Source organism: Dipodomys spectabilis, unplaced genomic scaffold (assembly GCF_019054845.1).
Source record: "Dipodomys spectabilis isolate Male_0828 unplaced genomic scaffold, ASM1905484v1 ptg000228l, whole genome shotgun sequence".
Lineage (NCBI taxonomy): Eukaryota > Metazoa > Chordata > Mammalia > Rodentia > Heteromyidae > Dipodomys > Dipodomys spectabilis.
In genome coordinates, this window is record NW_024870905.1 from 9,575,198 (window position 1) to 9,636,145 (window position 60,948).

The window sequence follows — 60,948 nt, forward strand, 5'->3', positions numbered from 1 at the left end:
CAGGTATTGCGGCCTGTTGGATGCCGGTGGAGTACCCTTCCCCCTTCCCTGCTAGCATGGCATAAGTAATAGGTTTTGCTGGTTGAGCCTGCCGGTTACTCTCCGCTTGCACTCTGCATTCCTCCTTAAAGAAAGCACACCATTTAATAAACTGAGAACTAGTGGTCTGGGCCCAGGGAGAGTTTGGGCCATCCTCCGCCACCGCCTTGTGGAGCTCTTTAAGATCCTTAGCTTCCCATGGATACCATTCCAAGGGCCTGTTAGCCCCTGATGCCACATTGACCGGATACGCTTGGGGAAGCGAATCCTGTGGCCCAGAGTCTGGGCTCTTGGGTGGCCCTTCCTTTCCAGAGGAGGTCTCCGAGTAGGTTACTTCCTCAGCCCTTGGTCCCTCCATGTGGTAGGGGTCTGGGCTTTGCAAGTCCCTCTCGCAGGTCTCGTAGGGCGCCGTACCTCCCGTCCAATCAGGGGAATAGGGAGGGGGCCTAGGACCGTCCGGGGCACCTGAGTAGCTGCCTCCGCCCCTGCATGCACAGATAGTGCGTTCCCGGTTGAATTTGACCTTTTCCTTTTCCTTTTTACTTCCCAAGTTCTCCTGTACTCCTTCTAGGCCTAATGTTGCCTCCTCCTCCTTCTTCTGTGATATAGCATTACCCATATTTAGGGTTTCACTTACCCCGAGAGACCGCTTAGCCTCGGCCGGTATCTTTTCCTTTCGTGCCCCACGTTGGGCGCCAGATGTTGGGTCTTCGTCCGTCCCACGAAAGACGGACGGGGTCCGAGGAAAGGTAAGTGCGGCTCGCCCGTTCCCTAGCCTCCCTCAGCCCAGGAGACAATCAGACACAGCAGGGAGCCAAATCCAGCAGGTAGAAAAACTCGTTTATTAACAGAGAGCAGCCCCTTTTAAAGACAACAAGGGTGGGTGGCATGGTAAGGGAGGAAGAGGAACCAATCACTGTCAAGGTCACACCCTGTCATTCACCTGAGCCCTCACGGGCTGGTTAGGCACTGATCAGAAGATCAATTGGGGTCTGCCCACTCAACCCCTCCCAGAGCCATCTTGGCTGGCCATGTGCTCTCCAGTAAATTAGGCTCTGCCCACTCAACCCCCTCCCAGCGCCATCTTTGCTGCCCATGTGCTCCACATGCTCCCTTCTGCATCCTGATAAGAAGAAGACCCCTGGATCTGTATTGAACACCTGAAGCACTGCTTGCTCTTGAGATTCTCCCAGGTGAGGGAAAGCAACAGCCTGAAAGAGTTGGGAGTCTTACAGGACATGGTTGAAGTGAAGGACACTGTGATCAAGGGCTAGGTGGTACTGGTGAGGAAGCCGTGCTGGCATAACTCTGGGGATGGATTACTGGACAATGTATTGGTGACTGAACCAACATGTGCCCATTCTTTCTTCATGGTGCTTAAAGGTATATGAAGCAGAGGCCAGAAGTATATCTCCATAATAGAGCAGGTACCAAGGATGTGGGGGCTCTGAACTCAATCCTGAGTGCTGCAAAATAAAATAAGAAAATTTTGAAAAATAATAATGTAAAATAACAAGGGGATAAGAGAGACCAGCATGTACCAGAGGGACTATGAGGTGAGAAGGAATCTTCTAGAAGTATAGGAAAGCAGGATTGCATTGGTGAACAGAACGGCTACCTGAAATTTGTAGTAAAGGTTCAAATCAGACATTTGTTGATCTCCTGTATTCTGAGACTCCTACTTTGAGGGGTTTCTTATTTGTATGAATGTCAAGGTGTTCACTTTTTAAATTTTTTATTGTTATTGTAAAGGTGATACACAGAATCATTATGGTTACATAGGTCAGGTTGAGCATGCTGGTACTCAATGAAATCCTGGGTCTCAGTAAATAGAGACGAGAGAACCTGAAGTTTGAAACCAGCCTGAAATTCATAGTAAGACCTTGCTTTTAACAAACAACAACAACATCAGGAAAGGGTCAATTTCTCAATTTCTGTCTTCAGCACTACTGGGACTTAACATATTAGCCATCTTGCCAGCTCTTTTTGCTTATGTATTTCACCTGATAGAGTAACAATTTTGTGTAGGGCTATCATCAATTGGTGCTCATCTTATTTATTACTTTAATGTAACTGGGATAATGGTTGAAGTCCTAATGTCCAGCTTAACTGTTGATATGAGGTCTCACTAACTTTCTACCCAGGCTGGTCAGGATGTGATCCTTGCCATCTCAGCTCCTCAGTTAGGTGAGTGCTTGTCCTAATCCCTGATTTAAACACTCCATTCGTGCACTGTAAAAAGTAGACTGCATGCTGGGTGCTGGTGGCTCATCCCTGTCATGCTAGCTACTCAGGAGACTGAGATCTGAAGATCACATTTTAAAGCCAGCCCAGGCAGGAAAGTCGATGAGACTCTTACCTCCAATTAACTACTAGAAAACCAGAAGTGGAACTGTGGCTCAAAGTGTTAATAGTGCTAGTCATGAACAGAAAAGCTCAGCAAGCACCCAGACCCTCAGCTCAAGCCCACAGCCAACAAGAAGAAAAAAGAAAGGAAGGGTAAAGTGGGCTACAATCTACTTACAAAATGGAAGAAAATCTATTTTGGTTTGCTTCTCTTTTTGTTTTTAGATCAATCTTTGCTGCTAAAGCCCAAATTGGCCTCTAACTGCCACTCACTCCTCCTGCTTCATCCTCCTAGGTGCTAAAATTTTAGACAAAGGCCTTATCCAGAAATTCTCCCTGACTCTACAATGCTATCTATTGTAAAATATCTTGTTTATGATATGCTATTTTGATCCCAGTAAAAAAAAAAAACTCTCTTAGATAGGTAGGTAGATATTAAGATGAGATGTAATCTAATTTCAGAAACTTTAAAATGGAAATATAAGTGTGCAGCATAGAACTCCATGAAATGATTAGTTGAGTTATATATATTTACTTCACTACTTATTATATATATTTATATCGAGTTATATATATTGATGGATTTGGGGGCTGATTCTTTGGCTAGTTTGAATAAAGGTGCTATGAGTTAGTGGATGTGTTCTGGTAGATGTAGGCAGGACTTAGTAACTTTCCCAAAAAATAGAGAATGAAAGGGGGGGGGGGGGAGATATGGTTGTTAAGGAAAAATCAGTAATAAGTCTAGCTGACAGCATGCCTAGCTTCTGTATTTCCCAGAGGTATGAAAGTACTTTCCACAAGTGAAAAGAAGAAAAAAGTTCCAGTCCGAAAGTTAATTCTGCCTGATGTTGTATGAAACTGACTTCTGAGAGGTAATAAGTTCATTTCTTCTTGGTCATTCCATGAACCTATGGTATGTTTCCAGGGAGTATGTAAGTATTGTACTCAAAGCAGCTACAGAACAAGGTAGAGATTGTGACACTCTTCTATTACACAACTTAAGTCTGTGGTTGATGCCTTGTGAAATTGGCCTCGATTCATTTGTTGTTTGTATTTTTTGTTTTGTTTTGTTTTTGCCAGTCCTGGAACTTGAACTTTGGGCCTGGGCAGTGTTCCTGAGCTCCTTTGTACTCAAGGCTAGTGCTTTACCAATTGAGCCATAGCACCACTTCTGGCTTTTTCAGTGATTAACTGAAGGTAAGAGTCTCACAGACTTTCCTGCCTGGGCTCGCTTCGAACCCCTGATCCTCAGATCTCAGCTTCCTGAGCAGCTAGGATGATAGGCGTGAGCCACCACCGCCCAGCTATCTCAATAGTTTTTGTGTCACAAATACATGTTCCTTCCTACTCATGTAGACTACATTTCACAGATGTATATAACTGCCTTTCTTCCTTCTTCCTTTCTTCCTTGTTTGCTTGCTTTCTTGCTTTTAGGTAGTTGTACAAAGGGGTTTCAGTCAACATGCCATTTTGTGAGCACAATGTATCTCAATCAAATGCCACACCTCCCATCATTTCCCCCATTCTCCCAACCCATCCCTCCCCTCAGTCTTTCTAGTTTCATTTCACATATGTACATTTTATACTATGGCTGCATTCACCCGTCTTTCCTCTCCTCATTTGTCAGTCCCCCTCTCCTCCCCTCTCTGACACCAAGTTCCATCTTCCTTGTGGTTATGAAACTTTAAGTTAGTTGTTCAGAAGTATTACACTATTAGCATTCCCCCCTGAAGAGAACCATAGTTTAGTAAATATATACATATGAACATATGCATATGACCCAGTTTATTTACATTTTTATAATTTAGATTTGCTTCCACATGAGAGAAAATATATTCCCTGTGTCTTCCTGAACCTTACTTCACCCAACATAATGTTTTCTAGGTCCATCCATTTCTTTGCACATTATATAATATTTTTCCTAACACACACACACACACATACACACATACACACACACACACACACATACACACACATCCATTCAATTATCACACATTCTTGATCTGATTTCCACTGAAAGGTATGTGGGCTGTTTCTATAATTTGGCTATGGTGAATGTGCTGATTGTAATCCTATACACTGTGCTTAAAAGGATAATTGTCATTTTAAATGCAGCATCAAGGCAAGAATGTTAAGAGTATTGAATTTAAAGAGCTAAACTTTGTGTGTGAAGCTTTACAAAACTGATTTTTAGCATCTTGCTTCACCAAGCATGTGATTTTTAATGCATGTGATATATAAAGCATGTGATTATTAATTTGTGCGTCTATATGATAGATAAAAGAGTATGGCAAAGTGTTCCAAGAGTTGACTCTGTTTGGAATGTTTTGTGAAATTGGTTTTAAGCATTTTGATTGACAAGCAGTTGTTCCTTAATGTTTGTTGTAAGCCTGGTCCACTTCGGAAGGGGGGAGCAAATCCACCAGGGAGCCTATCCCTGTACGGGCCACCATAAATGAAGGATCCCACACATGCATCCCAGGGGACCATGCAGAGGCAGGTAAGCACAGGAGAAAGATTATTATGAGGTTTATTAGAGGAACCATATTTCCCCTAAGAGGGAGTACATGGCACCCTTACCATCCAAGTAGCAGGAGGGTCTGAGGGTAGGAAGTGAGGTAGATGGGATTTCCAGTGGGTCTGGGTGGAGAAAGGGAGGGGCCAGCTGTGTGGTGGTAACTCCAGGGATGGGAGGGGCTCAGGTCTGGGTGGGGCTGAGGACCAAAGTTGAGCACAATACTAACAACACTGAGATTGATTCTTTCATCAAAATATCTTCAAGCTAAAGTAGAGGTATGGCAGAGTGCCAGCCTTGAAAAAAAAAAAGTCATGAGGCTGAGTTCAAGCTCCAGGAGCAGCTCGCACATGCGTGCACACACACACACACACAGAAACACTCACACACACCTTCAAGTATTTGCCTTCTCACCGATTCTTGCATAGATGTATGCATAGTTTCTACAAATAATAGCTTAGGAACAAGCTTGGAGACCATGGTACAATATAATGTCCATTGTAAGTGATGCTGGTTGCTGCTTCATGAACTTGGCTTCAAATATTTTGTTTTGAAAGGACACGTTTCTTGTAGGCCTAGAGGCTATATTTCAAAAAATAGATACTTGTCAGAGGCATTGACTGACATGATCCCATCTGAGCAAATGTGTGCCATGAGGGTGCATGCTGGCATGCATTCCTCTGGGGGAAGAAGGGGGAATGTCCCTTCCTCCATGCGGGGCAAAGGTCCTGCACCTGGTGCCAGACTCAGGTGATGGTTTGTGAGAAGTGCCATTCATGCTCCTCCTAGTTAATTTGTAGAACAATGCCTGGAGATTCCCTTTGTGTTCTCACCTTGTTGACCTACTTTTACAACCGTTCATTACTGGAACTGCTTCACACTTGTTGACAAGGATTAGCCTTTTCTGCTTACTAACTTAAACTCTCATTGTCTGTGCTCTAGTAAAACTGCCCTCTGACTGAAGATTTACTTCTCCTGCCTGTGTGCTATATAGAAGCAAATGATGTTTCAATACACTTTGTCTATACCCACATGGTATGAGCCCTTTCTGCCTACCAAACACTGGGTTCCTGATCTCGCTGTGCGAACAGCAACAGATACTTGCTATGTTAAAAGTAGCTTTGTGTAGGTACCAGTGGTTCAGGCCTGGCATCCTACCACTCAGGAAACTGCGATCTGAGGATCTGTGGAGTTTTAAAGCCAGCCCAGGCAGTAAAATCTGTGAAATTCATGTCCACTTAAACATCAAAAATGCCAGAAGTGAAGTTGTGGTTCGAGTGGTAGAGCACTACCTTCAGCTCTTTTGCTCAGGCCCAAGCCCTGAGTCCAAGCTTCCGGACCAGAACACTTAAAAGGTAGCTTGGAAGCAATGTACAGAATGTGGTACAGTGTTCCATTATGAAAGGTGATATGAGGGAAAGGGAGAAAGAGAGGGAAAAGGAGAGGAAGTGGAAGTAAAAAGGGAAGGAGGAAGAGGAAGGAAAAAAGGAAGGAGAGGAAAGAAGGGCAGAAGTGGAGAGGAGGGGAGAGAAAGGGAGAAGGAAAGGGAAGGGACTGGGAAGGTGGCTTGGTGGTAGAGTGCTTGCCCAGCATGCATGAGGCTCTGGGTTCAATTCCTCAGTACCACATAAACAATAAACAAATTTAATTTTTAAAAAAGAAAAGAGGGGAGGAGATGAGAGAGGAGGGAAGAGAAAAAGGAGAGGACTGAGAAGAGCAGAGGAAGAAGGTGAAGGAAAGGCAGGGGAAGGAAGGAGAAGAGACAAGGAGGGGAAAGAAAGAAGAGAAAGGTAAGGGAGGGCTCAGGAGGAGAGAAGGTAACAGGAAAAGGAAGAAAAGCAGGAGACCATCTCTTCAAACTTGTAGTCCCAATGCCCTTCTTCTCTAAGTCTTTGTTTCCTGATGCTGCTCCTGCCTGCCAATAATCTCAGTAAGTCAGGAGTCCATCCAAGGGTTACTTTGTTGACCATAATCCTGTCACCTGACTTTAGAACAGTGCTGTGTTCAGGTCCAAAGCTTTAGGGAACATTTACGATGGTGGGCAGTTGAGCCTCTGGATCAAAAACTCTGTCAAGTATTCTCTTTCTATTCTAAAAGATACATAATCAATACACTTTGTTGCATGGTACAAACAGCTGAGTAAAATTTTCTACTGCTTACAACCTGAATGAGAACAAAAAGCAAGTATCTATGTATTATGGTCATCCCTCTTTTAATGATGAAGAAATTAAAGAAACAGAGGCCAATCTGACATCATGCACCATATGCCACATGTCAAAGTCTCTAACTCTCTACCGTCTTCCATTGAGTGTTAGAGGTTAATTAAAAAAAACAAAAAAATAAAACAAATGAGAGGTAACTGTGTTTGATGCCTTATGAAACTAGCTTCTAGAGTTTGACAAATGTTTTCCTCTGTTGTTGTTTTTTAAGTAAACAGACTAAGTTTATTTGAAAGTGAAAGAAAAGCTGCAAAAAGCAAGCTGCAAGACTCCCTGCATGAGGGACCGCAGGAAGAGTCCATGGGGTTCTCCCAGGGCCCCTGTCACAGCATGGGCTCCCCACACTCTCCCGGGACTGTGCTGACTGCTTGATGGCTCCTGAGTGGCCCCATACCCAGGGCATTGTGGGAAGAAGCGTTGGAGCAAGAACTAAGCATATGGGAAGAAGAAGCATTTAAGCGGGAGCCTGAGGTCCTGTGGCATGATGCAACACATATCATCTGCCACGTGTTATGTCTGCCATTTCTTATCCCTGTCTACCAACAGCCTCTCTCTCTCTCTCAATCTCTCTCTTTCTCTATCTCTCTCTCTCTCTCTCTCTCTCTCTCTCTCTCTCTCTCTCTCTCTCTCGCCCCCCCCCCCCCTTTTCAGATGGAAACTCTGACTGCCATTTGGAGCAGGGGTCATACCCAGGCCAGGCTACTTGCTGCTGAGAAAGAGCAGAGTGGGTAGCCGCAGTTCTGGAGCCTTTGGGAAGTGTCTTTTAGGCTGACCAGATGCCGTCTGTATACTGTGCCCGAGAGGCCACAGTAACACCCTAAGCCAGTGGATGTGAAGCCTCACATGTGCCCATGTGGTTGCCTAGAAGAAACAAAACAAGCAGGTTGAGAACACAGCAGTCAAATATTAGCAGAAATATTCTACCAGTTAGGGGGCCCAGGAAAGATAACAGTCCAAATTACCGAGGCCAGGAGTCTCCCATAAGAGCCATCCTTGTGTAGCCTGTGTCAATTGAGAGACTAGAAGAGACTAACCACGACTCTATGGCAGTGTTTCTGACTGCGTAATGAAGGCGTGTGGGCTGTAATTGTATGAAAATATCATTGCAGCTCCAACTTTGGCCACAAGATGGTGCATGTGGCACAGTGTTCCATGCCAAGCATGAGCCCAGCTGGGTTAACCCTCGTGCCTCAGTTTTCTAATGGCCCTGAATTGCCAGATGTGACTCTGGGTGCCCAGTCCCACTCAATATTTCACTTTTTCTGCTGTTGTTTTCGTGTGTGTGTGTGTGTGTGTGTGTGTGTGTACAAGCACAAGCGCGCGCACACGCAGGCACACCTATCCTGATGCTTGAACTCAGGGCTTGGGTACAGTCTTTGACCTTTTTATTCTGTTTTTCTCAAAGCTAGCCTTCTACCATTTGAGCTACAGCTCCACTTCTGGCTTTTTGGTGGTTAATTGGAGATAAGAATTTCATGGAGGGCTGGGAAGGTGGCTCAGTGGTAGAGCGCTTGCCTTGCATGCCTGAGGCCCTGGGTTCGATTCCTCAGCACCACATAAGCAAAAAGAAAAAAGCCAGAAGTGGCGCTGTGGCTCAAGTGGTAGAGTGCTAGCCTTGAGCTGAAGAACTGAGGGACAGCGCCCAGGCCCAGAGTTCAGGCCCCACAACCAGACCCCAAAAAAAAGAAAGAATTTCATGGACTTTCCTCCCCAAGCTGGCTTCTAACCATGATTCTCAGATCTCAGTCTACTGAGTAGTTAGAATTACAAGCATGAGCCACCAGTACACATTCTTACCCATTGCTTTGATGCTGAAGGAATTTGACTCAAACTTGAAGCTTCCAAAATGAAGTCCGCTCATCTATTTTGTCTTCATCTTAAGGGATAAAGAAACCCAGGAGACCCAAGCCTTGTATGCTAGTTGAGTGCCATGGCTCACACCTTTACAAAATGTTAAATTCTATTAAATCAAGAAAGGAACTTGTGTGTTACTAATGTAAAGCTTTCAGGGTAGACATACTTGATCACAGTAAACGGCCCAGATACATCATAACTGTGTGCTTTATACTGCAAAATTTCTCTTTGAAGGGAAGTGCCTATTTACTTTATCTTTTTTGACAAATGGATTTAACCTTCCTTTGGTAAACTTAAAAAATGTTCCTGTGGTTCCAAGTAAATCAATTCTGATGAGTGCAGCACAAAAGCCACAAGTATAAGAGAAAGTTTGGTTGATTTATTTACCTATTTATATTTGGTGCTTGTCCTGGAGCTTGAACTCAAGGCCTGGGTAGTGTCCCTGAACTTGTTCACTCAAGGCTAGCACTCTACCACTTAAGCCATAGCTGCACTTTTTTGCTGATTCATTGGAGATAAGAGTCTCAGACTTTTCCTTCCCCCTCAAGCTGGTTTGGAATCAGGATCCTCATCTTAGCCTCCTGAGTAGCTGGGACTACAGGCGTGTGCCACCAGCACCAGGTTCCTCTGCTGCATTGGAGTTTTGCATTTTCAGTTTTATTTCGGCTGTGCACTATTAATTAATACTGGGTTCCTTGCAGGTTTTAGAATAGGGCTGACCCTCGGCTTACATTTTCAGTGGGTAGGCAGCACCAAAGTCTTTGCTTCTGTAAGTGTTTTGGAGACAAAGTCACCCTGATAGCCGATTCCTGGACTCCAGGGTGCGTGCTTTCCGAGGCTGTACCCCATAATATGTGAATGCAGCCCTCAGCAGGAAGAACATCAGCTTGGGGTGTGCTATCTCTCTTAGTACCGGGCTTTGCTACTTGTGCCTGGTAGTTAAGGGTACAAAGGAGCTCATTAATTTTTGTGGCTGAGACGGTATTCCCTCTCTCTCAGGTACTTGCTGCACATTTGTTTGTTGCTTCATGATAAAGCACCCCACATCTTAGTGACCTCAAACAAGGATTTAGTATTCCTTATTACAGAGCAGGCAGGCTGGACACCACATTTTTTTTTTTTTTTTGTCAGCCGTGGGGCTTGAACTCTGGGCCTGGGCGCTGTCCCTCAGCTCTTCAGCTCAAGGCGAGCGCTCTACCACTTGAGCTACAGCGCCACTTCCAGTTTTCTGGTGGTTTATTGGAGATAGGAGTCTCACGGTCTCTCCTGCCCGGGCTGGCTTTGAACCGAGATCCTCAGATCTCAGCCTCCTGAGTAGCTAGGATTACAGGCGTGAGCCACCAGCACCCCGCACCACATTTTTTTAATTTTTTTTTATTGTGAAAATACTGTACAGAGGGGTTACAATTACATGGCAAGATAATGAGTACATATCTTTTTTGTTTGAGTTTTTTTTTTAACTGTATTTTTTTGGTCATTTCTTTTTTGGTACTGGGGATCGAACCCAGGACGTTGCACTTGCTAGGCAAGCACTTTGCCACTGAGCTACATCCCAGCCCATGAGTACATTTCTTATCAAGCATTGTAGCCTCCTCCTTTGTTTCCCCTTCCCTTCCTATCCTCCCCCCACCCCCCACCCCCGCACCAAAGTTGTAAAGTTCGTTTTCGACATAACGACTTGTACATCTCATTGTTGCAATGGGTCCACCTGTATCCCTATTTAAATTATTTGTTTTTTCCCCTTCCCCTCCACAAATTATACCAACATCAAATACAGGGGTTATACTGTGGGGGGAGGGACATACAAAGCAAAAAAGAAATAATCTTATAAATGTGTTAGAAACAATCGCATGAAAGAAAAAAAACATTTGAATACATATCTTAGGGTTCATTTCCCTAACATCACCTTATCTGACCTTTTCTGCTTGACTCAGACATATACTAGATATTGCAAATAAGGGAAACCATGGGACCTATGTTTCTTTGGGCCTGGCTTACTTCACTTAATATAATTTTTTCCAAGCCTTTCCATTTCCTAACAAATGGGGCAATTCTTTCTGATGGAGGCATAGAATTCCATTGTGTATATATACCACATTTTCTTGATCCATTCATCTAGTGAGGGGCATCTGGATTGGTTCCATATCTTAGCTATAGTAAATAATGCCGCAATAAACATAGTCGTGCTGGTAGCTTTAGTGTGGTCTTGTTTGTAAGCATTTGGGTAAATGCCCAAAAGTGGGATTGCTGGGTCATAGGGGAGCTCTATGTGGAGTCTTTTGAGGAACCTCCATACTGCTTTCTGGGCACCACATTTTGAGGCAGCAGCAGGGTGGCCAGAAGGGGCCGGGACAAGGGACAATATATGGATGCTCCACTCTCTGTCTCTCTCTCTGTCTCTCTGTCTGTCTGTCTCTCTGTGTGTCTCTCTCTCATACACACACATTTCTGTGCTCTCTCTGTCTCTATCTTTCTCATTTTTTGCTGTTGTTGTTTGTCAGTAGTGGGGATTGAACTCAGGGCCTGGGCTCTGTCCCTGAGCTTTTTTGCTCAAGGCTAGTGCTCTACCACTTGAGCCACAGCTCTACTTCTGGTTTTTGAGTGGTTCATTGGAGATAAGAGTTTCACAGGTACTTTTCTGCCCAGGCTGGCTTTTTTGTTGTTGGTGATAGTGGTTGTGAGGCCTGAACTCTGGGCCTGGGCGCTGTCCCTCAGCTCTTCAGTTCAAAGCTAGTGCTCTACCACTTGAGCCACAGTGCCACTTCTGGGTTTTCCCGCTTATGTGGTGCTGAGGAATTGAACCCAGGGCCTCATGCATGTAAGGCAAGCGCTCTACCACTGAGCTACCTTCCCAGCCCCACCAGGTTGGCTTTGAACTGCGATCCTCATATTGCAGCCTCCTGAGTAGCTAAGGTGACAGGTGTGAGCCACCTTCTCTCTGTCTGTGTCTTTTGTGTGTATTTGTCTCTCTGTCTCTGTGTCTCCAGAACTCCTCCAAGGACAAACTCTGAGCTCATGCTCAACCAGGCCACACCTGTAGCCTCGGACTGTGTTCATCATGCATTCATTTCTCACTTGCAGCCCAGAATTCTTCCGTTTAACCTGCGCCTCTGGGATGTGGACACCATCCTGTGGTGCTCCTTCCATGGCTGCCACGGAACCCATCTTTCTATTTTGCTATTTGACATATGGGAGCAAGTGGCCGGATCTAGCTTGAGACTCCTGGTGCCTCAAGGAACCACTGGGAGCCCTGCGGGGGAGGAAGGGCAGCTGCTGCCCTCAGTCCTGGGCAGGTGTGAGCAGCCAAGTGGGCAAGAGAACCCCAGGCAGCGAACTCCTGATACCAGCAGAAAACTGAAGCAAGAGGGGCAGGTGAAGGGCAAGGATGTACTCAGAATTCAACATGATGTCCACCCTAGGAAGCAGGCTCTTCAGAGCACTAGTCAGGCCCACCTTGGCAAGGATGAGGCTCAGCCCTACCATCAGGAGCTCTGCCACCAGGAGTCACCTGGCTGGATTTAGTCCATAAGGATTGAATATGCACAGATTTATATCTGTGCATGTTTACTTGGCAGACAGAAGTCAGGGGCCTGAGTGCGAATCCTCTGCTAATGATTCTCCAGTGAGCATCCTGAAGTAATCAGCCTCCACCTGACCTCTTCACTCCCCGTTCGAGAAGAGAGGGTAGGTGGACTGCAGGCTACCTCCGCATCGGGCAGGGTGCACTGGGTGCCAGTGGCTCACATCTGTAATCCCGGACAATCAAGAGGCTTAGAGCCCAGGAAGGAGTTGAAGGCTAGCCAACATAGAAAAGTCCGTAGGACTCTTACCTCTAATTAAAGCTGGAAGTGGAACTGTGGTTCAAGTAGAAGAGCATCAGTCTTGACCAAAACTAGCTAAGGTCCAGGCCCTGAGTCCAAATCCTACTACCAGTGCATACAGAGAGAGAGAGAGAGAGTGAGAAAGAGAGAAAGAGAGAGAGAGAGCGAGAGAGAGGTGTGCTGAGAGTGTGGTTGGAGCATGTGATGTGGACTAGGCAGCTCCCACCTGGACAAACCCATAAACATTTTGGGGAGACCCTAAAATATATTTGGTTTACAACAGCTCCAGGATCACGGAAACTCAGAAGAGAAATTGCCTGACAGAGCAATGACAAGTTGTATCATTTAGATGAAACTTAAAACAACAGGGACCCAGATGGAGAGGAAATTGTTTTTTAAAAGATTAAAATGTCTGATTTGCATACCCTGTATTTCTTGTTCTATGGGTACCCAGTGGGTGTTATGTGAACATCTGAATAAATACTTAATGACAGATTAATATGATAATACAATTTGTCAGAGCCTCTCCTTGTAGAGAAGGGTTTGAACCACCTGATTTAAGCTGTCAGGAGATGTTTCTTTAAAAAAATAATAATAATAAAATTAAAAAGTTAGTTGAGCACCAGTGGCTCATACCTGCAATCCTAGCAACACAGGAGATCTGAGGATCATGATTCAAAGCCAGCCCAGGTAGGAAAGTCCATGAGATTCTTGTGTCCAATGAACCACCAGAAAGCCAGAAGTAGAGCTATAACTCAAAGAGCGCTAGCTTTGAGCAAAACTGCTCAGGGACAGCACCCAGGTCCTGAGTTCAAGCCCAATGACTGACCAAAAAAGAAACCCCACCAAAAACAACAACAACAAAAAAAAAAACAGGGCTGGGCACCAGTGACTCATGCCTGTAATCCTAGATACTAAGGAGGCTGAGATCTAAGGATCATGGTTGGAAGCCAGCCAGGACAGAAAAGGCCGTGAGACTCTTATCTCTAATAAACTACTCAGAAAAAGCTAGAAGTGGCACTGTGGCTCAAGTGGCAGAGCATTAGCCTTGAGCACATAGGGGCTCAGGGACAGTGCCCAGGCCCTGAGTTCAAACCTCAGGACTGGCCAACAACAACAAAAATGGAGCCTCCCAGCCACATGAGGCCCTGGTACCTTGGTAACAATTCCTACCCCATGTGGAACAGAAATTCTGCACTTAGGTATCCATTCACCCAGACATTGTGCAGTCACCTCTGTGTAAGGTGGGAGACTGAACTCAGGCAGAGGTTAGGCAGCTGGGCTTCAGACAGCCAATCCCAGCTAGCTGGACACGACCAGCTGGGCCAAGATTCAGCCACACATGACCCTTGACCCTCCACAATGCCCCTGTGGAGAAGAGACAGCTTCCCCATGCTCCCTTCCTCATGCAGTGCCTCCCCAGCCCAGCCTTCCTCCTGCAGTGCAGGGAGAAATCACCTGGGATAGACGAAAAAGCCTGAGGGTCTCCCAAGCCATGGTCATAGCCCACCCTGAGGGCAAAGGGGCCTTCAGCAGCCACAGTCTCTGAGGTTGGACTTCCATGGAGACTAAGCTTACACCATCAGTCCATGGGGTTCGGAAACATGAGAGACCTCTCTAACTCGCTGAGCCCATCAGAGACACACTGTAGGAATCAGAGTCTCTGTGGAAAGGGTGAACATCCAGACTTTGAGAAGGACAGGTGCGCTCGGACCTGGCAGCCCAGGACTCTGGTCAATGTCATGGGGAGACATGGCCTGTGGTTTTTCTGTGCCTCAGAGAAGAGAGAACTGGACATCCCAGCTGGGGTCAATGGTGATCACACAATCATCAACTAGTGACTGGAAGAACAGATCCACAAGAACAGCACAACTACTGTGATCCTCATGTATAAAAGGCTGTGAAGCCAACCACTTGTCCGATGGTGTCAACAGGAGGGAGGAACTGAGAGATGACACATTTTCTTAGGACTATGACAAGGCAAGTCATTTCTCAGTCCCTTCAGCTGAGAACATGGCAGATGGCGCAAAGGGCAAGGCAAGGAAGCTATTTGGTTCTCTGAACACAGATGCCACCAGAGCCTCATCTCAGATACTTAGTCACCACCAAGATGCTCCCCATCTCCTCTCATTCCTCCTCTCATTCCAACTCCCCCCAACCCCTGCACCACCTGCAAAGGCCATCAACTGGGACCCAGAGCCATTGTCACTGTCACCTAAAGATTCCCACACCCCACCTGTAGGCTCAGCCACACCTTCCTACTGTCCTAATGGTGCAATCAGAGTGGCGACCTGATTCACACCTCACTAATCACCCTTTTGAAAATACCTTTCTGTGGTTTCCAGTCAACCCAAGGCCACACAGCCATTGCAAATGTGTGATTTCACCATATTTAAATTCTGCTCCCCAAAAGATCATAGCCATTAACAATCATTCTCCAGCCCCACAATGCATAGAAAGCACCAAGGGCTGGGTACCAGTGGCTCACACCTGTCCTCCTAGATACTCAGGAGGCTGAGATCTGAGGATTGCAGTTCAAAGCCAGCTCAAGCAGGAAAGTCTATAAGACTCTTATTTCCAATGAACCACCAGGAAAAAAAAAAAAAAAAGGAAGTGGTGCTGTGGCTAGAAGTGGTAGAGTGCTAGCCTTGAGCTAGCTCAGAGACAGCTCCCAGACCCTAAGTTCAAGTCCCACGAGCAACCAAAACAAGGAGGGGAGGGGAGAAAGCACTAAGGTACATTCTGTATCTACAGAACCTTACATATCTTGATGTAAATGGAATTATACAGTACATGGCTTTCTATGACCAACCTCTGTGTGTGCGTGTATGTGTTAAATTGTTTATCAATTTATTGATTGGATTGTCCTTTTGTTGCTGAATTGTCAGTGGTTTCTGTGTGTCCTTCCTAGAAAAGGAGGGGGAAATAGAGCCAGTGAGGGATCCCTTGTTAGATGAAGAGATATTTAGGAGCCCTGATACCTTCGGCAAGAAAAGCTTTGGGAATGGTATGAGAAGGAAGTTTCAGTGACTTGCATATGGAGTGGAAGGTACAGAAACAGATTCAAGAATGAATCAGGCACTGGAGGCTAATGCTTGTCAGCTACCCAGAAATCTGAAGATTGTAGTTTGAAGTCAGCCTGGGCAGGAAAATCTGTGAAACTCTTATCTCCAATGAACCACCAGAAATCAGAAAGTGGTGCTGTGGCTCAATGTAGTAGAACACTAGTTTTAAGCAAAAGAGATCAAGGACAGAAACAGGCCCTATGTTCAAACAACCCACAGACAAAAAAAGAAAGAAAGAAAGAAAGAAAAGAAAATAATGAGAACAGGAGGTGGAAGGAGCTGCAGAGAACCATAGCTAGGGAAGCAGCAGTGAACGGCTCTGTCTGCTTGGTTGTCCAGAATTTAATGCTTTGCTGTTAAATTTATTTTATCTCATGTCTCCTTCCCAAACTGATCCCTTACCACCTTAAATCTGTGTCCTATGTGGTATCTAGCACATAAGACAAAGGAGGACAAATGTGCAGGCCCTGGGACTTAAACTCGGAATCTGGGCACTGTCCCTCAGTCTTTTGCTCAAGCCTAGTGCTCTACCACTTGAGATACACCTCCATTTCTGGCATTTTGCCCTTTAATTGGAGATAAGAATCTCATGGTTTCCGGGCGCTGGTGGCTCACACCTGTAATCCTAGCTACTCAGGAGGCTGAGATCTGAGGATCACAGTTCAAAGCCAGCCCCAGCAAGAAAGTCTGTGAAACTCTTATCTCCAATAAACCATCAGAAAACCGGAAGTGGTGCTGTAGCTCAAGTGGTAGAGTGCTCGTCTTGAGCTGAAGAGCTGAGGGAAAGCGCTCAGGCCCAGAGTTCAAGCCCCACTACCAAAAAAAAAAAAAAAAGAATCTCATGGTCCTTCTGCCTGAAATGACTTTGAACCTCAACCCTCAGATCTTAGCCTCTTGAGTGCTAGGATTACAGACATTAGCCACAGGCACCTAGCTCCAGTTTATATCTAAAAAATAACTAGATGGTTTACTCTCAGCTGTGAAGTCATTCCACATTTGTATTTATTAATTTATTTTATTTAGCGTGCTGTAAGTAGCACTTGACTCAGGGCCTCACACTCTTCCTCATCTTTTTCCACTCAAGGCTGGCACTGTACTACTTGAGCCACAGCTCTACTTCCTGGGTTTATTTGTGTGTTGTTATTGTTATTTTTGTTGGGGCTTGAACTCAGGGCATGGGCACTGTCCCTGAACTTTTCTTGCTCAAGACTGATGCGCAACCACTTGGGCCACAACTCTACTTCCAGATTTTGGTGGCTTAACTGGAAATAAGAATCTCACAGGCTTTCCTACCAGGGCTGGCTTTAAACCATTGGCCTCCAGAGTAGCTAGGATTACAGGCGTGAGCCACCAGAACCCAACTGTAGCTCTTAATTATACCTATCTCAATCTGTGACAACTTCCATCTTCTTTGGGTGGTATGGTAGAGAAAGAATGAGGTATTGGTCTAGGAGCCAGACCAACATGTCCAGCTCCTAACTGAGCTCAAATAATACCCACGAAGGCCTGAACAATGTATCTCTCTGAAATGAATCCTCAGTATGGCAGAACCCAGAGAATTCACCCTTGAGGCTCTGTTACCCTAGCAACACAGGTGTTTGAGGAGCCTTCTATCTCTCTGCCATGTGAGAACACACAAGAAGATGCTATAGCATCTTCTGCCAGTGGCTCACACCTGTAATCCCAGCTACTCAGGAGGCTGAGATCTGAGGCTCACCGTTCAAAGCCAGCCTGGGCAGGAAAGTCCATGAGACTCTTATCTCCAATTAACCATTAGAAAATCAGAAGGGGTGATGTGGCTCAAAGTGGTGGAGCTCAGGTGCTGAATTCAAGTCCCATGACCAACCAAAAACAAAGGCCAAGCACTGCTGTCTCACACCTGTAATTGTAGCAACTCAGAAGGCTGAGGTCTGAGGATTGCAGTTCAAAGCCAGCCCAGGGAAGAAAAGTCCCTGTGAGACTCATCTCCAAATAACTACTCAAAAACCAGAAGTAGTGCTATGGCTCAAGTTGTAGAGCACTAGCCTTGAACACAAAGAGGATCAGGGACAGAGTCCAGGCCCCAAGTTCAAGTTCTAGGACTGGCATACACAAACAAAAAGATGGTAACAATATTTTTTTAATAATAGAAAAAGGAATACCAAGCTAGGTGCTGGTGGCTCGCACCTGTAATCCTAGCTACTCAGGAGGCTGAGATTTGAGGATCACAGTTCAAAGCTAGCCAGGAAAGGAAAGTCTATGAAACTCTTATCTCCAAATAACCACCAGAAAACCAGAAGTGGCTCTGTGGCTCAAGTGGTAGAGTACTTGCCTTGAGCTGAAGAGCTCAGGGACAGCACCCAGGCCCAGAGTTCAAGCCCCACAACTCACACACAAACACACACACACACACACACACACACACACACACAAAATACCTGAACATAATAAAAGCCATATTATAAAAATAGAAGAGGAGAAAAATCAGGCAGCAAGGAACCAATACTTCCTGGGACAGAAGTTAAGCATCTTAAGCACACTGTTAAATATTGTGGATGTTATTATTAATAAGTATGGTAAGCATCCTTTTATTAAAAGAGAGAGAGAGAGCGCGCTTTGGCTCCCCAGCAGACCAGCTGCCATAATAGCCATTTCCACGCAGGTGAGGCTGAGGGAGATTGATGTTGGCTTAACTTGTGATAGAAGTTGAGCGTCAGTAGCTCATATCTGCAATTCTAGCTAGGAACCTAGGACACTGAGTCTGAGGATCCTGTATTGAAGTCGACCTGGCAGGAAAGTCCATGAGACTTATCTCCAATTAACAACCAAAAGGCCAGAAGTAGATGTTTAACACTGTCAAAGACGTTACCTGTTCTGTCTGTCTAAAACTGTGTATTTCACTCGAGAACCAAGTGAAAAGACGGGGGTGGGGTGGGGGGGGGAGAGAACTTAGAAGTCAGCAGAAGATCTATTTTTAGGGGTGAGGGATAAACAGGCAGAAGTGCAGTTCAGCTGGTCATGCATGGTGGGACACGCCCTGGGAGGAGTCCACACATGGTGAAAGAGGGCAAGCTGGCACAAATGCAGTTCATCTTAACTCTAAAGAGTCGGACGGGGCGCATGCCCATTCCATAGGAGGGGCCAAGTGGCCCATCGTTGTTCTGTCCCTTTTCCCTGCAGATAGACACTGGAAACAAGATAGTTAAAATGAGTGATGTGATGATCTGACTGATATTGCTAAAACTGCCCCTTGGATGTGTTAAAATTAAAATTAAGAAGGCCTTAAAAAGAGGGTTAAAAAGTTTATTTGTATAATGTGACTTACTTTCAATGCTGTTTTACAAGTAGGATACATTTTTAAAAGTCATAAAGGTGTTAAGTCTAGCTTCTTGGTACAGTGATGGTGATTGTAATTCTTGCATTAAGAAAAAATTGGCATTTGCATTTAAAAGTTTTAACGTATATCTGTTTTAAAACAAGCAGCCAAGAGACAATGAGTGACAGCCTCAAGATTTCAAGGGATCTTTTCAAAACACAAATAATAACTAAAGTATAAAGTATTAAATGAGATTAATAAGAGGCTTTTAAAAATTAGGAATGGATTTTTGGATATAAAATTTAAAAGTAAAATTGTTCTTAACATTTGCCTCAAAGTGCACAAAGAAAAAAAATTAGGATTACCAAAATAATTTCTATTCCAGTTTGCTCTTATAGGTTTTTTTTTTTAACAGTTTCCAGCAAGCTCAGAGCAAAGCACAGAGGATTCTTACAAGTTTGTCAGATGTAACTTTGGCTCTTAATAAGTTTCAGGTAAGAGCATGCTTAAAAGCTACTTCTATGTTGACCACCTTGTTGCTTTTAATTGGAGTAAAGTGGCCTTTTATAAGACTCATTGATCTGCAAACTTGTTCAAAGCCAGCCTGGACAGAAAAAGGTCCCTGTGATACTGTCACCTCTACTCAGCCAGCAGAGTGCTGAAAGAGTGAGCAGAGTTGCTTCGGGACTCAAAGTGGCAGAGTGCTAGCCTTGAGCTGTAGAGCTGAAGGACAGCACTCAGGCCCTGAGTTCAAGTCCAGCGACCAGCTAAGGAAAATGCCAATGAGGCATTCTTCCCAATGTGGAGAAGACACTCCTGGGACAAGAGCAATGGAGAAGCATCCAGAGACAGTAAGCCACTGCTTGGATGGCAGAAATAATGTCAGATCCTAGAGTCATTTGTGCATGGCCCTTCAAAAATTGGTTAGAGCCAGGAGGTCATGGGAAGATAGTTTGTAAGCATGCCTAATGTCCATGACTATCTACCTAGTAAGGGACAGGAACCTGCCATCCTCTGTCATAGTAGTAAAAAGCTAAAGTTATAAAATATGGGGGTTAGTTTAAATCCCAACCCTTATATGTGCCAAAAATTCTAATTGGCAGTACCTTTTGAGCTGACACCAGCTGCATGAAATTCATCTGCTCAGGAAAAAAGTTTGTAAACCTGAGAGTATATTTCTACTGATATCTGCCTGAAGGCCTACATAGGTTAACTAGGCATTGTTAGGATCATTAGAGATCACATTCCTAAGCCATCCAGAAAGATGCTTTTGCAAACCAGAGTGCTAAACAAGCTACACTCTTGTAGCCGGAGAAAAGGTCTGTGCAGTTGTCAAAAGTTAAAATATTGTTCTTAATGACATTTAACCCTGGTAACCTCTCTTTGTAAAATAGGATAGGGTTATAGGTTCCTGGCTAGGTAGGATCAACACCCCTGAGCCAGCTTGAAGAAGTTACAGAAGAGGGCTGGGAAGGTGGCTCAGTGGTAGAGCACTTGCCTTGCATGCCTGAGGCCCTGGGTTCGATTCCTCAGCACCACATAAGCAAAAAAGAAAAAAGCCGGAAGTGGCACTGTGGCTCAAGTGGTAGACTGCTAGCCATGAGCTGAAGAGCTGAGGGACAGCGCCCAGGCCCAGAGTTCAGGCCCCATGACCAGACCCCCCCCCCCAAAAAAAAAAGAAGTTACAGAAGATAAATCTTCGCCCGTCTTCCCTGTGTAAGAACAAGGGACCAGAGTCACTTTTTAAAAAATGTGGCAAAATAGACAGAAGAAAAAGGCATGGAAAATAGTAGTACAGGCCTGAGCCCTTTGTATCTGCCTGAAAAATCCTAGCCTTATTAAAAGAACTATCTAGTTCAAAAAGTTGTCATCTTGGTAAATTGTCCTGGGCTATTGTCTAAATAGTCTTAAAAACTAGTGGGGTCACAGACTGCCAAGCCTACGTATTACTCATATCCTTAACCAGTCTGTGTAGGAATTTGCAGCCCAGCATGAGGTGTGACAGTCCCTTGGAGCCACTGAGAGACGCTGCTGCTGCTGCTGCTGCTGCTGCTGCTGCTGCTGCTGCTGCTACAGCTGCACACCCTAATGGGTAAAGCTCAACAACAGCCTGACAAGTCACCTGGAGGAAATCTACATCATCACCAAGACCACCTTCACTGTGGTAAAAGTAGACTAAACTGCCAGATTCCATCACCCAAGTCTGCTTCCCCGTTGAAAGCTGCTTAAACTAGGATCTTGTGGGACATTCTTTTGGTGATATCCAGAAACCCTCCCTGCTCCCACAGTGGATATTGGGGGCAAGAATATCACTGGCCTGCCTTAGGCACTTCAGGGTCACAGCCTAGTTTGGCTCTGGTCTGGTAATAACCTGCTTCCTCCAGGTGCGGGTTAAAGATAAAGGAGAGATTTTTTTTTTTTTTTTTTTTATCAATGGAGGTAGTATATGAGACCCAGCCCTACTCTTAGCCTTAAAATCTAGCAAGCTTCTACATCCCAGTGGGGCCTTAAGGCTGTTCTGAGATAACTTGGTTCCACAAGCCAAAGGAAAATTGGGCAGTTCTAAACTCTAGCCACAAAGAAGCTCAAGGAATGTAAAGAAGAGGAGGGTAGCAAAGAAAACCTTGGGAAAGGAATTGGGGAAAAAAGGATTGTCTTAAAATGTTTTTAAAAAAGACAAACCTCAGAAAGTTTAAGTATGTAGCAAATGGTATGAGTATGTCTTGAAATTAAAGCTTACGAGTACAGCTGGTATAAAATGAAGTTAGCTGTGAGTCAGGACTGGTGGAAAAAATGTAAGGGCCTTCGGTACTGTTAATTTTGTTACTCACAATCGGACCTTGTATACTCAACAGACTGGTGTCCTTTGTAAAAGAAAAAGATCAGCACAGTCCATCTATTAGTTCTGAGATCCCAATACCAAACTATAAATATAAAAGACTATGCCAATTAGGGGACCATGATTGGTTCCTGATGCTCTAGAAGAGGAAGGAATGAGGAACCTAAGCAACTCCATTTCACTTAAGACCCCCATCTCAGTTCTGCAACTTAACCCTTGACCCACTTCAGTCCTAATGCTAGGAATTAGGACAGCAAGCCTTGCACAGATGGTGTTTTCTCAAGACAGTATGTCAAGGTATCTGAAATTCCAGAACTGCCCCTCCTGGGGTCTGGTGACCATGATCTAAACCAGACACCCTGCAGTTTAGCACCTATCCTCTTAAGACTCCCCTGTGGTGCAAGCCAACCAGTTTAAAGTATGTCAGCCCCCTTGATCTAACCAACAACTTGTTTCTGGTCCTTTCCCACCTTGTAGTACGCCAATCATACTATAGAGTTGTTTTATGATTTTCCCACAGTTTGTAGTCATTTGTTACAAGAAGTTATGATGTATGCAAAGCCCCTGCCTTCCCTAAAAAATGTCTAAAAAGTGCTGTGACCCTGGGCTCAGGGCCTGTCAGCGTCATGGGCTGCTGCCATGTACGCGGGGGGGGGGGGGGGGGGGGGGGGGGGGAAACAAGCTCAAGCTTGCAATAAAGCCTCCTTTGCTTTTACATTGGTGAAGGTCTCTGGTGGTCTTTTGGGTAAGGATTTCCAAATTCGGCTTTACAGTAGAAGTAGCTTTTAAGTATGCTCTTACCTGAGACTTATTAAGAGCCAAAGTTACATCTGACAAACTTGTAAGAATCCTCTGTGCTTTGCTCTGGGCTTGCTGGAAACTAGAATAGCAATTATTTTGGTAATCCTAATTTTTATTTTGTGCACTTTGAGGCAAATGCTAAGAACAATTTTACTTTTAAATTTTATATCCAAAAATCCATTCCTAATTTTTTTTTTTTGGGTCCGGTCATGGGGCTTGAACTCTGGGCCTGGCACTGTCCCTCAGCTCTTTAGCTCAAGGCTGGCACTCTACCACTTGAGCCACAGCGCCACTTCCGGCTTTTTTCTTTTTGCTTATGTGGTGCTGAGGAATCAAACCCAGGGCCTCAGGCATGCAAGGCAAGCACTCTACCACTGAGCCAACTTCCCAGCCCTCCATTCCTAATTTTTAAAGCCTCTTATTAATCTCTTTTAATACTTTATACTTTAGTTTTTATTTGTGTTTTGAAAAGATCCCTTGAAATCTTGAGGCCAAGTGTCACTCATTGTCTCTTGGCTGCTTGTTTTAAAACAGATATACATTAAAACTTTTAAATGCAAATGACAATTTTTTCTTAATGCAAGAATTACAATCACCATCACTGTACCAAGAAGCTAGACAACACCTTTATGACTTTTAAAAACATATCCTACTTGTAGAACAGCATTGAAAGCAAGTCACATTATACAAATAAACTTTTTAACCCTCTTTTTAAGGCCTTCTTAATTTTAATTTTAACACATCCAAGGGGCAGTTTTAGCAATACCAGTCAGATCATCACATCACTAATTTTAACCACCATGGTTCCAGTGTCTATCTGCAGGGAAAAGGGACAGAACAACGATGGGCCACTCGGCCCCTCCTATGGAATGGGCATGCACCCAATCTGACTCTTTAGGGTTAGATGAACTGCATTTGTGCCAGCTTGCCCTCTTTCACCATGTGTGGACTCCTCCCAGGGCCTGTCCCACCATGCATGACCAGCTGAACTGCACTTCTGCCTGTTCACCCCTCACCCTTAAACATAGGTCTTCTGTTGGCTTCTAAGTTTTTTTCCCTTTCTTTTCTCTTGGTTCTCGAGTGAAATACACAGTTTTAGACAGACAGAACAGGTAACATCTTTGACAGTGTTAAACTAACCTTTACACTTAAATTTCTAATATTTATCCCCAAATTTTAGCCGAGGGAACTAAATCCCAGTCAGTGCATTTTTGTTAAGCCAGATAACCTGATTACAGTATAAACAGCCTTATGCATTTTAAAATATGAGATTTTAAAATACCAGATTTTCTAATTTTTAAGTTAAAGAATCCGTAAAAAGCCTTTTAAAACAATGTGAAAATTCTTTAAAAATTTTTTGGTAATGTCCAAACCTCAGAACCTTTTAAATTTGACACTTAAACTCACCCTATTGTTACAGTATGCTGACAATTCTTATCTTGAACATGTTCACAAATACATACAAAACACTCATACAGATCTTAAAACGCGCAAAAATCAAAATCAGTTGTACATACATTTTCTAAAGCTTTTAAACAAAATTTAGGACAGTATTTCTTTTAAACAAAGTACCTTTGTTGAGCTTCATTTTCCCAGAGCTTGATTGTTTAGCAAGGCAATTCACCAATGGGTCTTTTGAATTCCTTCTGTTGGAGGAGGGCTGGGGGAGAGGGTCACCTGAAACTAAACTGGCCTGATTTTTTATCCAATTTTAGACAAGAGCACTTTACAAATTGCTACATTGTCAGGACTAGCTGCAAAGTCCAAACCAGGCATACAGCCTCACCACCAGCAGCCTCCACAAGGAGAAAATGCAGCCTGAGGCTTGAAGGGAACCAAACTAGTCCAGCAACCTTCCAGGCCTCACAGGGAGGGGGGCATAGCAGGTCTGTGGCTGAGCCCAGCCAGAGGCTGGAACTTTTATTCCCACAGAGATGTTCAAATAAAAACACAAACAAAAACACAAATAAACACATAAACACAAAAACCAAGGATCCACATTTAAAACTGGTACCAATTCTAAAGCAGAACTAGACAAGACAACAACCAAAAGCTGAGTTGGGGACTAATGGGCCCCCAGTTTATCTCTACCAGAACTCTGTGCTGTTTTCACTCAGCAAGCTGAATCCAGAGTCTGTTGAGTGAGCCTGCCACTCTCACTCAGACCTTCCCTACCTCAGAAAACATAGAACAGAAAACACACCGCAGTAAACAAGACAGACAAGTGGCCACAAAGACAAAATCAAGTCTCAGTGAATGGGGCGACATCTCAAATCCACTTACCAGGGGACTCAAACCCCCTCTGCTCATTCCAGAGGATTTTTCTTTTAGATTCCTGCAACGTTGACCCAGGGACCTTCCAAGGCAGAGGAGAATTCCCAGTTATCTTGGGGCAAGGGAAATAAGTCCCTAGCGGCCGTCCCCTCAGACTGACAGGTTCTCCCCCCACGCTCAGACCCCCTGAGCCAAGGCCTGAGGCTAAGATCTTTCTGGGGCCACTTGCAGGTGGTCAGTCACAGTTTCATAATTGACAAAGAAGCAAGTTACAAAAGCAGAACCAGCAGGGTGTTAGAAGAATTTCACCAAGTCTCCCCAGCCCTTCTTTACATGCACTTGCAGTCAACTGGCCAACTAAAATGTCCAGCACTAATCTAGCAAACAGACAGGAATAAGCAATTTATAAAATCAAGGTTATGACACACACAAAAAAAAAAAACAGTCAGCAAATGCCATGCGTTATTAACCTTCAAGAGTCCGGGGAGGGAGAGGACAGGACAATGGAAACAAGCACACATTTTCCGGGGGGAGACTGGTCTGGTTAGTTTCCTGCGGAAAATCAAAAGTAAATATCATGAACAGTGGTCTCAGGGCAAGGAAGAAACATAATTACGACCAATAGACGACACGAAATGAAAGCGCTGCACGGTGTGGAAAGTCTAGCAGGTGCTGGAGAAAATCTATCTCCAGCAGACAACAATCCAGTCAGATGTGGCCACTCCGGTTCAGGTGTGGAAAGTCTAGCAGGTGCCAGAGAAAATCTATCTCCAGCAGACAACAATCCACTCAGATGAGGGAATGGGGACGTCTCCCACAGACCCCCGTCGGCGGCCTTATAGTGCGTCCACCAAGACCCTTTGCCGACCAGACAGACACCTAGGTTTTCAGATTCAGACAAAGACAGAATGGCAATGCCTCCGATTTACAGGCCAGGTTTCTCATGACTCCTTGGTTAAGGCGTCTGAGTGGGCTTGGGGGGGGTATTCCCGGCCAACGCACCAAATGTAAAGCCGAATTCGGAAATCCTTACCCAAAAGACCACCAGAGACCTTCCCCAATGTAAAAGCAAAGGAGGCTTTATTGCAAGCTCAAGCTCGGTCCCCCCCACGTACATGACAGCAGACCATGACGCTGAGAGGCCCCGAGCCCAGGGTCACAGCACTTTTTAGACATTTTTTAGGGAAGGCAGGGGCTTTGCATACATCATAACTACTTGTAACAAATGACTACAAACTGCGGGGAAATCATAAAACAACTCTATAGTATGATTGGCGCACTACAAAGCAGGAAAGGACCAGAAACAAGTTGTTGGTTAGATCAAGGGGGCTGACGTTCTTTAAACTGGTTGGCTTGCACCACAGGGGAGTCTCAAGAGGATAGGTGCTAAACTGCAGGGTGTCTGGTTTAGATAATGGTCACCAGACCCCAGGAGGGGCAGTTCTGGAATTTCAGATACTTTGACATACTGTCTTGAGAAAACACCATCTGTGGTTCTGAGAATTGTTTGTGCAAGGCTTGCTGACCTAATTCCTAGCATTGGGGCTGAAGTGGGTCAAGGGTTAAGTTGCAGAACTGAGATGGGGGTCTTAAGTGAAATGGAGTTGCTTAGGTTCCTCACTGCTAAACTGGCCACTGACTCAATTCCTCATTTGTAAAACAGGCATAAATGACTACCCTCCTATAAAGTAGCGGTTGGGAGTACAGAGGGTCTAGTGCCAGTGTTGGTGGCTTATGACTGTCATCCTAGCTAGTCAGGAGGCTGAGATCTGGGGATCATGGTTCAAAGCCAGCAGGGACAGGAAACTATGTGAGACTCCCATCTCCAGATGAGGAGGTGTGGACCAAATGGTAGAATGCTAGCATTGAGTGGAAAAGTCAGAGAGAGTACCCAGGCCCAAGTTTAAACCCTGTACCTGTGTGTGAATGCACACACACACATACACACATGTGCATACACAGGTAATTAAGGTACTAGACTAAAGAGTAGGAAAGATCAGTAAACCATTCACAAAAGAAGAAATCACAGAGCTGACAAAGCCACCATCCTCTCTGGCTGTGACATGCACATACAAAAAAAAAAAAAAATAGGTTCAGAAAATAGATACCCTTTTAAATACTGGCTGATAAAATTTTAAATATTGACAAAATTCGGTGCTGCCAAGGAGTTTGGAGACACGGGCATTTTTCTCTCACTGTGAGAATGTGAAACAAGGCAGTATTTCTAGAAATATTTTGAAAACAATGACCAAGCTGAAAATGTTTTTATCTTTTTTATTTATTAATTTATTTTTGGTGCTAGTACTAGGGTTTGAACTCATGGCCTAGATACTGTCTCTTAGTTTTTCACTGAAGACTGACATTCTACCACTTGAGTCACACCTCCAACCTTCAGCATTTTTGCTAGTTATCTGGAGAGAAGAGTCTCACAGACTTTCTTGCCCAGGCTGCAATCCTCAGATCCCAGCCTCTTGAAACTAGCTGGGATTACAGGCGTGAGCCACAACCTCTGGATCTGAATACTTTCTGTTTATAGCTATAAACCACAGAGATCATTTGGTAAATATAAGATGCACACAGCAAGTGTTTCATGTTTTCCAAAGATCATTTATAAAAGTGAAAAAAAAAAAATCAGATCCAATCTATAGAGCTATCCAGTGGGGACTAGTTAACAATATAATTAAATAGTCCTATATATTGAGACTTTATCATGATGCAGATACCTTTATCAGAATTCCAAAGGCAGCAAAAGCCCTCTGGCTTGATACCATGCCCAGACAGAGCCAGTCCGATGGCCCACAGTAAGTCACACACCAGACATAGAAGGAAGACAGTGTGGTGGATGCTGTGGTGGATGCATAGCCAGCCATGGTAAGGCAAGAAGTCTGGCATGGGGCTCCTTTGGCTTTTCGGGTCCATGGAGGGGTGGCCAGGAGGCCACCTGGAGGCAGACCTGGGATACAGACGCTGGGCAGGGACTTCTAGGGACTTCAGTTCTGCATGGAAAGAAAACAAGAGAAGGGACCATTTTCCCAGGCAGACCTAACAGATAAGATAACCACGGCCAGCCAGGCATTCAACCATCTTGCCGGTAATGAAGTACTGAGAACTAGTCTTGAAGCGTGGCTGTAGCGATCAAATGCAGTATCAAGTGCCAGCACTCCAGCAGAACAATATAGGGTGGACTCAGCCCTTGTAGCTAAGCTTTATAAAAGAACGGGCCCTAGTGGCTCATGCCTATAATCTCAGCCACTTGGGAGATTGAGATCTGAGGACCATGGTTTGAAGCCAGCCCTGGCTGGAAAGTCCACAAGATTCTTTATCTCCAATGAATGGGGGGGGGGGGCGGGGTCAGGGAGGAGGGATGGGATGGAAGAGAAGAGCCCAAAGTGAAGTTGTGGCTCAAGTGGTAAAGTGCAAGCCTTAGCAGAAAGAAAGAAAGAAAGAAAGAAAGAAAGAAAGAAAGAAAGAAAAGAAAGAAAGAAAGAAAGAAAGAAAGAAAAGAAAGAAAGAAAGAAAGAAAGAAAGAAAGAAAGTGTTGGGTTTTTAAAAAGAGGTACCCGAGTAAGAACAGCAGCAGACAAGTGGTATTCAGGTCAGGGGTAGGTTTATTCAGTAGACCTGCTGGGACCAGGCAAGGTTGGCACTCCACGCGGCTGGGAAAGGCCTAGGAAAGAGAGAGAGCTGGGTAAGAGAGAGAGGAAAGAGAGAGAAAAGAGCTTGAGAAGAGCTTGACAAGAGCAGAGAGAGCGGTAGCCGAGTAAGAACTGCAGCACGCACGTGGTATTCAGGTAAGGGGTAGGTTTATTCAGTAGACCTGCTGGGACCAGGCAAGGTTGGCACTCCACGTGGCTGGGAAAGGCCTGGGAATGAGAGAGAGCTGAGAAAGAGAGGAAAGAGCTAGAAAAGAGCAGAGAGAGCAGAGAGAGTTAGAAAAGAGCAGCGAAAGAGGGCCTCTGGGCCTGAGCTAGGCCTTATGTAGGGTATGGGTGGAGAAAGGTATGGCCACATCAAATTCAGATGTGACCTCAGCTGATGCAGATGTGACCTCTTCCAGGTGTCTCAGTTGCCTAGGTAACGCAGGTACTGGGTGGAGACTTTGCTGCGAGGAGGGTGGAGTCTGCTGGCCATCCAGGAGCGGACCTTACAGAAAGAAAGAAAGAAAGAAAGAAAGAAAGAAAGAAAGAAAGAAAGAAAAGAAAGAAAGAAAGAAAGAAAGAAAGAAAGAAAGAAAGAAAGAAAGAAAGAAAGAAAGAAAGAAAGAAAGAAAGAAAGAAAAGCAAGGAAGTAAGCAAGCAAGCAAGAAGCTCAGGGACAGTGCCCAAGACTTGTGTTCAAGCTCCAGGACAGGCAGACACACACACACACACACACACACACACACACACACACACACACACACACACACACACACACACACACAGTGTAATCCCTGGCTAAGAAATAGCCAATTTATTTCCCTCCTTCCCTCTTTCCCTCCTTCACTCCTTTCCTTTTTTTCTTTCTTTTGGTACCGAGGTTTGAGCTAAGAGTCTTGCAACTTCTGCTTGACTTATTCTGTCACTCAAGGCTGGTGCTCTACCCCTTGAACAATACCTCTACTTCTGGTGGTGTCAGCCTCTCCAATTTGTCTGCCTGGGCTGGCTTTGAACCAATCCGCAGGTCCCAGCATCCTGACAGTACTTGGTGTGGAAGGCCTGAGCCATTAATCACCCTACTGTAGTCCTGGTTCTTGATGTGGTTAATAAATCATCAGATCAGGAGGCCCTGCTTGGCATAGTGGATATTAGCTCTCCTGGCGGACAGTCTTCAGGCTTCTTCCTAGTCCACTTTGCTCCAGCTCAGCACAGGGCCAGGAACAGGGTAGCCAAAGCCTCTCAGGAAAAAAACAAAACAAAACAAAAAAACACTGTTTGGCAGCTTGGGAAAAGCACCCCTCAGGAAAATTCAGCCCCCCTCGGGAAAATTCCGCCCCCTCCCCCTCCCCACCAGGACTTGGATCAAAAAAGCCCCCTGCGGTCTCTGCTCTCCTTTTCTGCTCTGGAGAAGGGCAGGAGGCAGTCTTAGCTTCCTGTGTGTGCTGACATTTCCTGTCCCATCCTGGGCTTTGGGGGAAGCTTTGGAAAATTCCCAGCTGTTGGTGGTTGTTTGCATCCAGGTGCTGTTTATCCCTGCGCTCTGGGCTCTCTGCCCCTGCTGGATGACACAGCACGGTCAGCGGTCAGCACAAGGGGCAGGCTCTCCTGCCCACTCCATGGCAAGGCCTGAGCTCCCCCCCCCCCCAGCCTCCTGGCTGATCCATGCCCTCAGGACCTGAGAAGACAGGCAGCAGATATTGGTGACAGCTGTCCCTCTGCTTTGTGTTTTGAGAGGGCTGATGGATGAGCTGGTCTGAAATGGAAGACACTCAAGGCGGGAGATGATTGCTTCCTTCTTCCAGCTGGATCAGTCTGAGAGCCTGCAAGGGTCTTTCTCCTGTGTCCTCTGCATTGTGTGTGCTTGTGTGTGCGCACACAAGCGCGTACACACACACACACACACACACACACGTGTGGGCTAGGCTTGGATCCAAGGCCTCACAGTCTCATTTGGCTTTTTTGCTTAAGATTGGCTCTCTACCACTTGAGCCATACCTCCACTTCTGGCTTTTTGATGGTTAAAGAGAGATCATAGTTTCGTGGACTTTTTTCTTTGCCAGGTCTGGCTTTAAACTGAGATGCTGAGATCTTATAGACGTGAGCCAACCAGTACCCAGCTTGTTCTTGTTTGTTTTCATCTTTCAAATTCAGATTTAGAATCCTCATTTTAAAAGGAAAAAAAAAATCTTACTTGAAATTACTTGGGGATTACATTCTATATGTAGATAAAGAGGACACTGGTGGCTCATATGCATGTCATCCTAGCTACTCAGGAGGCTGAGATCTGAGAGTCATGATTCAAAGCCAGCCCAGGCAGAAAAGTCTGTGATTTGCTTATCTTCAATGAACCACCAAAAAAGTTGGGAGTAGGGCTGTGGTTCAAGTGGTGCAAATCAGTAGCACAAAAGCTCATGGACAGGCTGTAAGGAATCCTTCACATCTATCCCAGGGACCACAAGGAGATAGGCAGACATCCAGGTAAGGAATTCAGGGATTCCCTGATGCCCCCAGGCCAGCAGGAAGTAGCCAAAATTGCCCGTGACACCCATTGACTGTGATACCTTTAAATATCTCTGCTACTTCCTCCTCAGGTTACTGTGATCCTAAAAATGGGAAAAGTCTCACTCCCCCTTCCGGGATGCTGGGAGTCAGGTACTACGCTATGTCTCCAATCTGAGACAGAAAAGGCAGAAAAGCTCCTTCTGGGAATCATTCCCTCCCTGTCTTATTCTTCTCTTGGGGCTGCTAACAGCAATTTTTGCCCTAACAGCAATTTTGCCTTTTATTAATTATGGCTTGCGTTTTAGATAACTATTGTCTTGGAAAAAGGAAGACCTTTACCAACCAATGTCAAGCAAATGCTTCTTGTGCTGTACCTGGCCAAGCAATGAAGCAGGGACCCCTTTACAGCAGGCAATAGCTCCAGGAGAAACGACCCCACCCATGCCCCCTGGCCTGGTTGTAAGCATTATACCCACTTTTGGTCCTCAGCTCCACCCAAACCTGAGCTCCTGCCAGCCCTGGAGTTCCTGCCCTACAGCTGGCCACTCCCTCTCTCCGCCCAGACCTACCTGAGCACCAGCCTACCGAACTTCCTTCCCTGACACCCTCCTGCTACCTGGATAGTGTAGGATGCCATGTGCTCCCCATTGGGGGAAATATGACTCCTCTAATAAGCCTTATAATAATCTTTCTCCTGTGCCTGCCTGCCTCTGCATGGTCCCCTGGGATGGATGGGAAGGATTCCTTACACAGGCCCTGATTCAAGCTCAGAGACCAGGCACGTGCACATGCGTGCACACACACAAACATACAAGCACAGAGGTTGGGTGGGCTGGTCTGAGTCTGCAGAGACTGGCGTGACATTGATCAAGATGCACTGTACTCAGATGAACTGAAACCTCTTGTACAATTATTTAAAGGAACATCAATAAACAGAAGATACTTTAATTATAAACAACAAAACTCCATGCACAAAGGCACAACTTCAGTGTTTTTACCTTATTTCTTTCTCTGGTTCAATTGCATTTAACACATTTTTTTCAAACACCTTCAAAGCCTAGACCCTAACTTGGGGGGCGGGGCAGTTGTGAGGCTTGAAGGGCATGAACTCTGGGTCTGGGCACTCTCTGAGCTCTTTGAGCACTTTATCACTTGAGCCACAAGCACCACTTCTGGCTTTTTCTGCTTATGTGGTGCTGAGGAATCGAACCCAGGGCCTCATGCATGCAAGGCAAGTGCTCTACCACTGAGCCACCTTCCCAGCCCTCTCTTGCTTTTAAGCATAATGCAGGTGGATTCTTTTACAGAGGTTTTATGGGAGGAGGGTGATTTGGGTTTGTTTTTTTTTTAAGGTTTGGGTTTATATGGGGTCCCAAACGCTGGTAAAAGGAGTCACTGATGGTTTTTTTTGGCGGGGGGGTGGGGGGGGAGACTCTGTCCTCATGTCAGCATAGTCCAGGCTGTGTGGGGAAGGTGGGGTGCCCCGGCGGAGGGCGGAGTGTCCCCTGGAAAGGTGGGGTGCTCTCCTGGGGAGGGTGGGGTGCCCCCGGAAGATGGGGCGCTCCCGCCCGGGCCGAGGGTTGAGTGTTCTCCAGGCGTCTCCACTTGAATGGCGTCCAGCTTCCTGGCCTTTAAAATGCCCGGGGGCCGGGCCGGGCTCAGAGCCGGCGCTGGGCGGCGGCGGCCGGGCTCCCCGCGCCTCCGGGGCGCTGACTCAGCCGCAGCGGGGCCGCCGCCCGCCGCCCGGGCCTGGGCCGAGCGCGCGCCCCGCGCCCCGCAGCCTCGCCGCGGGCGCCCGGACCCGCGTCCCCGGCGCGGAGCACGCGGGACTCGGGACCCCGAGCGCCCGGAACCGGCCGGGCCGAGGTAGGCGCCGAGGAGATCGGGCGGGCGGCGGGCGGCGAGCGGGGCCGGGAGCGGGCGGGCGGCGGGCGCCGTGCGGGGCGGCCTCGCGCGGGGCTCCGGGCGGCCGGGCTGCTCCCGCGGCCAGCGGGCCGTCTGGGGCTCCGAGCGGAGCGGGGAGCGGGGTCGGGCAGCGGTCCGGCCCGGACACCGCACCGGCCCCGCGCTGCGGCGGCTCGGACCGCCGGGGGCTCGGGTCCGAGGGGCCCGCGGTGCGGAGCGGGAGCCGCACGCGCTCCAGCGCCCCGCGCCGCCCCGGGCCCGGCCGCGGGTCTTCGGTGGGGGGATTGGCGGGGAGGAAGGGGATGGAGAGTGGAAAGAGATCGAAGTTAGAAATTGTCCTTCTGTGGTGGACAGTTAAATACTAAGGAATCCTCTCCCTCCCTCCCTCCCTCCCTCCCTCTCTCCCTCCCTCCCTCCCTCTCTCTCTCCCTCCCTCCCTCTCTTCCTCTCTCTCTCCCTCTCCCCCCACCTCTCGTTAATGAAGGTCATACCTTGATATAACTTCTGGGAAAAGTTCTGTCGATGGCAGTTTTACTAAAGAAACGTCAAATCTTGGCTACGTTTTTGTCCTGAGCTACTAGGAAAAGCCTAATTCAAATGTTTAGATCGATGATGGGTTTATTGACAGATGTTTCTGTACGGGCAGACTGTGATGGTTCTGGCGATGTTTTATGGAGCTTGGATAACAGACTCTGCTACTGCTCACAGGGAAAGTTCTAGAAATGGAATAATCAGAAAATCCAAGGTGACAGCCCATCGTCCCTGGAAGCACCAGTGTCACATCAGCCTGTCAAGATGTGGCTGAGAACACATTAATAACAATAATAATATTAACTCCTGCGGGGCAATGGTGGTTTGAGTCTCTAATCCTAGCTACTCAGGAGGCTGATAACTGAGGATCACCCTTCAAGGCCAGCCCAGGCAGGAAAGTCTCTGAGACTCTTTCCCTAATGGACCACCAGAAAGTAAAGGTGGTGTAGCTCAAGTGGTAGAGTGCTAGCCAAAGCTAAGGGAAGGGCCTCTGGCATGAGTTCAAGCTCCACTACTAGCAATTAAGACAATAATAGCAGTAGTAGTGGCCATGGTAGTGGTGGTGGTGGTGATGGTGATTGTGGTCTTGGTCTTGGTACTGCCCTCCCTTGGAGAAGTTCCTTCAGAGCCCCCTCCGCATTCACATCCACATGCTTGTTTTGGTTATACTTGAGCTTCCCAGATTCCAGCCAGAGGAAGGAAGTTTCTGTTTGGACATTATGATGCCATGTTGTCCCCTGGATTGGTGGGTCTGGAGTTAGAGGCTCTAGGACTTACATGTTGAATCCTCCCTCCCCTCTCCCCCAACACACACACACACACACACACACACACACACACACACACACACACACACACACACACACACACACACACACACACACACACACACACACACACACACACACACACACACACACACACTAGCAAGCCACTGCTTTGAGCTGAATGAGAATGGCCTGACTAGCAATCTCCGGAAACCTGCCATGTGAATTTAGAATATGGCAGAGCCCTCCCAGGCTTCTGATGTGTGATTTGTAGTCTGGGTTTTGGCATGTTCAGGAATGGTGCAATGCAAGCTATTAGGCATCATCTTGCAGGATGGAGGGGGTAGGGGTGGGGCAGCAAGCCCAACCTAAAACTCAGCTCTTTAGTGAAACAGCTCAGAGGTAAAGGAGTTTACATTCATCCCAGAGAGAAATGGTGACTAGGCTGTTTCATTTGTTTGGACAGTCTTTGCTCTGGTATACTCTTGTTCCAAGAGACTACTTGTATATCACTTTCTTCCAGTAATTCTTTCTGAATGAAATACAAGGGATGAATGCAAGAAGGATAATGTCTGGCATCAAATCAGTGTGGAAAAATAATAGCAAATTGTGTGTGTGCACATGTGTGTGGGGGGGGAGGAGTACTGGGCTTAAATTCAGGGCTCTGCCCTCTTAGCTCTTCAATTCAAGGTTGGCATTCTACTCATGAATCACTACTCTACTTTCTGCTTTCTGCTGGTTAACTGGAGATGAGTCTCTCAAATTTGTCTGCCTCGGGTGGTTTCTAGCATTGATCCTTTACTCTCAGCCTCCTGAGTGGCTGGGGTTTCTGTCCTGAGTCACCAATGTTTGGCTTCTGTCCTGACTTAGAGAGCTATTCGTCTTTCCAGTTTGTTTTCTCACTGGACCAGTGAAACAGGCATTCCGGAGAGACTGCCTGACTAGTTCATCTGTCTTGTACAAATATTTACACTCCCACAGCCCATTTCCACAGCGCTCACCCCAAATCCGCAGCCTCAAGGTGTCTCCCAGGCAGGGATTACTGTCCAAGTGCAGTGCTACTTCCAATACCTAAAAGGAAAACAAAGTGCTGTCAAGGAAAATGTCCTGTTGCCAGAGAGAAAAGATGATGTTTATGAAATTGTCAGCTGTCCAGGCCTTCTAGGTTAATGCTTTTAATAAGTTCAAATGTGAAGGAATAGTATAATGACTCTGAATTTTGGCATCAAAAGCTCTGGAACTGGTCCATGTCTGTGAATGATCTGGGTAACTGTGTTTGCCATTGAACATAACAACATTGCTGGGTGCCAGTGGCTACACCTGTAATCCTAGCTCCTCAAGAGGCTAAGATCTGAAAATCCTGGTTCAAAGCTGTCCTAGACAGGAAAGTCCATGAGATGTGTGGCTCAGGTGGTAAAAAGCTAAAGTACAGCAGCACCCAGGCCCTGAGTTCAAGCTCTAGGACTAACACACACACACACACACACACACACACACACAGCATTTTGGCGTGCATATATATATATATAATTTGGATTTTTGTATTTTGTAGCATGAGAGTGTTGGGCAAAGTGAATGTATGTGTTTCCTGTCAACTTAGAGTAAAAAAACCAGTGAAAATTAGTGACCTGATGTCCATAAAAAGAAAGCACAGATGTGCCTGTGGCCTGCAGGACATCTTCATTCCCCGCTCAGCCACTGTTCAGGTGACCTTCGGTAAGCTGCTTTTCTCACTTTGGTTTTTTCTCACTTACTTGTTTTTCCTTTTTAAAATTTTGTTGCTGTTATTGTTGTTTGTTTTTCTGCTTCGCATATGTGTGCATGCATACCTGTGTGTGTGTGTGCACGCCAAGTACTGGTACTTGAACTCAGGGCCTGGGCATTATCCCTTAGCTGGTGCTCTACTATTTGAGCCACACCTCTACTTCTGAATTTTTGGTGGTTAATAGGCGATAAGAGTCTCACACACTTTCTTGCCCAGACTGGCTTCATAACATGATCTTCAGATCTCAGCCTCCTGAGTGGCTAGGATGACAGGCATGAGCCACTCGTACCCAGCCATTCTGGTTGAGTTGGTTGTAAAGCCCCTGGATAATCAATAATGTCTGTTTCATTCATGAGGAACCCAGACAACATTTTTTTATGTAGGTGTGTGTGTATGTATGTATGTGATTTAATTCTCTGAGAATATTTTTTATCCCTGTTTTCCTGATTAAAAAAAAAATTAGCTGGGTGCCAGTGGCTCAGACCTCTAATCCTAGCTACTCAGAAGGCTGAGATGTGAAGGTCTCAGTTCAAAGCCAGCCCAGGCAGGAAAGTCTGTGAGACTCTTACCTCAAATGAACCAGCAGAAGACTAGAAGTAGAACTGTGGCTCTAGGTGGTAGAGTGCTAGCCTTGCACAAAAGAGCTCAGGGACAACTCAGGACAGCCCAGGCCCTGAGTTCAAGCCCCATGACCAACCAAAAACAAAATAAAAAAGAATGACCACAAAAGTGACTTGACTTACTCAGAGTTAATTGAGGATATCTATTTTAGAGTTTACATTCTTCAGTCCTAGGTTGTACCTACTGTTTGCTGGGTTTTTTAGTTTATTGTTATTTTAGAGGTGATAAACAGTGGGGTTACTTCTACATATATCAGGTAGTAAGTACATTTCCTTTCGCACAATGTCATCCGTTCCCTCATTTTCTCCCATCTCCACCAATGAGCTGCATACCTCGCTTTCATCAGTCCAGTGCATTCCACTGCTGCATTTTTAACCCCTTTTCCTTGGACTCTGTGCCCCCCCCTTACAGATATGGATGTGCATACACCCTATATAAGGTAAAGAATACAGAGTCATCAGAAAAATAAAAAACAAATTAAGAAAAAAGACCTTTATTTCTGTATCTTTGGAGTTTGTTTCAGTGTGTATATTATTTTATCTACACATGAAGGAGCACTTGGGCTTTGCACCTTTGTGATTCTCTCCTAAGACTATCCTCTTTTTGTCTCCCTGTGTGTGAGTATCTAGAATCCTGTGTAATTTGTCCTATCCCAGTGCGCTTTAGATCTAACTTCCGCATATCAGGGAGAGCATTGCGCCGTCTGTCTCTCTGATCTTGGCTTACCTCACTTAACATGATTTGTTCTCGTTCCATCCGTTTCCTTGCAATGACATTATTTTATTCTTTCTAATGGTTATGTAAAATTCCATTGGGTGTAGGTATCACATTTTTTGGATCCACTCCTCTATTGTGGGGCATCTGGGCTATTTCCATATCTTAGCTAGTGTGAATAGTACAGCAAGGAACATTAATGTGCAGGCATCCTTATCATATCCTGGCTCATGATGCTCAGGTAGATGCCTAGGAGTGGTATGGCTGGGTCGTGGGGAAGGTCTATGTTTAGTTTTTTGAGGAACCTCCAGACTGCTTTCTAGAGTTTACATTCCCACGAGCCGTGTGGGGCTCCTTTTGCCCACATCCTGGCCAGCACTTGTTAAAATTCAAAATGTTAACCAATCTAACTGGGATGTGATATCTCAGAGTTACTTTGGTTTGCATTTCCTTTATGGCCAGGGATGATGAGCATTTCCTCATGTGTTTCTTTGACATTCTTACCTCTTCTTCTGAGAACTTTCTTCTTAGCTACCTTGACCATTTAGTAATTTGTATATTAAGTTTGGGAGGAGTTAGTTTCTTGAACTTCTTGTCTATATTGGATATTAAGCCTGTGCCTTATATATTGCTGGTAAAATCTTTTCCCAATTGGTTGGTTGTCTTTCTAGTTAAGTAACTATGTCCTTAGCAGAAACTTTTTATTTTAATGTCCTACTTGTTGAGTTTCTCTCCTATCTGTTGTGCCCCTGGGACGCTGTTCAGGAAGTTCTAATGACTCTCCTACTCACTCTTGAAGTAGTTTCAGAGTTTCAGGTCTGACTGTGAGATCTTTGATCCACTTTGAATTGATGTTGGTGCATGGTGACAGACAGGGATCCACTTTTAGTTTTCTTCATATGGCTGCCCAGTTTTCCCAACACCAGTTGTTGAAGAGGCTATGTTTTTTTCCACTGTATGTCTTTGGCTCCTTTGTTGAATATCAGATGACTGTATTTTATTTCTGTGTCTTCTAATCTATTACATTAGCTTTGTGGTCTATTTTTGTGCCAATACCAAGCTGTTTTTGTTATTATGGCTCTGTAGTAGAGCTTGAAATCTAGCATTGTGATACCACCCACATTGCTTTTTATTGCCTAGAATTGTTTTGGCTATTCTAGGTCTTTTGTTGTTCCATGTGAATTTTTGGGTTTTGTTTTTTTTTTGTTGTTGGTCGTGGGCCTTGAACTCTGAGCCTGGGCACTGTCTCTCAGCACTTCAGCTCAAGGCTACTGCTCTACCACTTGAGCCACAGCACCACTTCGGTTTTTCTGGTGGTTTATTGGAGATGAGAGTCTCATGGACTTTGCTACCTGGGCTGGCTTTTAACCATGTTCATCAAATCTCAGCCCCCTGAGTTGCTAGGATTACAGGCATGAGACACTGGCGCCTGACTAGATTGTTTTTTCTATTTTGGGATTGCATTGAATTTGTATATCATTTTTGGCAGTATGGCCATTTTCTCAATAAACATTCCATCTATCCATGAACATGGAAAGTATTAACATTTCCTGATGTTCTCTTTGATTTCTTTAGATTTTTATAGGTTTCGCTATAGAGATCTTTTAGATCTTTGGTTAGGATAATTCCTAGGTTGTTGGGTTTGGGGGATTTTTTTGAGGCTGTTGCAAATGGGGTTGTTTTTATGATTTCCCTTTCTGCTTGTTCATTGTTGGCCTACAGAAAGGCTACTGGTTTCTGTGGATTAATTTTGTATTCCACTTCTTTGCTGAAGTGGTTTATTAGTTCTAGGAGTTTGGGAGTACAATTTTTTTGGGTCCTTATATAAGATCATGACATCTGCAAGTTTAATTTCTTCTTTCCCTATGTGAATCTCCTTTATGTCCTTTTCTTGCCTTATTGTTCTGGCTAAGAATTCCAGAACTATATTGAAGAGAAGAGGTTATAGCTATTGTGTGTGATAACTCAAAGGTGAAAACCTTTGATAATCAATATTCAATTTTTTAAGTCAGTGTTAGGCAACAATGTAATCCTAGTTCTGTAATCCTAGCTACTCAGGAGGCTAAGATCTGAGGATTAAGATCTGAAGCCAGCTCAGTCAGCAAAGTCTGTGAACTCTTATCTCCAATTAACCAGCAAAAAGCTAAGAGTGGAGGCATTGCTCAAGCAGTAGGACACAAGCCTTGAGCAAAACAAGTCAAGTAAGAGCATGAAGCCCTGAGTTCGAGTTTCAGGACTAGTACAAACTAAAAAGCATTTTCTTTTAACTGTCATGACCATTTCTGCTTTGCAGAGCTTGAATTAAATGAGAGAATCCACACTGGGGACCCAAGGAGAGGCCTCTCTGTCTATATGGTCACAATTGCATCTGTGAGTTCCTGGAAGTTCTCTGTCCCTGAGACTCAGTTTCCACATTTATAGACTAGGAAACTGTGACCTTCCTTAAGGACGGGAAATCCAAGCAAAGCCTGTAAAAGAACCCAGCACACAATAGTGTTTCACACACCTGTCTTTACAGTCAAGTCCCTCCTACAGGCTACTCAGCTACCTCACTCTACCTTAGAAAAGTTCCTCTGTGTTCCTCAACACAGGTATATGGCTGGACACTCCAAGGTTCCCTTCCAGGGCCCACCCCACCCCCCACAACGCCCCCCAGCTAAGACACTTTAAGCCCCCTAGGGACTTATTCCAAGGGAACAATGTCACCAAAGGGGGGGAGCACTTCCGGTGGAATTCCTACCCCCCTCAAATTCCCAGCCTCCCTTTTCAATTCAGAGCTGCTGAAAGGTTGTGGCAGGTGCTACACAGATGTTCTCCACCCCGCCCCCCACACCCAGCCAGTGTTATTAGGGGTTAGTCTCAGACCCCTTCCTTGGGGGACTGCTCAGTTGCTGACCCGAGTCTCTTTTGGTTCATGCATCTTTCTGGCCCTCTTACACCTAGCTGTCAAGATGTGTGTGTGTGTGTGTGTGTGTGTGTGTGTGTGTGTGTGTGTGTGTGTGCACGCGCGCACGTGCGTGTGTGCATGTGCACGTGCGTGCATGCATGTGTATGTGTGCTCGTCCTGGGGCTTGAACTTGGGGCTTAGCATGCTATCTCTGCTTTTTCACCCAAGATGGATGTCTTACCATTTGAGCCACATCTCAACTTCCATCTTTTCGTTGATTAATTGGAGGAAAGAGTCTCACGGACACTCCTGCCTAGGTTAGTGTCCAACCAGGATCCTTAGATCTCAGCAAGGATAGCAAGGATTATAGGTGTGAATAACAGGTACCTGCCTAGTAGTTTCCAAATGTCTTCTCTTTTATTCTTGAGCTATAATAAATTATATAGATTTATGGAAAAAACGAAGTTTTTAACTGCTCACCTGGCAAAGACAAGCCCCAGACAGAGGAATAAAAAGAAAAGGCATTTTCTCACTTAGTCTAGAGTCTCACAAACTTACCTGTATAGACCCCGGGACCCTGGGAAATGGCCTTAAGATGCACTGTTTGCTTTCTGTGTATTTCACCCTGCCCTGAGGAGAGTATTGTGTCCTCTCTGAAAGGTCCAGTACCTTGTACACGAAGCCCATTAGAATTCCAAGCACTCAGAAATAATGTTGCCCTCCTCTCCTGGGGATGGTGAGGAGGAAAGGACCTTTATTCATCCAGGAGATGGGAGCAGGGCCAGAAAACACGGGGATTGCATTGCCACCCCTTGCAGTCCAGGCTGTGCTGGATATGAGAGATGGAAAAGTAATTTTCATGCTCAGGTGACTGTGATGAGTTCAAAGAGGTGGCCAGCACGCTGACACCTGTTTGTCATCCACAGGTTGATAGTCCACAACTGGCTGGATACTATAAGACCTTAATCATTGTACTCAGCTCTCTTTGGTTCTATAGACTTATTGGCTCAAACAGAATTTCCTTGAATCTAGAACACTCTAAATGGATGGCATGCATTTGCCACTCTGGCTTCACCTGCCCAGAGCAGACATTGCTAATCAATTGTAATGTGAAATGGATATGTGGTCACTCCAATAGAGGGGAAAATTGAGTGTTGTTCTACCCTACCCTCTCCCTGAGCTGGGGTGTCTATAAAAGTTGCTATAATGAAGCCAACCTGAGTCCAGGCCCTCAAGCCAAGCAGGGATCTCCAGGTCCCAGTAACTATATTATTAACTTCATTCTGAGATTGTCAGGATGAGGAACATGGCCATCTTTAACAACTGTGGTGCAAAATAAGAACATTGCTGGGAGTTCATACATCATGCTTCGTGAGGTCTATGTGCCTAAATTACTTTTCTGTGTGCGCTCATGTGGGGCTTGAACTCAGGGCTGGGGTGCTGTCTTGGTCCTCTCTATGTGAGTCACAACTCCACTCTGAATTTTTGTGGGTTCAGTGGAGACAAGAATCAAATGGACTTTCCATCCTAAGCTGCCTTCAAATTATGATGCCCAGAGCTCAGCCTCCGGGTAGCTCCTGATCTACTCGTTCGATGATCTCTCTGATTTCACCTCTTAGGAAGATGACAGATTTCCTTTGGTTAAGCTGTAAGTTGTTGGTGCACACGAGTTATACAGTTGGAATCCACCCTGCATTTGCCATGCCCCAGTCCATCGGCTAGCTGTGTATTTTTACACAACCCTGGGCATGTTTTCCCATCTGTTTATAACTTAGATCTAACTTCCACCTACAGGAGGAAATGTGTCCCTGGTCTCTCTAAGCTCAACTTACTTCACTTCACATATTGTTTTCCAGGTCCATCCATTTCTCTGCAAATGACATAGAATTATTCTTCCTGACAGGTGAGTGAAATTTCATTATGTGTATCTATGTGTATATAATATGATATGTGTGGTTTTACATATATATGCATTTGTATATATGTCTTGTGGTTTTATATACATATATATATATATTTGTACTTATGTATGTGAAAGGCATCTAGCTATGGTGAATAGTGCAACAATGTACATGGAAATACAAGTGTCTTTACCATGTTCTGACTGAATACTCTGGATAAATGTCCAAGAGTAGTGTCACTGGATCATAGGTTAGCTCTGTGTTTAGTTTTGGGACAGATGAATAGAGACAAGGTGAGCAAAAACAGTCCTAACATTGAATGTGCATATATGAACATAGAGCCAAGTAACTTGAGGGCAGGGTAAGTTGGAAGAGATGGAGGAGGAGGACTGAAGGGGTAATGCCGATCAAAATGTGTTAATCTCATCTGGTGTGTTGAATTGAAACCCCTTGGTACAACTACTTATAAATAATATTAGAAAAGAATTTCAGGGGGGCTGGGAAGGTGGCTCAGTGGTAGAGCACTTGCCTTGCATGCTCGAGACCCTGGGTTCGATTCCTCAGCACCACATAAGCAAAAAGAAAAAAGCCGGAAGTGGCGCTGTGGCTCAAGTGGTAGAGCGCTAGCCTTGAGCTGAAGAGCTGAGGGACAGCGCCCAGGCCCAGAGTTCAGGCCCCACAACCAGACCCCCCCCCAAAAAAAAAGAATTTCAGGGAAAGGAAAAGAAAATGAAAGAAGAAAGAAAAAGAGAGGGAAAAAAGGAAGGAAGGAAAGCAGGAAGGAAGGAAGGCAGAAAGAAAAGAACAAGAGAGAAAGAAAATAAATGGAAGCAAGCAAATGGGTGTGATGGCTCACATCTATAGTCCTAGCTACTCAGAAGGCTGAGATCTGTGAATCGCAGTTCGAAGCCGGCCTGGGTGCATGGTAGGGCTTGAACTCAAGACCTGGCCACTGCCCCTGAGTTCTTCCACTCAAGGCTAGCACTCTACCACTTGAGCCACAGCTCCACTTCCAGGTTTCTGGTGGTTATTGGAGATAAGAGTCTCATGGACTTTCCTGCAATCCTTAAATCTCAGCTTCTTGAGTAGCTAAGATGACAGATGTGAGCCACCAGCATCCAGCTATATAAGACTCCTATCTCCTGTTAACCACCAGAAAGCCAGAAGTGGAACTGTGATTCAAGTGGTAGTGCTAGCCTTGAGCAAAAAAAGCTCAAGGAGGGGCTGGGAAGGTGGCTCAGTGGTAGAGTGCTTGCCTTGCATGCATGAGGCCCTGGGTTCGATTCCTCAGCACCACATAAGCAAAAAAAGAAAAAAGCTGGAAGTGGCGCTATGGATCAAGTGGTAGAGCACTTGCCTTGAGCTGAAGAGATGAGGGACAGCGCCCAGGCCCAGAGTTCAGGCCCCACAACCGGACCCCCCCCCCCCAAAAAAGCTCAAAGACAGCATACAGGCCCTGAGTTCAAAATCGTAGGACTGGCGCACACACACAATATGGAGATTCAAAGGTGACTGATCATGAACACCTTCCTGGCATGGATCTGGCTGTGTGCATTTTTAACAAACTGTCTAAAGTTTATGAATCACTAGCTAAGCACTAGTGGCACAGGCCTCGTAATTCCAGCTAGTCAAGAGGCCAAGATCTGAGAATTGTATTTCAAAGTCTGCCTGGGCAGGAAAATCTCTTAAGAATCTTGTATTCAGTTGACTTCCCAAAAGCCAGAAAGTAGAGGTGTGGCTCAAGTGGTAGAGCACCAACCTTGAGCAAAAAAGTTAAGAGAGTGTGAAGCCCTGAGTTCAAACTCCAGTGCCAACACGCGCGCACGCACACGCGCACACACACACACACACACAATCCAACAACAAAAAGAACCTGGATAGCTCTGATTTCTGGACTTTTGCTGTGCATGAGCAATGCTTACAAAAGACATCATAGCTGGACCTTCTGGAATTCTGTTTGTCCTTCTGTGATTGTAGACACAAGATTGGGGACATTAGCCCGAGGCAGGTCTGACGTCTATTGTGTCATGATGTCTGTAGAAATCAGAAAACTAGGATGTCCTTGCGGGAGCCCCGCAGGAGCTGCTGCAGTGGTTCTGAGAGGGGAAGCCAGGACGCTGCCCATCTGTCCAGACAGGATGTGAGGGTTAAGCAATCCAAACTTGACTATGTTGCCTCTGTGATTCTCAAACTTTAAAGTTTGAGTCTGTGATTCTTAATACCACTTAATAGTCTTAATATCTTAATATCTCTTAACATCTCTTAACATCTCACTCTTAATATCTTAGTATCTTGATATCAATCTCTTAATATCTCTGTCTGTCTGTCTGTCTCCGTCTCTGTGCTCTTGCTTAACTTCTCCCTCAAAGCTCTGCCATTACAGGCAGCTCAAAATCCTTCAGGTTTCCGTAGAATGACAGGAAGGCCCTCTGTCCATCTGCCTGTGGGTGTTTTCATTATCATGATTACTATTGTTGTTATTGTTACTTTCATCTTTATGTAAAGTGAACTTTGGAATTAGACCATTTGCCTCTGAAGGACAAACATATTAATGGCTTATGAGCTGAGATCCTATGGATTCAGAAAATAACTGTTTGCCATTTGTATTTGTTGGTTTGCTTTCTGGGTTTGGTGCAGGGAGATTGACCCTACAATCTGAGGCACATGCTCTACTATGAGAATATCCCAGCCTCTCTTTTCCTCTTATACATTTCTCCCCCCAGGGGAAAAATCTTCTCTGTTAGGTGCCAGTGGCTCATGCCTGCAATCCTAGCTACTCAGGAGGCTGAGATCTGAGGATCACAGTTCAAGGCCAGCCCAGGCAGGAAAGTCCATGAGACTTATTTCCAATGAACTAGCAAAAAGCCAGAAATGGAGCTATGGTTCAAGGAGTAGAGTACCAGCCTTGAGCAAAAAAAGCTCTGGGACAGCACCGAGGTGCTGAGTTGAAGCCCCAGTACAGGAATACACACAATTTTTTTTCTAATTGAGCAAGTTATAAATATATTGTTAATAACTATAAAAATATACCATTAATATGCTGAAAAAATGTAGCAGAAAGAAGCAGCTATCTGCCACATCACTTATTGTAGCTCTTCCTCTAGGTTTCCCCTTGTGTACACAGCAAGTAGATTTATTACACAATTTATTACACAATTTGGACCAAGTGCATTTAACTTAAAATGAATTGCCAACCATCATTGTGGAGTTCCCTCAGGTGTGTGGTTCCCTGGGCTGACACTTAGGAACTCTGTCAACATCAGAGCAACATAGGGACCCTTGAACCAGGACCTCGTGCCAGACTTTGCTGACAGTGCCAAGTGACACTGGTCCTGCCGGCAACTGCCTTTGGCACAGCCTCCTTCCTGAGGCAACAAAGACAATCAGCAGTTGATGTCTTGTGTGTATGGGTGAGTGTGTGTGTGTGCACGTGCGCGCATGCATGCGCAGAGGTATGTCTATATCTGTATCTATCTATATCTATCTATGTGTATGTCTCTCTCTATATCTTTATATACCTTTATATTTGTGGGTCAGTGCTGAGCCTTGAACTGATAGCCTCACACTCTGGTGTTTGCCCCAAGGCTGGTGCTGTACCACTTGAGTCACAGCTCTATTTCTGTCTTTTTGCTGGCTAGTTGGAGGTAAGAGTCTCATAGACTTTCCTCTCTGGGTTGCCTTTGAACTTTAGTTCTCCAGATCAGCCTTCTAAGTGGCTGGATGATGGTGGGGGCCATAATGTAGAAAGCATTCTTATCTTGCAAAGGGGCTGAGTTGGTCATAGGCTGTGATTTGCCCACCCAGCTGAACCCCATCCAGGAGCAGTTTGAACCCCCAGAGGGGTCCAGCCCCCACTTCCATAGGCATCCAAGTGATCTCCTCATCATGGCAGGAAATGACCCACTAAGTCCGACCCTTCAGGGGTTCTGAGCGCTCCTAGAGAAAGCTGAGGCTGAACGGCAGTGGTCTGTGGATGAGTGCCCCTGACCTCTTGGCAAGCGTCTGGTCCTTACCACCCCATGGCTGGTTCCTGTGGTACCTATTTTTCAGAGGTAAGCTGAGGTTTGAAGGAGCTAAGCAATGTGCTCCAAGGGATTCTCAGTTTTCAAGGGGCAGAGCCACATGAAGCCTGTTGTGGACAGGCAGGGGACAGGAAGGGGACAAGGACATGACAGGAAAGGACAAGGAAGGGGCAGAAGGGACAGGAAGGGTCTCTACAACCGAACTCCACTAGAGCAGAGCAGGGACTCCCCCAGCCCACCCCTCACTGCCCTGAAGAGGGAAGAAGTTGCATTGAAAACGGAAACTGGGACTCGATTTCCCCTGCAGCCTCCTGGCTCCCAGTGCCCCACCCAGGCGCAGCTGCCCTGTCAATCAAGTCTACAAGTAGGTTATGCAGATGAGTGGATGTGGGACAGGTGCCCCGAGACTGAGCCTGGGAGGCCTGGAGCCAGGGCCCCGGCCTGGCCTGGCATAGAAGCCGCCTGTCTTGTCTCCCCTGTACACCTCCCCCGGGAGTCTCCTCCTGCCCAACTCCCCTAGGCTTTCTGGGGCTCCCTACCAGGGTGACCCAGATGACACCCCACATGGAGGAGCACAGGAGACCTGAGCCTTGTTCTCCTTTGGCGCTGCCAGGCTGCAAGGGTTTCTGCCTGTCTAGCCAAACCAGCTCTATATGCCCTCGCAGGGGACTGCAAGGGACAGAGAGATCTTGCAATCTGCCCACAGCTACAGCCTCCAAAAGACACAGCCCCAGCTCAAACCCTGGAGACTCACCGTGGCCTGCTGCTGTCTGTACCACAGTGGTGCCGGTTCTTTGACAACGTCCACAGTAGCCAGGCACTGGTGGCTCACACCTGTCATCCCAGATATTCAGGAGGCTGAGATCTGAGGATCGTGGTTCAAAGCCAGCCCAGACAAGAAAGTCCATGAGACACTTATCTCCAATTAAGCACCAAAAAGCTGGAAGTAGCACTGTGGCTCAGGTGGTAGAACACTAGCCTTGAACCAAAAAAGCTCAGAGACAGCACCCAAGCCCTGAGTTTAAGCCCCAGGTTTGGCACAAAAAAGAAGCGTACCTAGCCTGAGCAGTGGGGTGAAGGGGAGATTTTTGGCACAGGTGACCAGAATGTTCCAGCGTGGGCTCTGGTTTTCACTGGTTCATGTTGTGTGTGGCATGGCCTCCTCCTGCTGCCCCCTACACCTCTACTCTGACTCCAGAAGCCCCATTTCCCTCCCCCCAGCTGTCCCCTCCCCCACTGCCCCCTCCTCCCCCAGCCCCCTGCACGAGGACAAAGCATGCTCTGGGTTTCCATGTGTCACCAAAATGTCTCAGGTCTCAAAGGAGATGTTCCAAACAACTCCTTCCCAGCATCTGTCTTTCCTCTGGAGGGTCATAACCCCTTCCAGGAAAGATGGCGGGCTGTCTTTGTTTTTGGATTTCATTGAGGAGTGGGGAGGGAGAGAGAGAAAGAGAGAGGGAGAGAGAATGAAAGGGTGCACTGGGGCTTGAATTCAGGGACTGAGCACTGTTCCATAGCTTTTATTCACTAAAAGCTGGCACTCTACCACTTGATCCGTATCTCCACTTTGGCCTTTTGCTGGTTAATTGGAGATAAGAGTCTTTCACAGACTTTTCTACCCAAGCTCTCGTCAAACTGTGATCCTCAGATCTCGGCCTCTGAAGTAGCTAGGGTGACAGGTGTGAGCCCAGCAGTGCCCGGCTCTGCTTGCCTGTGAGGCCTGTGCACGGGAGGAATGAGATAAGGCAGGTGAATTACACCAGAGCCAGCCACAAGGTGCCTCGCTTTCCCCGGGCTGCTGCGCGGGGCTGGGGAATGTGGTTTGCATAGATTGCTGAGTGTTCGTATCAGCAGGGTCTGAGCCAGAGGAGTGCAGATCCTGGCCCTCCCATGCAGGCCACAGCCCACAGAGCTTCCCATGGGGCAGGGAGGAATGAGAATGACCCTTGGAGACTTCATCAGAGGGCTGTGGACAGGAGCATCTTTCACCCCCAGCTGAGGTGTGACACCTTCAGTGGGAGGCGTGGAAGTGCAATTCACACCAAAGCTGGCGTTCTGCTCAGTGTTCACTCCAAGCGCTGGCCGGCACTTCAGATGCCCAGTCTACTTCGTTCCTCTGAAAGATTTACTAGGATATCATTATCCCCATTTGTGTGTGTGTGTGTGTGTGTGTGTGTGTGTGTGTGTGTGAGTACTGGGGCTTGAAATCAGGGCCTGGGTGCTGTCCCTGAGCTTCTGTGCTCAAGGTTGGCACGCTACCACTTGCACCACACCTCCACTTCTGGCTTTTTGCTGGTTCATTGAAGGGAAGAGTCTCACAGATGTTACTGCCCAGGCTGGCTTTGAACCCTGATCCACAGATCTCAGCCTCCTGAGTATCTTAGATGAAAGGTGTCAGCCACTAATGCATTGCAGCTCTGGTGCCTAGACACCACTGGAAAGGCGAAGTGGAAGGCTGTCTGGCACCCAATGCCAGTGCAGGCAGGAGGGGCAGTGTGGAGGGCTTCTGGGAAGGTTCAGGGTCCAGAGCTGTCACAGTGTCTCCAGACCAATCATTGATGTCACCCAACTCAGTCATATGGTTTGGAGAAGAAAGACTGATTCCATTAAAAAAAATATGTAGGGGCTGGGAAGGTGGCTCAGTGGTAGAGCGCTTGCCTTTGCATGCATGAGGCCCTGGGTTCGATTCCTCAGCACCACATAAGCAAAAAGAAAAAAGCTGGAAGTGGCGTTATGGCTCAAGTGGTAGTGCGCTAGCCTTGAGCTGAAGAGCTGAAGAACAGTGCCTACGCCCAGAGTTCAGGCCCCATGACCGGAAAAAATATATATATATATTCAGCCAAGCATTGTGGCTCACAACATTTGTCACCCTGGCTACAATTCTGTAATCCTTTGATCCTAGCTGCTCAGCAGGCTGAGATCTGAGACTTGTGATTTGAAGCCAGTTGGGACAGAAAAGTCCAGGAGACTCATCTCCAATTATCCACCAAAAAGCCAAATGTGTGGCTGTGGTTCAAGTGGTAGAGCACTAGCCTTGAGCAAAGAAAAGTTAAAAAAAAAAAAAGCTAAGGGGCAGCACCCAGGCTCTGAGTTCAAGCCCCAGGACACACACACACACACACACACACACACACACAGCGCTGAGGGCATGGCTCAAAAGGTAGAGCACTTTCCTGGCATGCTTTAGGCCTGGGTTCAATCCCCAGGACTACTTTTTATTTTATTTTTTTTAAGTAAAGAAAAAAAAAAGTAAAGAAATCTTTAGCCAGGCATGATTTATTCCCACCTGTAGCCTAGCTACTTAGGATGCTGAGATCTAAGGATAATGGGTCAAAGCCAGCAAAGACAGAGAAGACTCTCCAATTAAACAGCAAAAAGCCAGAAGTGGAAGGTGTGACACAAGTGGTAAAGTGCCATCCTTGAGCAAAAAATGTTAAAGGGCATTTTCCAGGCCCTGAGTTCAAGCACCAGTATTGAAGTACACACCACCCACCCATACACACCACCCACCTGCCCCTCCCCACACACAGAGTTAAAATCTCTTTGCCATACTTAGTAACACCAAAAGAAAGTAATTACATGAGATAAAATGGATTAAGATGGCAATTATACTATAATTATAATCTCCATTTCCTAAAAATATCTTTAGCCAATGGTCTGTGCCAAGACGGTTGGACATCTTCAAACACATGAATCTTTATGAGTGATTTCTCTGAGACTCATGAGAAGGGGCTGCAGAGCCAGGGCCTGCACACGGCCCTGCAGACCTCACTGCCCCTCCTCCCTCTACTGGCCTGACCACCCCCCCTTGCAGCCTGCTTTCCTTCCACCCATCCAGCACACCAGGGCCACTGCTGACCCAGGCCCACCCTGTCCCAGAAACCCCACACCACCCAGGGGCCTGGGGCTGGGGTGCCACTGGGAGCTCACGTAACCAGATGAGCAGAGCAGCCTCAATGCGATGTATAAATGACCCCCCCCACACACACACACACAAGTGGAAATGTCAACAGATGTACAAATAAGTCAGGCCCAGATGGCTCGCACCTAAAATTCCAGCTACTAAGGAGATGGAGATCTGAGGATTGTGGTCCAAAGCCAGCCCAGGCAGATAAGTCCAGATGGTATGGCTCAAGAGGTAGAGCACCAGCTTTGAGCAAAAAAAACCACAAAAAACTAAGCAAGAGTGTGAGGCCCTGAGTTCAAGTCCTAGTACCAGCACTCACACACACACACACACACCCCACACATACTACACACACATGAAAAATAACCAAAGGCCCTTCTCACTGTGCACAAGCTTTTGTCTTGCTAGAAGGAAATGATTTTTACAAAAACGTAGTGTGTTGTCTCTTTCTCTTGCCAGGGTGTGTGACCTTGGGTCTGGGTCATTGGGGGTGACATTGTGGGAGCGGGATTAGCATGTCACAGGTAGTGTGGTGACAAGGCCATGGGGCTGGCACCTGCCAGTCAAAAATCTGATGATTCAGCAGAATGATTGCTGTTTCCTCAAGAAGAAATTTTCCCCAGCTCTTCTCATTTCCTTCTTTATTTAGCATAGCACAGAACAATTTGGAGGACTTGGCTCATAAATTTCTCCCGTGGTGTAGAGCCGCATTCACGTCCTTAATGAGCCGCTAGCTGCATGGAGGGACAAGTGGGAACAAGGAACGTTATATAACACAGCAGGGCAAAAATGGCAGAGAGGAGCCGGGTGCTGGCGACTCACACCTGTGGTCCCAGCTCCTCTGGAGGCCGAGATCTCAGGATCCTGGGTCAAAGCTAACCAGAAGGAGTGGGTACCAGTGGCTCATGCCTGTAAGCCTGGCTACTTAGGAGGCTGAGATCTGAGGATTGTGTTTCAAAGCCAGCCTGGGCAGGAAAGTCCACGAGACTCTTATCTCCAATTAACCACCAGAAAACCAGAAGTGGTGCTGTGGCTCAAAGAGGTAGAGTACTAGCCTTGAGCAAAAGAGCTCAGGGCAGCACCCAGGCCTAGAGTTCAAGCCCCACGACCAACAACAACAACAACAAAAAAGAACCAGAGAGGAATCTGAGAGACTCTTATCTCCAATTAACCAGCACAGAGACAGAGGTAAAACCGGCACTGAGACAAAGGTGGAGGTGTGGCTCAAGTGGTAGAGTGCTAGTCTTGAATTTAACAAAAGCTAAGGGATTGAGAGCAGACCCTGAGTTCATGCCCCAGGACCAGCACAAAAAAATACTGGCAGAAAATATGAGCATTGTGGTTCAAAGCCAGCCCAGGCAGATAAGTCCAAGAGACTCCTATCTCCAATTAAGCCAGCAAAATGTCAGGAGTGGCGGTGTGGCTCAAGTGGCAGAACGCCAGCCTTTAGCCAAAAAGCTAAGGGAGAACACAAGGCCCTGAGTTCAAGCCTCAATATCAGCACAAAAATAATAATTATTAATAATAATAGTAATAAGAAGATCAAAGATACAGCACCATAGAAAACAAACACATCTCCATACTCTGTAGAGAGATATAGAAGTGATATGCAGGAATCTCTCTCCTACATTGTAACATCTTGGACAAGTTTTCTCAACAGAAGTGTGTGAATGGGTGTTTGTGGCTGACATTTGAAAGGTTATGAATATTTAAATAATGAGAACAGAAAGTCTTAGCCATGGAGCCCCCCACTCCGCATGGCAGCACTGAGAATGACGTGCACACTGGCTGGCCGAGTGGGATAATGCCGCACTGGAAATGGAATTAATTCTCATCACAAGCTGTCCTATCTACTCACGAAGTCTATAAATGAATCTGCGAATTCAGGGATGTCTATCAAGGTGTCTAGGAAATAGCCAAGACTCATTAATAAATGAATAGAAGCATTCAACACCCAGTACAGAAAAAAAAAATTGAAAAAGAAGAGATCTTCCTTCTGAACCACCGAAAATTCCAGTCACTGTCTGTTCCCCCAGACTGGAGGCTTCTCCCCCTCACCCCAGCTCCCTCAGCCCAGTGTGAGAGGTGAGCTTCAATAATAAGAAAGACCCAGCCATGGGAATGTGGCTTAGTGGTAGAGTGCTTGCCTAATATGCATGAAGCCAGGGGTTCGATTCCTCAGTACCGCATACACAGAAAAAGCTGGAAGTGGTGCTGTGACTCAAGTGGTAGAGTGCTAGTCTTGAGAGAAAAAGTAGCTCAGGGACAGTACCCAGGCCCTGAGTTCAAGCCCCAGGATTGGCAGAAGAAAGAAAAAGAAGAAGGAGGAGGAGGCAGACATCAGCCTAGCTATGCCTTGTTGTCTGAAATAAACATTAAATGGGATTTAAAAAACCTATAAGTAATGCATCTTTTGCATTTTTAGATACACAACTTGATCTTTCATCCCAACAGGAATGTAAGGCAGGCACTGGTGGCTCATGCCTGTCATCCTAGCTCCTCAGGAGGGTAAGATCTGAAGATCAAGGTTTAAGGCTGGCCCTAGCAATAAAACCCATGAACCTTGATCTCCAACTTGTCAGCAGAACAACAGAAGTAAGCCGGGTGCCAGTGGCTCACGCCTGTTATCCTAGCTACCCAGGAGGTTGAGATCTGAGGATTGCAGTTCAAAGCCAGCCTGGGAAGGAAAGTCTGTGAGACTCTTATCTCCAATAAACCACTCAGAAAACCAGAAGTGGCGCTGTGGCTCAAGTGGTAGACCGCTAGCCTTGAGCTGTAGAGCTGAGGGACAGCGCCCAAGCCCAGAGTTCAAGCCCTGCAACCCACACAAAAAAAGTAGAGCTGTGGCTCAAGTGAGAGTACCAGCCTTGAGTGAAAAAGCTAAACAGTAGCATGAGGTCCTAAGTTCAAGCCCCAGTGCCAGCATGAAAAAGAAGAAATACGAGACATATTGCTGTAAGCCCACGTACTTGGGAGGCTGAGACCTGAGGATCATGGTTCAAAGCCAGTTCAGGCAGCAAAGTCTATGAGATTCTTATCTCCACTGACCCACCGAAAAAGCTGAAAGTGGAAGTATGGCACAAGTGTGGAGTGCTAGCTTTGAGTTAAAAAAAAAAATCAAAGGAAGGAAGGAAGAAGGAAGGGAAAGAGGGAGGGAGTGAAGAGAGAAGAGCAGCAGAGAGAGAGAGAAAGAGAGAGAGAGCATGCAATAGACAGGCAGAGAGAAATGAAAATTAAGTCCACAATGATCGAATGGCAGCAGCTAGAACAGCAGGAGTAGAAGCGAAGGACACCCCAGGACTTCTGCGGCGTGAGTGGGATGTGAACAAGCACTTGTGAGGGGAAAGGCAAAATCTAATACAGTTAGAGATAGCCCTGGTGCACAGCGGGAAAATGCCATGCTCAACAGTGCATTCATGCATGCCCCAGGAAAAAGCCCAGCCCAAGGAAACCTACACAAGAATACTCACTCAAGTTTTTTGTGTTCTTTTTTCCCATAAAATTTTGAAATAACATCCAAGTCCAGTCTTTGGTGAAGAAAATCAATCCATCTTGGTGCAACCACTAAATATCGTGCAGGGTGAAAAGGAAGGGACACAGATTCCCATGGGAATCTGTCCTCACACTGAGCAGAGGAAAGCCAGCTTCAGGATGGTGCTCACCCACCTGCATCTAATGTTACAAAACCACAGGTGGGCTGGGAAGGTGGCTCAGCGGTAGAGTGCTTGCCTAGCATGCATGAAGCCCTGGGTTCGATTCCTCAGTACCACATGCACAGAAAAAGCCAGAAGTGGTGCTATGGCTCCAGTGGTAGAGTGCTGTCCTTGAGCAAAAGAAGCTTAGGGACAGTGCCCAGACCCTGAGTTCAAGCCCCGGGACTGGGCAAAAAAACAAAAACAAAAACAGGAAACAGCCAGAGGTCAGTGACTCACACCAGCCCATGGTCCTTGTTCCTCAGGAGCTGAGATCTGAGGATCACAGTTCCCAGGCAGCCCACAGACAGATTCATGAGACTCCAGTGAGCCAGCAAAAAGCTGGAAGTGGAGTTGTGGCTCAAGTGGTAGAGCTCCAGTCTTGAGCAAAAAATCTAAGGAAAAGCATGCGGGACCCTGAGTTCTAACCTCAGTACTGGCACAGTAAATAAATAGATAAATAAAGTTATAAATAAATAAACAGTCCACAGGAACTAACACTCTGTAGTATATGAACAGGTGTATAATAAAAATACAAATACACTTAAAATATTCTAATGTGCATGTATGTGTGTGCACATGTGTGCATGTGTGTACATGTGCATGTGTATAGGTGTATGTGCGGATACTGGTGTTGAACTCAGCTCCTTGCATTCGTGCTTGGTGTTTTTGCTACCACTTGAGCCACACCTTCACTTTCAGCTTTTTGCTGGTTCATTGGAGATAAGTTTCCTAGACTTTCTTGCCCAGCCTGGTTTTGAACCTCAGTCCTCAGATCTCAGCCTCCTGAGTGGCTGGGATTACAGGCGTGAGCACCAGCGCTGGCTCTGGTTGTGTTTTTAATCTCTCTGTGCTCCTATCCCCTGTCTCATTCCTAATACTGTGTATCTGGCTCTTTACCTAGAGTAAACTTTTTCAAACTTTGTTTTCAAACTGCTTCAAAGAAATCACTTTGGAAGTCATTTTTAGTTGTTGGTTTTGTCTTATCAATTAACGTCTGCTTTTGACTTTGCAATGCCTCATCCTTGTGTGGTTTTTTTTTTTTCCTCCTTTGGTCGAGGGTCTGGAACTCTGGGCCTGGGCACTGTCCCTCAGCTCTTCAGCTCAAGGCGAGCGCTCTACCACTTGAGCCACAGCGCCACTTCCAGTTTTCTGGTAGTTAATTGGAGATAAGAGTCTCATGGACTTTCTTGCCCGGGCTGGCTTTGAACCACAATCCTCAAATCTCAGCCTCCTGAGTAGCTAGGATTACAGGCAGCTCCTCATGGCTTTCAAAGTGTTTATATCACTTCTTCAGATGATTTATTTCACTGTGGGTAGTAATTCTTGCTCACTGATGAAAGTCATGATTTTTTTTTTTAATGTGTGTGTGGTTGAGAGCAATCACCACCTCACTCCATAAATTCTTTTTTGTTTGTTTGCTGCTTGCTTCTTTGTGACTGTACTGGGGCTTGAACTCAGGGCCTGGGCACTGTCCCTTAGTCTTTTTTGCTCAAGACTGGTACTCTACCACTGAAACACAGCTCCATCTCCAGCTTTTAATTGGGGATAGAGACTCACAGATTTTCCTGCTTGGGCTGGCTCCAACCACAATTCTCAGATCTCAGCCTCCTGAATAGCTGGGATTACAGGCATGAGCCACTGGCTCCTGGTTGCTAGATACATTTTAATTATATGTTATTTTCATTATAGTGATTTTTTAAATATTCTGTAAGGGTAGTTTAATTTTCTCACAGACTCATTAATGTTATTCAAATCAAGAAGGTTGTTAATTCATTCATTTGTGTGCTGCTTTGTGATTAGAAGCAGGCTAGAAAACTTCCACTCTGCAATTTGTAGGTATTTTTGGTATAAATCTCTTTAATCAGTTTCTGTTCTGTGAACATCTGAAAATAATGTTAATTCTTTTTTTTTTTTTTTTGTCAGTCGTGGGGCTTGAACTCTGGGCCTGGGCGCTGTCCCTCAGCTCTTCAGCTCAAGGCCAGCGCTCTACCACTTGAGCTACAGCGCCACTTCCGGTTTTGTGGTGGTTTATTGGAGATAGGAGTCTCACGGTCTTTCCTGCCCGGGCTGGCTTTGAACCTCGATCCTCAGATCTCAGCCTCCTGAGTAGCTAGGATTACAAGCGTGAGCCACCAGCGCCCGGCAATAATGTTAATTCTTTACAGGCAATGGAAAGTCTACTACAGCATTAATTAGTATTAATCAAATATTTTCTTTTTTTAAAATTGCACCAACACTGGGATTTGAACTCATGGCCTCATGCTCTCCTTCAGTGTCTTTGGTCAAGGCTCTCACTCTACCACTTGAGCCATGGCTTCACTTCTGGTTTTCTGGTATTTCATTGGAGATAAGAGTCTCATGGACTTTCCTGTCTGGGCTGGCTTTGAACTATGATTCCCCAGGGCTCAGCCTCCTAGTAGCTAGGATTACAGACAGAATATTTTCTGTCATTTTTAACAGTGTTTGCTTTAGATGTACAAACACATATCTGAACCTATATTTTTCTACCAATATTTAAAAATATGTATTAATACTTTATAAATAATATTTATTAGCACTTTACAAATAATTTCCTTCTACCATTCTCCTCACCACCACATTTTTATTGAAATCCCATGGAATTCTCACTGTAAAGCCAAACATGGGCTGGGTGCCTTCTATTTGCCATCTTCTGGATCTCAGCCTGCTGAAAAGCTAGGAGTACAGCACCCAGCTTGCTTCATTGGTTTTATTGTTGTCTGCATGCCTTGCCTTCCTTGAACTCTCCCCTTTGATTCATTTCTTAGTGGTAGAAGTAACTCTTTGGGAACATTTTGTTTTTGTTGCTAGTTGTGTGGATATCCTGCATGCCTAGGACAAGTATTCAAAAGTCCTTTAATGTCTGAAAGTGTCTTTGTGTTGTTCTCAGAGCTGGGTTGTTCCAGCAACATTGGACAGTCCACGTACAGTGGCTCACGCCTGTCATGCAAGCTACTCAGGAGGCTGAGATCTGAAGATCAAGGTTTAGGGCCAGGTTGGTCAGGAAACACTGTGACATTCTTATCTACATTAATCAGAAAAGAAAAACAAAACTGAAGTGGAGCTATGGTTCAAGTGACAGAGTACTAGCTTTCTGTGAAAAAGCCGAGCAAGAGTATAAGGTCCCGGCCGGGCACGGCGCCTCACACCTGCAATCCCAGCTACTAGGAGGCTCTGCGGGACTCCTATCTCCAATAAACCACTCTAAAAACCGGAAGTGGCGCTGTGGCTCAAGTGGCAGAGTGCTCGCCTTGAGCTGAAGAGCTGAGGGACACAACTGACAAAAAACAAACAATCAAGTAAAAACAAATAATAAGAAATATAGGGCAAGGAAAGGAGTTTTGTTCATTCTCCATTGGTTGAGATGGGAGACAATGGCAGGGTGAAGATGTACAAGACATAAACATAAAATGACAATGCAAAGGACATTTCATCAACAAGAAGTGTGAACTCACACATCAATATGCAATAATAATTACTGCCTATCTATCTATCTATCTATCTATCTATCTATCTATCTATCTATCTATCTATCATAACAAAGCTGGATGCTGGTGACTCACACCTGCAATCCCAGCTACTCAGGAGGCTGAGATCTAAGGATCACTGTTTAAAGCCAGCCTGGGCAGGAGAGTCTGTGAGATTCTTATCTCCAGTGAACCACCAGAAAACTGGAAGTGGTACTGTGGCTCAAGTGGTAGAGTGCCAGCCTTGAGCAAAAGAGATCAGGAACAGTGCCCAGGCCCTGAGTTTAAGCCCCATGACTAACAACAAAAAAAGTGCATGTGTGTTTGTGTGTGCACGTGTGTGTACACGTGTGCACACACACACACACACACACAGTAACAGCAGTGGGACTGGACTGGAGCAGCACCCTGCCAAGCAGGGTGGCCAGGCAGGGTAGCTGCAGAGGTGGGGAAGGACTTGGGGACCGCAGGAAAAGATCCCTTGAGGCTCTGGTTGAGGATGGAGTGCAATGTTTGTGGTCCCTCTAGGAGCTCAGCTCTGATGTGAGTATCCTCAAAAACTGACCATGAGCCAAAGCCATGGAACACTGAGCACCCAGCACCAAGCAAGGAGCAGCCAGCCTAGGCCTCCTGCCAGTAAAGATGGCGGCAGGGAGCAACTCGTCTTTTCTGTTCAGTTCCGTCCCAGCCACCCTCCAGGCCACAGCTCCATGTGGTGCTGTGCTCAGTGTCACACTGGCCACACTGTCATCTGCTCTAGTGACATCCATTCCCCTCCTCCCAACACTGACCCAGGGCCCGCCTGCCTCCTTCCTTTCTTCCTTCCTTCCTTCCTTCCTTCCTTCCTTCCTTCCTTCCTTCCCCTTTCTTTCTTTCTGTTACAGTCCTGGGGCTTAAACTCAGAGTATGGGTGCTGTTTCTCAGCTTTTCTGCTCAAGGCTAGCACTCTACTACTTGAGTCATAGCACCACTTCTGACTTTTACTGTGATTTAATTGGAGCTAAGAGTCTCAGAAACTTTCCTGTGTGGCCTAGCTTTGAACTGCGATCCTCAGACATCAGCCTTCTGAGTAACTAGATGTGAGTCTAGGTGTGAGTTAGGTATGAGCCACCAGCCCCTGGCTCACTCTTCCTTTTTTCTTTTCCTTCCTTCCTTCCTTCCTTCATTTCTTTTTCTTTCTTTCCTTTCTTTGTGTGCCAGTCCTACACTTGAACTCAGGGCCTGGGTGCTATCCCTGAGCTCTTTTGCTCAAGCTAGTGCTCTACCACCTGAGCCACAGCTCCACTTTAGGCTTTTTTGGTGGTTCATTGAAGATGTTTATTTTCATGGACTTTCCTGACTGACCTAGCTTTGAACTGAGATCCTCAGATCTAAGCCTCTTAGTGGCTAGGTGAATTGTTTTTATTTTATTTCATTTATTACTATATTTTGTGCTGTTTGTGGGGCTTGAACTCAGGGTCTGGGCACTGTCCCTGAGCGTCTTTTGCTCAGTGCTAGAGCTCTACCACTAAGCCACAGCACCACTTGGGTATTTTTGCTGGTTAATTGGAGGTAAGAGTCTCTCATGGACTTTCCTGTCCAGGCTGGCTTCAAACCATGATCCTCAGATCTCAGTCTCCTGAGTAGCTGGTATGACAGGCGTGAGCCACTGGTGTCCAGCTGGTGAATTGCTTTTACTACTCAGAATCCTATGACACAGGTTGGCTGAGAGAAAATCAAGCCCCAGAGAAAGCATGGAATTGCCCTGGGATGCACGGGCAACGCACCTGCATGGACCTGGCTGGCCATGTTCAGTTTCAGTTGCCAAGGCCTAGGATGTACAGCAGAGCGGAGCCGTCTGACTGCAGGAACCACGCTTCCAGCCACACCTGTACCTCTCACACTGTGTCGCTGGGCTCCGCAGAGGCCTGGCACACATACCCCAAGGTCCGGCGCTGATGCTCATGCCTGTCATCCCAGCTATTCAGGAGCCTAAGATAGGAGGATCACAATTCAAAGCCACTGCAGGCAGAAAAGTCCATGAGACTTTTATCTCCACTGAGCCACAAAAAGCCAGACGTGGAGGCGTGGCTCAAGTGGCAGTAGAGCACCAGCCTTCCCTAGAATGAGAATGTGAGGCCCTGAGTCCAAGCCCCAGTACCAGCACACACACACACACACACACACACACACAACCAACACAAAAGGGGGTTGAAGGCATGGTTCACATGGTAGAGCACCCAGCATTCAATCTGCATTACCACAATGGAAAACAGAGATTTGAGTCACCACGAACAGTCATGGCTGTGCTCTTTCTGCCCGGCTCTCTCCCCAGGGGTGGAAAATGGTCCAGGCTGAGCCCACGCCAGAGGAGGAGCCCCCATTTCTGCCCCACCATGGAGGAGCCGAGCCCCGAGCCCGTGTACGTGGACGTGGACAAGGGCCTCACCCTGGCCTGCTTCGTCTTCCTCTGCCTTTTCCTGGTGGTCATGATCATCCGCTGTGCCAAGGTTATCATGGACCCCTACAGCGCCATCCCCACGTCCACCTGGGAGGAGCAGCACCTGGATGACTGAAGCCCCCAGGGGGCCCCAGCCCTGTCCTGGTCCCCCACCTGGCCCCCACCCCAGAGGCCCGCGGGGATCCTACCTCTGGACCATGGGGGTGTACCGAGGCCTGCACGGGTCACAGTGGCCCGGGGACGGGTCCGGGGCTCCTGGGGCTCCAGGCAGGGGGGCTGCTGTGAGGCCCCAGTGGCCTCTCCTCCACCCCCTGTGCACCTCAGGGAAGTGAACCCCGCATGGCCAACTCCCCTTCAAAGAGATCGGGACCTTCAAATGCACAGCAGCACACGGGTGCTGAGACCATGCCCGGAGCCCAGCCCCGGTCCCAGGGCCTGGCCAGGGGGAAGGCCGTGAGGGGCACACAGAGGACTGGGGTGCCTTCCCCCCATAACAACAGCACAAAGGCGCACAGGCTGCTTCCAACTAGTGGTCTGTTTCGTTTTGTTTGGAAGTTAAATTATAGAAGGATATATTTTTCCTGTTACAAATAATATGTGAATGGTAGAAGCATGTACACATAGAAAGATAAAGGAATTGGGGGTGGCCCTGCTGCACCCACACTTTCCTGGAAGCCATCCTCCTCCTCTGTTTGTGCCAGCCTTTCTGAGCGTGTGTTTTGGGTCCAACTCCTAATACTGTGCACATGACGCAGAGCCTGTGTCTGTCCCTGTGATAGGGTGGGGGTGCTTACCCCCCCCTTCTTCCGACTGCACTGTAGCAGCTTGAGTTCTGTGCTTGTTTATTCTTGGTTTCTTACCAATCCTAGGGCTTGAACTCAGGTCCCAGGAGCTGTCCCTGAGCTTGTTTGCTCAAGCCTGGCACTCTACCACTTGAGCCACAGTGCCACTTCTGGTTGTTTTTGATGATGAACTAGAGATTAGAGTCTCACAGACTTTCCTGCTTGGGCTGACTTCGAACCATGATCCTCAGATCTCAGCTTCACGTGTAGCTGGGATGACAGACGTGAGCTACCGGTGCCCAGCCATAGCTGGTT

General features: G+C 46.3%; 1 protein-coding gene across 2 annotated transcripts; it reads left to right on the top strand.

Annotated features, from left to right (window-relative positions):
- Positions 1 to 33,018: 33,018 nt before the first annotated feature.
- On the top strand, positions 33,019 to 60,525 carry Ctxnd1 (cortexin domain containing 1). 2 transcript variants are annotated; one of them, XM_042697759.1, is made up of 3 exons: positions 33,019 to 33,077; positions 42,258 to 42,304; positions 59,726 to 60,525. In XM_042697759.1, the coding sequence occupies exon 3, from the start codon at positions 59,787 to 59,789 to the stop codon at positions 59,964 to 59,966; it is 180 nt and encodes a 59-aa protein (XP_042553693.1). In that variant the 5' UTR covers positions 33,019 to 33,077; positions 42,258 to 42,304; positions 59,726 to 59,786; the 3' UTR covers positions 59,967 to 60,525. The 2 variants fall into 2 exon arrangements, with proteins under 2 accessions (XP_042553693.1, XP_042553694.1); XM_042697760.1 differs by lacking the exon at positions 33,019 to 33,077 and adding an exon at positions 36,116 to 36,130.
- The last annotated feature ends 423 nt before the right edge of the window (positions 60,526 to 60,948 follow it).

Excerpts from the sequence above, each read along its gene's own strand:
- Ctxnd1 (XM_042697759.1), top strand. The coding sequence starts at position 59,787 with ATGGAGGAGCCGAGCCCCGAGCCCGTGTACGTGGACGTGGACAAGGGC.